General features: G+C 34.5%; 1 protein-coding gene, 1 long non-coding RNA gene and 2 other non-coding genes across 4 annotated transcripts; 2 read left to right on the top strand and 2 right to left on the bottom strand.

Moving 5' to 3' along the window:
- Positions 1-17248: 17248 nt before the first annotated feature.
- On the bottom strand, positions 17249-18043 carry LOC107938773 (germin-like protein subfamily 1 member 13). Its single transcript, XM_016872015.2, has 2 exons — positions 17914-18043; positions 17249-17834 (listed from the first exon to the last, which is right to left on the bottom strand). Exons 1-2 carry the CDS (start codon positions 18035-18037, stop codon positions 17281-17283), a joined length of 678 nt encoding a protein of 225 aa, XP_016727504.1. The 5' UTR covers positions 18038-18043; the 3' UTR covers positions 17249-17280.
- Positions 18044-35192: 17149 nt separating this feature from the next.
- Positions 35193-35893, top strand: LOC107938784 (uncharacterized). The gene is made up of 2 exons (XR_001694973.2): positions 35193-35308; positions 35689-35893. It is a non-coding gene; the product is annotated as an uncharacterized lncRNA (long non-coding RNA).
- Positions 35894-46993: 11100 nt separating this feature from the next.
- On the bottom strand, positions 46994-47100 carry LOC121216719 (small nucleolar RNA R71). The gene has a single exon (XR_005912896.1). It is a non-coding gene; the product is annotated as a small nucleolar RNA R71 (small nucleolar RNA).
- Positions 47101-68029: 20929 nt separating this feature from the next.
- Positions 68030-68136, top strand: LOC121216336 (small nucleolar RNA R71). Its single transcript, XR_005912503.1, has one exon. It is a non-coding gene; the product is annotated as a small nucleolar RNA R71 (small nucleolar RNA).
- Positions 68137-72089: the final 3953 nt, after the last annotated feature.

The raw sequence follows: 72089 nt of genomic DNA, 5'->3' as shown, positions 1-72089 counted from the left end.
CTCGTCCAGTCCATCGAGGAGGAGGACCCAGATGATATTATTGATGATGTCCCTCCACGTCATGAGGACTCACCGTCTTAGCCACCACCCTCCATCATCCAGTTCATGCGGTGGCTTCATATGTTGACATCTCTGAGCACCTTACTCGATTTGAGCAGCAGTGTTTTTAGCGTTTTGATCAAATTGATGCTACACTTCAACAGATTTGTTAGCACCTTCACATCTCATCGCCACCACCACCTCACGAACCATCCGACAATGATGATATTTAAAAACTTTTTATTTATTATTTTTATTTTCACTTTTATCTTTATTTATCTTATTTAAGTACTTTTTATTTCCATTTTCTTTAATATTATTTTAATTTTAGTTTTTATAATTTTTATTGAATAATTTATAGTTTTGGCTATTTCATTACGAGTAATTATGCTTCCTTATATTCCCTAAAAAGTTCTTGATTCTATCACAGTTATAAAGAGCTTCAAAGCTCATCATCGCATAAGAACTAAAAACTCCACTCAGAAAGGTTCTCGACGACTGCATGTCCTGCTCGACCACGACCATAGTTACCACCAGATATAATATTCTTTTAGCACAGGACTTATGGACTAATGAACCTCTACCACCACCGGAGTATCCTCCTCCACCCTCATCATTGCTTTGGCCGATTATTCTCCATAACTCCAATTCAAAGAGTTCATTTATCATTCAGGAAATTTCACTTCTCTCCCTATCTTATGATTATATATCTATCTTTTTCAATATATCTATCTTTGTACATTGAGGGTAATGTACATCTTAAGTGTGGGGGGTCTTTTATATCATCATTAGAAATCCTTGAATTTTGTCTTATTCTCACATGAATCACTCATATCACTATTAGAATAAATTTTAATTAACTTATGATTTTTATTGATATGTCCTGAATTAAAACATAGGCATTTATGTATTGATTGTTTAAACTTTAAGACATTAGGGAATCAAGCATGATAAGTTGATTTTTGAAGAATTAAAAAACTTTTGGGTTGCTTCCCTAAGTTTAGGTATTATCTTGAGTTGAAATTCATAAGTTTAAACATCAAAAAACCATAATTTTTGTGAGATCTTGAGCCTTTACAGCATATTTTATTCCTTTCATGCTCACTTTTATTATGCGTCAGTATTGATTTGTTATTCTAGAACTTGCTTGATTATGTATGTCAAGACCACACCATTTGATTTGATATGTCAAGATGATAAAGGCATTTAGGCTTAACCCACTCACTCCACAAAAGCCTACCTTCATAATTAACCCTTAGTGAACCCCTTTGAGCCTAACAAGCCATTAATTGATTAACCCTCAATATTAACCCATAACCCATTATTGTTGAAATCCTTTAATTTGATCCCTATTTTTGTCAAGATTTGATTTGAACTAATTGCTTAGCTATGTTTTGTTTCTCTATGTATTTGACTTGTTCTTAAAAAAAACTTATATACATATTAGTAGTAATTTGTTATTTTTGAGCTTGAGTGTTAATTCCATATTCTGAGAAGAAGCTCACTTGTATTCAACTGATGACTAGTTATTTTTCTATCTAGGTAATTTTTCAATTCAATCTCGATTCTAACCTTTTCCTTCAGCTTGTGCCACACCCCCTAACCAAAGCCACGTTACAACCCTCTAAAAGACCTTTTTGATTGATGTATCAACTTAATATATAGTGGTGGAGATTTTATTTTCAAGCAAGCCTATGGTAATAACTTTTCATATTGACTAATGAGTGCTTTAGTTGATGTCCTTAAACACCTTGAGTGATTTGAGTCAATCTTTAGTGAGGATGTTAAACTCTGCGATATTTTGATCAAAGGTAATCACTTAAATGAGGGGAGACACCTATGTTTTCGTGATAAAATGTTCATTTTGGAATGTTTGAAACTTTGATGTACTTTTAGTTGAATTTTCAATATATGAATACTTATGGATTATTTTGAGATATTACTAATAAGGATTATAAGTTAAGAAGAATTTATTTTGATTGTGAGTTGAGGATTTTGCTTGAGGACAAGCAAATGCTTAAGTGTGGGGGTATTTGATAAACCGTAATTTATACATATTTTTATCCCATACTTAGCATATTTATGGGTCGAAAACGGAGAAAATAGACCCACGTGAGAAATCAACACGGCCTGGACTTCCTCACATGGGCGTGTCACACGGCTGTGTCCATTTGGAAGGATCGAAGCACGACTTACACAGGTAAACTACACGCCCGTGCCTATTCAACAGCCTTGACCACAGGCTGGAGTAATCACACACGGGTGTGTCACACAGGCATGTCCCTGCCGAGCCCAAGTATAAACCTATTCGAAAAAGCCAATTTTGAGGGCTTTTAGGCATTTTAAAGCCTAATTAAACACCGGAGAAGGCACTTAGAAGGGGGACGCAGAATAGGAAGCAAGGAATTACTCAAGGAAAGCTGATTGATCCATCTCAGAAGCTCGATTCATCATCAAGACTGAAGATCTCCCTTCAAGTTCCTTCAGGAGTTTTGAGTTTTTTTATGTTTTGTTATCTTTATGCTTTTGAGATGTTTTCTTTTATAATTATGAACTAAACTCTCTAAATACCTAAGGGGAATGAAACCTAAGACAGATCTTGTTATTATTATATGAATTGTATGACTTAATTATGTGTTCTTAATTCTTTTTTTAATATTTTAGATATTGATTCAAGTTAATGCTCTTATTCAGAGAAAGAATAGACCTTGTCTAAGAGTAAAATTGTCATAAATAAACGGAGTTGATTGCGCGCCTAGAGATAGGGTGACAAGATTTTGCAGGATTAGGGTGAAACCTAATAAGGGAATTCATAGGTCGAGTTAATGCAATTCTAGGGTGTTAATTAGAAAGAGATTTTAATTATTCAACCTAGGGTTAGACGTTATTAGTCTCGAAAGAGATAATAATATAACTTAGGGATTTCTATGGATCAAGTCAAATGAATAAATCGTCTAATTCAAAGTCAAATAACAAGTGAGGTCTAGGTGGATTTTTCCTTAGGTATTGTCTTAAGCAATCGAATTTTCCCAAAAGTATTTTCTCAAATTTTCTTTCTGCGCATTCTTAGTTTAGTAATTAGTTTAAATAACCGAACCTCTTCATTTTTAGGCTAGATAATAAAAAGAAAGTAAATACTAGTACTCGTGGTTCCTTTGGGTTCGAAATTCGGTCTTGCTGAACTATACTACTGTTCGATAGGTACACTTGCCTTAATCGTGATAATAAGTTAGTCTCAAGAACGATTCATTCATAAATCTTTAAAACCTGCCGCGAATATCACGTATCATCAATCCGTTCAAAATCATTGAAGATGTACCTAATCTAATGCAACTTTCATTTTATAAAGGGTTTCATGAAGAGTAAATGCATTTTAAGAAAGCCTGCTCTTAGAAGTTGAAAAGACTAACATTGGATAGCTTGAATGAAATGAAGAGATTGATGATTGATAGAGAAATTTTTCCTGAATTGGAGCCCTTGTCAATTGGCCCCATCTTGAAACTTAAAGATCACGTGCCTTGTGGCATCAATAATTTGAAAAGCCTTAAAATATTGTAATTCAATGAAATGTGATGCAACAACCCATTTTTCACCAATGTTGGAGAATTTAATTTTTTTGATCAGATTTCTTAAACTAAGCAATTTTAGAAAATTAAATTGGGAGGTTCTCGGGGAAAAGAATGAAATTAGAGAGGACAAAACTATTATAAAAGGACTAAATTGTTAAAGTGACAAACATTATAAGGATTAGATGAATATTAATCCAAGGCCTTAAGTGCAATTTAACCACTAGCTAATTAAGTTAGTGAAAAGCTTTAATCCACTACATCAATCTCCACTAACCATTGCATCATTAAATTACAACCATTAGATGCCTTAATTTATGAGTTAGTGAACTTATAAAATTAAGATTATGGGTTAATGGGAAAGAAAGGGTAAAGCATTAAACTTAGTTTCATTCTTACCATCTCCATTGATTGAGAAAGAAGAAATGGAGAACAAAATCCTTTGATTTTCTCCATTGTTGTATATTTAAGGTGGAAATTAAAGCCTTAACATTCTAGTTTTATTTTTAGTATATTTCTCATCAATCATCATTAGGCTATTATACCCATTTCTAAGTAATTTATTAGAGAAGTTAGTGATTAATGAATAATGAGTACAATTTTAAGTATCAAATATTTATAGAAATTAGATGAGAGAATAAATAAAGTCCTTAGTATGTTATTTGACCAAGCCTTTAAGTGTAATTAAACCATGACTTATTGGCTTAGTGGAGAATGTTGATCCAAGCCAATAACTTCCACTAAGTATCCTAAGTTGCAATCATAGTCATTGATATATTATAATTAACAAATATTAAGTTTAATTATATAAAGATAAATAGAAAATATGATGGAAACATTTTTAGTCTTTCATCTTTTTCAAACGATGCTTGAGAGAAAGGAAAGAACGAAAAAATTTTCATATTTTCTCCTCAATTTCCATAAGTCATTTTCAAGGGTTAGTGAACTTTTAACTTTTTCTTTTATTTAGATTGATGGCCTTATATGATAGTTAACTGTAAGCTCATTCAACTAAATGTAGAAATTAAAAGGAAAATTGCTTAAATGGCAATAGTTGAATGCTTAGGAAATTAGAGAGAGAATGGAAAGAACTTGAACTATAGGTATGTTTTGGGATAACTTGAGACTTCTAGAATATAGTTCAAAGTTTTGAAAATAGACTTGAACAAGAGAATTTAAAGTTATGTGAAATTCAAACGTTAACACCTAGTTGGTTGAGTTTATGAAAAATACATGTCATGTTTAATTTCAATGATTTCTTTTTATGAAGGTGTGTATCTAACCTTTCCTTAATGTTTGTTTGTTGTATCATAGCAAAAGATGTTTCCAAATATTCAAAAGAAAAAAAAGGAAGGTAAAGGCGTCTAACGCTTAACAGTTTTAGTTTGTGCTAGCCTAATTCACATTCCTTACAAAAGCTTTTTAAGTAACTAGCCTTAAGGAATTGTTAGTGAAGATTGGTGATATGAAATGTGTGACTTGTTTGACGATTTTGAAAATCATTGGTGTGATGCTAAGTATATATGTGTTCTTGGTTATGATATAATGATCAAAGCTATGACAATTCATGTTTTAATTATTTTAAATCGTGAATATACCCTATTAAACGATGTCAGACCGAGTTCAGGTCTGGTTGACACACCAATTAGGGTTTATAGTATGTTTGGAGTCATGTTAAACTTCTCTACCTTTGGGCCTTACCCTTATGTTCTTTTGGTGTGATAGAGGGATATGATACGATGCTTTTAGGTTTTGTACTTATATGTATATTGGTGTGATAAAGGGGTATGATAATCTGCCTTTGGGCCCAATACTTATATATACTTTGGTGCGTTAGATGGCTATGCTTTTATGAGCTTATTGATGTAATAGAGGAATCTCGTGTATTTGATCATTGAGTCTGCATTTCTTAATAGGGGTGAATATGATGATGGTGACTAAAATACCTTGAGGATGATTTGAAATATTGATAACTTATTGTGTGTTCATTGTTTGATAGTATGGAATTTGGTTCAATGATGTTATGTTAGTATGCTCTATTACTTAATGCCTTTATGTTTTGAAATCAAACTATGTTAGCTCCATTAAGCTATCAATGTCTAGCATAAGGATACGTTTATTTTCATGCATAGATATTTGGTAGACTCTAGACTAGCTTGTAAGGTTCAATAGTGTCCAAAGACGTAAGCCTCAACTTATCCTAGAATTTGTAATGTTTCTTTTGGAGTTGAATAGTTAATGACATGTATCTAAGTCCTAGAGAACTTATGAGTCTTATATGTTGGTTTTGGATATTTGAATATTATGTGCATAATGATTTGGTTTCCTACTCCATTTGGTTAGGTGTATATATATAGATGACCAATTGCATGCCATCGAATATTAATTATGAATTATGTGTCACACTTCTTGATTTGGTGTCAATGCCATTTTTTTTGTTTGAGTTACTTCAACAATGAATATGACATCTTGCATTTAAGTACGTCATCTGGATTGAGTATGGAGTGTCACATGCAAAGAGAATTTGTTAGGTGAATGTTACCAAAGGAGTGTCCCCAATTCTGTAAAGTGCAACATATATCACATATTGGTTTCATGATCACAATTGAAGGGACAAGATACCATTCGTACAATCTTAATTATCCACGCCTGTTGAAATATTAACACTAATAGGAGCTTTTTTTTCATCGGAAAAAAAATTTCAAACAATTTCATCAAATTATAGCTATTACATTTCTCATTGATTCAAGTATCCTATGGCATAGCATGTTTTGTCATCAACATATAATAGTACATGATAGAAAAAAAAAAGGTCTTTCAATTTTTAATTTCCTCTCCGTCACCCTAATTGTTTAGTTTTCTTGAAGTTACATCCAAATATACCTTTGATTTCTTTCACTCAAACATATAAATACAATTTTCTTACAAATCATTGCATGTCACTTTTTTGGCTATATATATAACCTAAACCCTATATATATTCATACATTTCTATATACTAAAATCCAACTCCAACAAGTTATGTTTTATGATCACGATGTCATTGATCTCCTTAATTTTGATTTTTCAATTGTTTATCCGTAAAATGATTTTTCTTTCTTTCTTTATTTTTATTAATGATTATTTCTCTTTGAAAAACTTATCTCATGTCAAAATCAAAATATTTTTCACTTGATAATATTTGCTATCAAGGAAAATGATTCATTTGATTTTTAGCAATCTTGATTACGAAAAATTTGGGTTTTAAGAAAAAATTGCCCTACAAAATTACATTCCATAATCAAAAGAAACATATGTGTAAAAAATTGACATTGAATCTCTCAAAAATTGGTGATTACCATTTGGTGTACCAATATTAAAATGATCAAAAGTTAGTATTTCCTACAAGTGATATGCCTAAAAATGGGTCAAGGGCTTTTTTTGGATTTAAATTTGGTGGATGGGTAAATATTCCTTTTATCTAAACTCAAAATGAATATTTTTTTAGAAAAATGTAGTCCATGAAGATCAAGCATTCACAAAAGTTCATTTTTATTCATTTAAAAAATCTTTTAGTTTCTAGATGTGGTCATTTGATCTGTATTAAACATACCCCTATGGTATAAAAAATTTGTTTGAATCAAAAAATAAAAAAATATAAATGATAAAGATAAGGCGTTTCAAAAAAAATTATTACAATAGATTATTTTTCCTTTGTTGTGTAGAACAATCAAGAAATGTTATTATCATGATATGCATTTATTTCAGGTTGGATCCATGTAGGTTGCACTCAAATTGTTCTAACAAATTAGAATGAATCTAGAAAAAACACTTGAAACAGAAATAAAACTTTCTTTTAGAATTGGTTGGAATGAATTAATTCAGCATTATATAAAGCATCAATAGGTGCCTAAGTTCCTTTTACAAATTATCAAAACTTCTCATGGATTTATGAATAGTTGTAATTATTGAAAGCAACTAAATTTAATATTGCATCCAATCGGTTCTATACTATTTCAATAGGCGCCTTCTCTTTTATTTATTTTTCTTTCTTTCCATATTATATACACATATAATATGAATATATAATATATTCATACATATATAAATAACCTAAAAATTTAATATATATTTTTATTTGAAATTATTTATATAATATATTATATATTATATACAAAACCTCCCGTATTCTCAAGGTTTTTAAGGATTATCTCATAAAAAATGAAGATTAAAGGTTTATATTCAATTTGTAAAGTAATCTTAGATTTTAGTAAGTTTGATATTTGATTGAAACACTATTTTTTAGACATGTATAGGCACGAGGTCAAGGTTAAGAAAAAATGAATATGTAGGCCCAAAATGTTTTTAAGGGTACTACAACCCAATATCACATTAATTAGATTTTCAAATTTCTCATTCACTTTCAAAACATGTTAGGAGTTTTTTTTTGGTAATTTTATTGCCTTTAGCTTTTCTTTTCCTTTTTTTTTTGTGATTTTTCACTTTTTAGTTATTTTGGACATTTCAAATATATTTCACGTTATGTATGCCCCTCAATATATGCATTCTTTTCATTCTCAAAAATTATAATTTGATATTTCTTAGCATTTCCCTTGATGTGAAAGGTAATTAATTCTTGGTTAAGGTTTATTTAAAGAATTTATTAGGTTCAAAATGTGTAAAAAAATTGAATATTTTTTCATAAGAAAGGAGATTGAAAGATGATCATTCATCATTTCAAACATGACTACTTCAATTGAAAAGTGGTCCTATAGAAAGCTTAAATTTGTTATATGGGTTTGCATGGAAACTTTGAATATCAAGTGTCATAACTTTGTTGAACTAGAATTTGACCTATTAGATACAAATATCATATTTAAGAGTTATTACTAATCTTTTTTAGCTCGGTGTACTTAGTCACCTATTTAATTTATTCAATTTAGAATTATCCTAAATATAAACTAAAAGAGGCCTAAAAAAAATAAATTCAAGTCTTCTTTTCCAAATCTATGGTCAGGAATACAATTATGTGTAGGAAGGATTAAAACCCCTCACAACACCTATCCTAGGTTAGTAACACATTAGTCGTGTAACACTTTAATATGATTTTAATTATTAATCTTTCCTAAGTTATTATGCTTTCAAATTTATGGCTCCATATTTCACACTAAAGTATCCTAACTTAAAAGCTTAAATTATCTAAAGAATTTAATTTTATAAAAAATTTAATATTTTCGAAAATCCTCATCTATTTATGAGAAATTATACAATCCAATCATTTGCAAAAATTTTATTAAAACAATTAATTCCCCTATTGGAGAATTTCTTAGAGGCTATGTTGAATTTTTTGTGAGTAACACTAGCTTAGCTTTTCTTTAAGTTTTTCAATAGATATTATTGTTTGATCAGATGTTACAATAGCCTTTTGAAAATTAAAGGCAATGTTCTTCTCAACCTCTACCTTCTCCCTTTTGGATTCTTCTAGATTCATTTAAAGGGTTCTAAGTAAATCTATGAGCTTATCAAGCTTGAGAGTGGTGATGTATTCATCCCCCTTCAAAACAGTGACTTTTATGGTGAATCTTTGGACGAAAAGCTTTACACACCAATTTCACCTTAGAAAAACGTTTACCAAGACAAAAGGCTTCATTAAAAGTTCTTTTAAACAAACATAAAATTTAGGAATAGTTTCTTCTTAATTCATTTTTAAAATTTCAAATGTGGTTTTAAGAATTTAACGTTAAAGACATTTGGATATGTGCAGTTTCTTTATGTTGGTTTTAGAGAATCCAACAATCTTTGGCATATTCACCCATGGAGTTTATTTTAATTTCTCCATACCCACGCCATTTAAAAGGGCATTCAAAGCTTTTGAACTATAATTGAAAACTTTTTCCTCTTAGGTGGAGTATTTGAATTTTGCCTTAGGATTTGTAATCCCATTAGTAACAATTATGACTAGTCAAGTCCAACCAATTTCAACATATCTTCAAACCCTTTCATCGATGGATTATATGAAAGCCTTCATTTGAGTTCTCCAATAGGCATAATTTGATGATCCAATCAACAAATGTGGTCAAGAAACAGACTTACCTTCCTTTATCACCTCTATTAATGTAAACTAGGCTAAAAATCTCACCAAATATGTTTAGTGTTAGACTTTAATGTCAAGTGAAACATATTGATTTGTAGTTATTCTTTTGAGTTGTTGTAACAATTGTTTCAACAATTCAACAATGTGATATAGAACAATAAAGAAAAAGCATAAAGAACAAGACCAAGATTGGTTATATACTTCAAATATAATCCTATGTTTGAGGGCCCTTGCCTAGCAAATGGATCCACTTTACTATCTCATGGTAAACAAGTAATTTAAGCCCAAACTACTTAATTTATACAAATGAGGTAATTGTAGCTTCGTTGTTATATGATTGTATGGACTCATTCTCCACTTTAGCACTTTTCCTCGAGAACGAAATAATCACTCAACCAACTAAGTGGACCTACAAAGCAAATACACCAGAGAAGTGTTCCAATCGAATAAGGTATGCTCTCAATTTCATGCTTCATCAAGGAAGATGTTAACCCTTATATATCAACTTGAATATTTCATAATCATATAATGATTATCCTCTTATATCTAAAATTAAAATATTAGACTTGATTTAAAAATCAAATCCCTTTAAACACCTTCTTTCCCATTATTTCTTCATTGTCGTGAGCCTAATTGGGAAGTTAAGTGACTTTCTTGTAAATTCTTGGTAAATAATTAGTATATGTTAGTAGATAATGACAACCCAAGCCATAGAATTAGAAATTGAGTAGATAATGACAACCCAAGCCATGGAATTAGAAATTGATTAGATTATTTAAGTGAAACAACAATACAAAGTTTGAGAAAGTTTGGGTCTAAAGGTTAAGTTCATACAAGCTAGTATGGATTAAGATAATGGTGAAATAGGTTGAAATTATAGTAAAAAGTGTTAAATTAAGCTTGAGTTTAGCTTAAATTTATATAGTTAATTTTATGATATTAGAGACCAAATTAAATAAATTAAAAAAGTTAGAAAATTTTCTCATGAATTAAAAAGTAGGGATTCCTATTAAAAAAAATGGGAAATTGATTTTCAATTCGATAACGAAAACTTAAAGTTATGACTCTTTCATAAATTAATGCTTATAGGGACTAAAGTGAATAAAATGCATTCATATCTATATCATATCAAATTATGTTTGAATTGGGTGATTAATGTGTTTTCGTACTCGAGTTAATTTTTATAGATAAAGATGACGTAGGACCATGTTAGGACAAAGGAAAAGCTGAAGCCGTTAATGAACAATTACTTCTAGTTTGTGCTTCTATAATTCAATTTCAATTTGCTTTTGTAGATTAATTAGTCATTACAATCAAATATGAATACGAATCGAGGTAATGGTATCTTTTCCCTTTAAACTTTGATTGATGGATTCGATATGGTAATATTTGAAATATATGATGAATATTTGAAATTTTGTTTAATATGTATATAAATGATGAGACATTGATATTATGATGACATGTGTTACAATGGTGATTATTATGTTAATGCCCCTTTAAACAATGTTAGACGTGGTCCAAGTATAGTTCGCATGCCATAGACTCATTAATATAATGATTTACTAGCCCCAATTCTCATAGGGTCATGGGTGAATACTAAAAGCCATCATTTTCGGGCAACCTAGGATGGTAGAATAAATAGTTTGAAAAAAATACTAAAAGTCATCGTTGTCAGGAAACCTGGGATGGTAAAATAAAATAGTCTTAATTCCCAGAGGGTCATAGACTTACTCATTATATAGATTTGAGTATCCATCCTACTGTCTATCGTCGGATAATAGGGGCCAAAATGAGTAAGTATTGATATTGATATTGAAATGTGAAATGAATAAGAAAGTTGGAAATTAATGTGATGATTTAAAGTAGAATACATTAATATATTGATATTTTTATATATAATTATTTTTTATTTATTCTTAATGCACTGAATTTGAATTATATTATCACCACTAAGTATTCAATAATCAGCATATGGTTATGTTCATTCCATGAGTAGATCTCAGATGAGGATTTTCGTTTATTGAAACTGTTCAAGCATCCATTCTCAACAACTCAGCTCAAGAATAAATTTGCTACCTCTTTTGTATGTATATATCTGTTTGTGTTGAAATGGGATGTACCTAGTTGTTTTGGGTATGATATTAAGTTAACATTTTGGTATATCTGAAACTTGGCATATAAGTTTTATCAAGGTGAATTTTGTTTATTGATTACTAGATAATTATGCTAGATTATATTTGTTTGAATATGTGAAATAGTTGGTTAGATGATGATGCATTGATGGTTACAATTTGATGATGTTTGGTTGTGTTTGTATATGTTAAATTGATGATTTTACATTGAGGGAAGGATTAAGTATGTTTAAGGTATACTTTGGTAAGGTTTGAACATTGAAAATGTGCATTTAAGAATATTTTTCAATCTCTCGAGATAGCATGAACATGTCTTGAGACCATAAGAGCAAAATTTACCTTATTGTCTCTCGAGAAAATTCCATTTAAGTCTCAAGATAAAGTGACATTTTTTTCTCGAGACAAGGAAACTTTGAAGCCAATTAAGTTTTACCCTGGTCTAGGTCTCAAGATAAGGATCCCTTATCTCGAGACATTCAAACATCTACTCTAAATTGAGAAAATAAGGGAGGTTGGTCTCCAGACATAATGGACCAAGTCTCGAGCCATAATTTCCACTGTCTCGAGGTAGATTAACTTCAAAAAAAAACTTAAAATAAAATGAGGCTTGTCTTGAGGACACAACATTGAAATTTGATAATTTACTTTGGATTCAAGTCCTAACTCTAAATTTGACCTTTCACAACTCTATACAATGATGAATTTGAAACTTAGACATTAAAAAATATATAATTGTGAAAATGATTTATGATTAAATCGGTTTGAATAATAATTGTGAATTAAATTTATGAGTACATTAATGAGATAACTTGAGTTTCTTCGACAACCTAATGTGACATCACACATTTGGATACGATGATTGGGTCGGTGTAGAGTGTTACAAGAACTTTTTTTACTTAAGTGACTGACACTATTAAATGGGGTCACCTCCACGTCATTCTATATATTCACAAGTTCAAAAATTCAGAAGTTCTCTAAATGGAAGATTTGGGAGACTCGAAGCTCTCTCCAAAATCTCAAGAATTAACTATACCAATTCTGATGAAAGCCACATTTGAATCTTGTTTAACCACTAGAAAGGAGGCTCAACCTATTTTTCTCAAGATCAAGCCTAGAATGCCCTTGAAGCGAAATCATCCTTTCATCTAATATCAAATCTAGATGACCCTTGGATCAAAGCTCTCCCCAATCTGGTTGCATCAACACAAAGGAGATAAAACTTGTTTTCAAGATCAAGTCTCAACAACCCTTGAAGCACACACAATCATCCAAGATCAAGTCTCGAAGACTCTTAGATCCAAACTCTCTCCAAACCCATTTTCAAGATCAAGTCTTGATGACCCTTTGAATCCAATCCAATCTAATTCTTAAGCAAGCATCTCGACAAACTTAGTTTCAAGACCAAGTCTCAATGACCCTTGAAGCAAATCACATCCTTTTAAGATCAAATCCAAATGACTCTTAAATCGAAACTCTACTGAAGAGAACTTGAAGAATCAAATGAGTTTTCTTTGTAATAAAAAATCCAAATATTGTAGCTTTTTTATAGAGTTGATAAATAAAATGAATAAATCTTTAAGTTAACATTTGACTTCTTTAAGTTAATATTTGACTCGAAATTTGTACGTAAACTATAAAAATGTAAATGGTAGTTATAAATCATTTAGTCTTAGTTTTAAAACATGTCCCGATGGAGACAAGTTCATAAATTAGTCAACATTTGTCTACAACTGTTAAAGACTAAGGGCTTGCAATAATTGAATTGTAATTTAAGGATATATTTTGGTTTATTGTTATAGAAAACTAATTATTATGTTTTTCAACTACACTTCGTGTTGGGTTAATTATTTGTTAACATTGTTAGAATTCTTTTGTGTTGATGTGGCATTTTGAAAAAATAAAATAAAATTGGTATTCATGTAACAACAAAATAACGTTGTAATAGACGTAAATATATTAAAGAATTTTAATGATACTAACAATTCTTAAAAATTCATATCATCATTTTAATTAGAGTAAAATATTTAGACTAACTAATGATATTATAAATTTTGAGGTATAAAATTATTTCAAAATTAAAGTATATAAATTAAATAAAAAATTTTAGCGAAATATAGGGGTCAAATTGAAATGTAACCATTCTTATAACATAAAAAATAGAGGGATAGGGATTGACATTTACCCATAATATTCTTATGTCAAAAAGAATTTAAACAAAATCCTATTCGGATTTGGGAAATACTAAAACACTAGTTTTATTTCCCACATGGTTATAGAATTTAATAATTAAAATATATTAAATAATTATTCACTTCATAATAGTAATAAAAATATTGAAAAAAACATTATTTTTAATTTAAATATTATTTGTTACATATATATACGTGTGTAAACGTAATCTATTGTATTTTTTAAGAGTATATTATTGTTTTTAATAATTAAAATATATTAAATAATTGTTAACTTCATAATAGTAGGAAAAATGAATAAGCGTTATCTTTTTTAACTTAAATTTTTTTTTGTATATAATAGATATAAACAATGTTGTGTCCAAATATATTAAATATAGAACTCCACCAAAACTAATTGTTTCAAATTATGGCAAAATTTTGGTTTAATACATATGAGATTACATAAGGACATAACTAGTGGAGGTGATGAGTGTGTGGTCCACTATATAAAGAGAGAAGGTGTTCAAGCGGCACATGGCTACATGTGTTAGCCAATCTACTCTTCTTACTCATCATAATTAGATTATGTATTATGACTTGAGTGATTAATGATTTATTTCTTGGATTATTTTTTTATAACAAAAAACTAATTAATAGAATAAAACAAATATAAGACAATAATTGCAATTGTAAAGTTGTATTTTTTTAGGAGAAGTATTTGAAATATCGTTCATTAGGTAATTGATTAATTCATTAACAATTGAAGATAATGTTCTCGTGTTGAGGTTTTGTCTCCTATGTGTTACTAAGAGTTAGCATGCCATGAGCGGTTGCTCGATATAAGCCTAGTTCACAGAGTTAGAGTGTTTCGGCTGGTGGACCTGCAAGACTCACGAGATAGGTGTGTGTATAAAGCTTGAGCGTAATTATGTAAATAACTTGATCTACGCATGAGGAGGGGATTCGAACCACTAACTCGAGGCTTAGAAGGCCCTTACCTACAACCATGGTATCACTTAGGCTTAAATGCCTCAGGTTGGTTGTTTGGTTGCCTCGCACTCAATACTGAAACATCTCTCAAGTCTTGAAAGTGCCACCAACTGAGGTACTCCTGACTCTGTGAACCTGGCCCACTAGATAAATGCTCTCGACTGAGTGAACCAATACAATAAACACATTCACAACACACTGACTCCCAACAGAACATAAAATATTTCTCCCGAAAAAATTTACCCTTTAATACACTTTAACTCCAAAATTACACTCTCGTATTCTTTAGAAGTATTAAAATTAGAGATCAAATTGAATTTTTATCCTTCTTGCGCTTTGATTTTATTTATTACATATCCATTTTTCTCATTCCTAACAACCCTTTAATCTACTTAGTAAGGTAAATCCTAAGCACAAGTGTGTATATATATATATATGGGTATCACACTATCACTTAATTATACCTGTGTTTTTATTTTTACCACTTAACTTTAAAAATTTTCAATTTAAGCATTAATTTTTTAATTTATTCTTATTTTAGTCGTCGATAAATTAATCACAAAAGTTTTTTTCTAACTGGTATAATAATAAATTTAGTTCTCAATATTTATATATTCTATTAATTTGATTCTAATTCTAAATAATTTAATAAATTTAACCCTTTACATTTACAAATTTTATCAATTTGATCCTCTCATTTCTTAACAAAAACTTACTGCTTTTAAAACAAAGTTACTCCATATCTAAAAATTTGCAACCCCCCCCCCCAAAAAAAAAACCTTCAATAAACCAAATGGTAAAAGGCTCTATATCATTTATACATGTATTTCAAGCAGCCAAACTTGAAATGCAATTTAGTTTTTAGAATTTACAGTTGCAAACAGAGTCCCAACAAAAATCGCTTTTTGGTTTGATAGATCGCTTCACTTGCTTATTTGGATATTAATCTTTGTATCGATGCGTGATGTAAATTGGTTGAAGCATGAACTAATTAGGGGGTTGGGGGTGTTAATCTTTGAACACAGTTGTAGGAAGGATGATCTGAATCTGGTTTTAGTGAGTATTTAGTCCAATGCTATGTTAATTTAATTATATTGTCTTCCTTTCGTTTAGGGGTGTGGACTTTGAAAGGTTGAGAGAATAGTTGAATCGAAATTCATATTCGCATCTAATACGAATTTGTTTAATTGGAGAACTTTTTTTTAGGTACAAATTTATAGATACGGAATGTTCCTATTTTAAAAGTTGAAAATTTTTAGTAAGAATTTTGAGGATCAAATTGATAGAATTTGTAAATGTGAAGGGTTAAATTTATTGAGTTATTTAGAATTAAGATTAGATGAATAGAATATGTAAGTATTGGGAACTAAATATGTTATTATACTAGTTAGAAAAAGGCTTTTCATTATCAATTTAATGACATGTGGCCAAAATAGAAATAAATTCAAACGTTAGTACCTAAATTGAAATTTTTTAAAATTAAATTACCAAAATAAAAATATGAGCATAATTGTATGACCATTTGTATAATTTACCTATATATATATATTAAAAGAATACTTTTATTACTCATTATATTGTTAAGTTAGTCAAGTATTAATTTCAAGTCAGTGCAATATTCTTTCAATTTAATTAATTAGGGGTTGGGGAGTTTATGAATAATTTAAAAGTTTTGAAAATATTTTTTTGACATATATTAGTTCTAGTTGTAATGCAATATATATATTGAGAATAATACTTAGACTTTTAAAATTTTTAATTTAATATTTGAAGTTTTATATCAATTGAGTTTTAGTTCAATTAGTATTGGTATTATTGTTAAAACAAGAGGATGTAGGTTCAAGTCTGCTGAAACATATTATCCACTCATATTTAAGAGTTTAGGGAAGGACTATGAGTAGTTTTAGACATTGTATCAAAAAGACTTAGATATGATCAGAACTTATAATAGAACTTTATTATTAAGGTAAATAGATTTAAAATTAGTTTATATACCCACACTGTGTATAATAAAGTGTTAAGTTTAAAATTTAATGTTAATTTTTTATATTATATGCTATTTGGTTGTATTTATTACGTTATGAATTAATATTAAAATATTTTTGTTTAATATAGTATATGGCACAGGTTTTGGAGCATGAATGGCATCATATCTAATGAAAATAAAATAATAAAAGAATTAAACAAAATATATGATGAAGCGAAATTAAACAGAGTAATTAAATTTGAATTAAATTGAAAATAAAATTAGCAATAGCAGAGAATTGGGTACACAGTTAAGTTTGATGGGGCTGTAGAAGTTAACATTAATTCCTACTGTCGTTATCCGACCAAAACCGGGATTGAAGTTGGTTAACAATTTTCTTGTCCAGTTGAAAGGCCTTGGCAAGAACATCAGGATTGATATCCGGGTCTGAGCCAAACACTGCACTTGCAATGGTGACGACCCCTGGGTTTTGGCTACTGAGAGCAGCAAAGGCAACCGCATTGGTATGCCCTATGTTGAACTGGAAGTGAATCAGACCTAGTGGGAAAACAAAGACATCTCCAGGGTATAGCACTTTGGTGAAGAGACGACTATCTGGGTTTGACGTAACAAAACCGACGTAAAGTGTGCCTTGGACAACAACTAAGATTTCGGTGGCACGAGGGTGTGTGTGAAGAGGATTTAGACCAACGTACGGTGCATAATCAATTCGAACAAGAGATATACCAAGAGTGTTAAGTCCTGAAACAATGACTGGAGTGATCATTGATCCTACTTGATTTGATGTGTTTCCTGGAATATTAAGCCCTGAAAAGAAGAAGTCTTCTGGAGTTGCAAGCTTTGGGTCCTTGCACAACTTGCCATTAATGAAAACTGCATAAATGGTAAGAGAATATTATGCCAAGAGGAAGATCCAAAGAATATAAAAGAACATGTATATATATATATATACCACCATTTTTGGCATCATTAACTGCTATACAGAAATCCTGAAGAGGGCTGGGATCAGAGGCTGAGGCAAGTTTGGAAGCCAAACCCAAAAGGACAAATGCTGCAAGGAAATAAACAGCTTTCATGGTTTTAAGTACTAAGAAACAGTCTTCAACTTGATAAGGGATGAAGGATGAAAGCATGTCTATTTATAGATAGCACAGTAGCAGTTTGTACTGAACCGCTCCATTATCGTGTTCATTCTTTAATTAAAAAAAAGAAAAGCAAGAAAATAAAACAAATGAAAGATTTAGCAAGTCTATGTATATAATGATTATTGCTTTTTAGAGAAATCTTAATTCAATCATTCTTCAGCTACTTTGTGCCTTTATCCTCATGGAATTTTAATCTTCCCATATGAATATATGAAAAAAATTAAAAATGAAATACTAGATACTCGTACTCGGTATTGTTACAAGAAATGTTGTTCTCGGAGTCTGAATACACCAACAATAACAAAACTTAGCTCAATTGATTCGTGCTTCCTATGTACCTAAAAAAATATCCCTGATTTGATGAGAATCAAAGACAAAGCACCTAGATGTCATTACTTGGACAGTGAGAATCAGAAAGCTTGTATATAACTGCATATGTTTATACGTAGATGCATGAAAAAACTTTACATGATCAGATCATATATATATGCCAGCATCATATTGTAATGAATGACTAAAAAATGCAGAATTTTACATTTGAATGAGAAGCAGCATGTGGAACGTGCCCAGCTGGTAAGTTTTACAATAACTATTAATTGTATCTTATATGGCCTGGATTGCCTTAGCAGCCTTGCATATCTGCTGAATTCAAGGTACCAAAAGGATCAAGTTTTATTAATCAAGTACTACAAGGATGACAGAAATGACTTTCCATAGCAGAGATGTGATATTCTCATTTCCTCTTAGCATTTTCTCTCTTGACTCTGGTTTTCCCATTTGCCGATGCATCTGATCTTTTATCTGTTGCTCCTAAACTATTTGAAATAATCTATGAGATTTACATGGCATAATATGGAAATAACATGTTTTTCATGCAGTGCTTGATAATGGGAAGTGCTGCAAGGACCCAAAGCTTGCCAAAGCAGAAGATTTCTTCTTCTCAGAGGTTAACAACTTTAGAAACACATCAAATCCAAAGGGATCAACTGTGACTCCGGTCAATATTGCCTAAATGCCAAGACTTCACACTCTTGACATCTCATTAGCTATGCACCAAATGGTGGCTTCAACCCCTCGTGCCATCGAAATCCTAGTCGTTGTGGAGGGCGCACTCTTTGTTGGCTTGGTTACTTTGAACCCCGATAATCATCTCAATACCAAAGCCGAATACTTTGGAGATGTATCAGTATTGATCTTTTCGTAACCATTTTTTTGAAAACGGGAATCGACTTAGATTTTGAAAATGAAAACGAAAAAACCGGAGTCGCCACCAATCCTTTTTTGATGAGGTGTGATCGGATCACCTTAAATTAATCATTTTAATAAAAGTTAAGATTTACTAAAACGATAATTTTTGGTCTACGAAAATCAAAAAATGAGTTCGGGAGTCGGTTACGCACGAGGAAGGATTAGCATCCTCGATACGCCCAAAATTGGTACCTACTTGATTAATTAGTGTCTTAGTGTCGAAAATTTGAAAACTTAAAAGAATTTAAAATACGATCCTTTTTTGCAAAAAATGCTCAAATGTTAAAGACTTTCTTGTCTTGAAGTAATAAAACACCATGTCCAGTAAGTTAGGACACGACATCTCGAACTTTGGGAACAAGCTTGCCTTTATTTAAAATTAACGTATTTTAACTTCTTTTAAAAGGATATTCGGTTAGTTAAGGTGAACGAGGAAAATCAAAACCCAATAAGTTAAGGTACGTTTCCTCGAATTTTCGAACACCGAATATTGCCTTTGTTTAGGAAAAAACCTTATTTCGAGGTACCAAAATGTCATACCCGGTAAGTTAGGGCACTACACCTCGTATATCTGAGAATAAGCATTTTTAAAATTCGTATTGATTAGAAAGAATATTCCGTTGTTTAGGTAAAATGAGAAGAAATCGAAACCTAGTAAGTTAGGGCACGATTGTCTCGAATTACCAAATACGAAAATTTATTTTTACAAAAGAATTATTTCGGGTCGGGTAAAGGATGATATGACGCGAATTAGTAAAACGAAAAGAAATAAATCATGATGTTAACAAGCATAATAATGAATGAGTAATATAAATGACAAAAATGAAAGAAATAAGCAAGCTATGTAACTTAAGAAGAGAGTAATAGATAAAAATAATAAAGATGATGAAAATGAAAATAAAAATAAATAAGGATAATAAGAATAAGTAAAAAAAGGAAACTTAATAGTAAAATAAATAAATATAATATAAAATAGTAAAAGAAAAATAATTATGTTGACAAAAAGGTAAAAATGTGTTAATAAAAAATAATATGCTAATAATGTGATAGTAATGATAATAATAATAGTAGTAAAAATAAGAATAATATAGTAATAGTAATAAAAAGGAACATATAATGATAATAGTAATAAACAATAGTGATAATAAAAGGTATAATAATAATAGTAAAAATACAAAGATAATGATAATAATAATAAAAAAACATTACATAAATATATATATTGAAAATAATTATATGATAATATTAAATGTATATACATAACAATAAGAATACAATATTAAAAGATGTATATATATGTATAAATGTATACATAATATAATATTAAAATATTTACACGGCATATACATATAAGGAATAAAAAAATAAATACTAAAAAAAATAAAATAACAAAAAACTATTAATAATATTATATAAAAATATACATATATTCGTTTAAGGTATATACACATAATAAAACACATGTTAATATTAATAACAAATATAATGAGGGTAGAAATAGATATAAATATAATAATACGTATGTATAACGCAGTATTTAAAATATACGTATAATAGTATTTAAATATGTATATATATGTTTGTTAGGGATAATAATAATATTGAAAAATAGCTATAAATATATACATAAAATATAAATATATAAGTATTAAATGAAACTACAAAATAATTCTAATGATAGTAAAATATACTAATAATAATAATAACATTAATAGTAAATAGAATAATAAATAATATTTAAAATAAAACATTAAAATCATATAAAAACCAAATTAACTCTAAAAAAGGGACTAAATTCGGAACAAAAATGAAGTTTTGGGGCCGATTTAAAAAGAAATATGAAATAGGGGACCTATTTGAACACGAGTGCGACTGCAGAGGGCCAAAAGGGAAATTTTCCCGAGCCCTTAAAATGACGTCGCTGAAGGGAGGACCAAATCACAAAACGCAATAAACTTCAGGGCTAATTAAAAGAAATGGAAACTTGATTGCAAAACATGTAAAAAGCGGAAGGACCGCGCGCGCAATTAGACCATGCTACAAAAATACGTGGATCCTGAGGCGGGTTGGGTCGGACGGATCGGGTCATGCTCGAAACAACATCGTTTTAGGGTTAAATGGCAGCCCCAAAACGACGTCGTTTTGGGACGCTATAAAAGGGTTATTTTCAGCAAAAAAATTCATTTGAGCTGCTGGAGGGAAAAAAAAAGGGGAGAGGGGCGATTCTCGGCCAGGGGGGCCGGTCACCGTCCGGTTGCCAGACCGCCGTGCGCCGCCGTGGAAAAAGGCAAAATTTTCCTTTTTTTTATATTTTCTATTATTATTTTTTGTTTACATTATATGTATATATGCGAATAAAAAGGCGTGAAAATAGGAAAGAAAAAAAGAAATAAATTGAAAGAAGATGAAATCACCTTTGTTTTTTTTTATTTTGATTCTATGTGTTTCGTTCTTCCGATTTGATTTTTTTATATTTGCTATTGTGTGTTTTTACTCTCTGATATCTGTTCATACTTTCAAAGTCGAATATTGTTTCTATTTCTCACAAAAAAATGCCCAAATCCTTCTTACAATTTCGTTTGGTTTATATATTTGTTTACACTGCTCCTTTTTTGCTTTCTGTCTTCTCTCGTTTAATGCTTGCAGGTGCAACTTGGGCGGTGGCACAGTGGTGGTGGACGTGACAGGCGGTGGCAGACTTGGCACGGGGCGGCAACAGCTGATTAGGCTAGGGTTTTTTAGTTCTTTTTTCTTTAATGTATTAGGCTATGTGGGTTTGGGTCAAAAGTTGTAATGGGTCTTAGTTTTAATGGGCTGGGTGAAGTTGGGCTTGTACAGATCTCATTCACTTTCAATTTAATGTTGGGAAAGCCAAAACTGTTAGGAGTTTGTTAAAACAATTGAGTAGTTGTAGCTATTAGTAATCTGTTAGAAATTGTTAGTAGTCAGTTAATAGCAGTTATCTACTGAGAGTTGTATAAATACATATATTGAGCTTCTAATGAAAACAAGAATAGATTCACATGAAATTCAATATTAAGTTTGATTTCTTTTGATTAGTTCTTTATTAGTATTCTATCATGGTATCAATTGCTCAGTTCCTGAAGTGATTATTCTCGGTCTCTAACGGCGACCGCTCTCATTATGTTCACCAATGAAGTCAACTCTGTACCATCTACCACTAGTCTTCATCCACCATCACAAGGTGTTGCTGATAATGTTTTTTACCGTGAAGCTGAAAGAAGAAACGTTCATTCAATGGCAACATCAAATGAAATTGATCATTGAAGTTTATGACTTAACTAGTTTCGTTCTTGGCATGGTCGTTCTTCCACCTTGATTTGTTCTTGATTCAGAAGTGAAGTTAGTTCCTAATCTTGATTTTATATACTTTAACCATCAAGATAAGTTACTTGCTTCTTAGATTTTATCCACAATTAGTGGAGATCTACTCTCGTCTTTTACAGGTACATCGATAGCACATGAGGTTTGGAGTACAGCCTCTCAATTGTTTGTTGCTGCCTCTAGTGCTAAGATCTCCAAAATCAAACATGAATTGCATGCTTTAAAAAAGGGAACTCTTACTGTCACTGATTATCTGGCCAAGATTAAGTGTCTTCGTGATCTCCTTGCTGCTTCTGACCACCTATTGACCGATAGTGAGTAGCTTGATGTGGTTTTTGTCAGACTGTCTATTGAATCTAACGTGGTTGTCACGATGGTCGCATTTGCACCTTGATTGGTTGGTGGAAGTTCTTTTGTATTGTGAAAATCATTAAAAACAACTTGTTTTTGATAGCTCAATTCAGGTCAACATGGTAAGCTCTACCAATGTAGCTCGTGCTTTTCCGATGGTGACGTCGTCTCCAATGAGTGGTCACGCTGTCTATGGTGGCCGTGGTCAGAGTTGGAGAGGGCGTGTTCAGTGTCAGATCTATGGTCGCCTTAGTCACTTGGCCCAACGGTGTTACTACCATTTTGATCGGCAGTATGATGGTCCTCCAGCCCTAGTGTTGTCGAGGGACGCAGCAACTGGGCTAGAAATGGTTGGCTTTCAACTTGATGCTGTGATGAAGGGGTTTTTTAACCCTAATTTTGGTCCTCCTTTGGGTTATAGCGCTGGGCCATCGGTCAACCATGTGGCCTTTAATGGGCAGGTCCATTTGCAGGCTGGGCCTTCGTGTGTTTTGCAGCCTTCACATGTAGATAGGCCTGCTACTAGAATAGGGGCTTCGTAAACATTGCAGCCCGATATGCGAAGACCGATTGGGCCTGCTTCTGTGGCTGTTCCTGCTCCATTTGGGGAGTTCGACCAAGGTACTCCCATTGGCCCTCGGTCATGTGTTGGGTTTCCTCGGATCCCAAATTTCTTAGGGTCCAAATTTTCTAGTGGAAATACATCAAATACTACTATATTCGGGTTTGCTTGTGATCCAAATTTTGGGAATCCAACTATAAATCATGTGGAGTGATATGTCTTTCTACCTGTAGGAAATAATGCTCTAACATCATGGTACCCTGACTTGGGAGCTACCAATCACGTGTGTCAAGCGGCTTCGGCATTAGATACATCCACACAATATTTAGGTAATATTTCACTTTTAATGGGTGATGTGACACATGCTACTATTGGGTAATGCTACGTTTCATATGAAAAATAAGGTGTTGCATTTATCTAATGTTTTACACGTGGCAAGTATTCGTAAAAAATTATTGCCTGTTTCACAATTTGCTTGAAAGAACAATGATTTTTTTTAGTTTCACCTTTTTTACTGTGTGGTTAAGGATATTCACTTAGGAAATATTGTTACAGGGCTACACTTATGATGGATTTTATCGGTTTTCCCCTACTACAGCTGAAAACTATGGAGATGCTAATATGTCTGCACATAGTACTAAATTGGGGTCAAACCACTGTAAGTTTGATATGTTCAAATTGTGGCATCGTCGTCTAGATCATCCTTTGGCACGTGTTGTTCAGTCCATGTTAAAAACTTGTAATATTGTTGCAAATAAAGATCAGCTTGCTTTTTTCTGTACTGTTTGTCAAAAAGGAAAATCTCACAAGTTGCCTTTTACGAATTCTACTACTATATATACATCTCCTTTTGAATTGGTTGTATCTATCTTATGGGGACCTACCACTGTTGCATGTGGTAGTAATTGGTATTATGTCTCTTTTATTGATGTTTTTAGTCGTTTTACGTGGTTGTATCTTATTCAACACAAATATCAAGCTGTTGAGTGTTTCATTCAGTTTCAACGAATGGTTAATACTTAATTTGGGAAAGACATTAAACAATTTTAAAGCGATTGGGGTGGCGAGTTTCGATTATTCACATTTGTGTTAACTCAGAATGGTATCATTCATCGAATCACATGTCCCTATATGTTTGAACAAAATGGTGTGGTAGAAAGAAAACATATGTTTGAACAAAATGGTGTGGTAGAAAGAAAACATCATCATATTGTTGAGGTAGGACTCGCGTTGCTTGCTCAAATGAACTTACCAATGAATTTTGGGGTTATGCCATTTCATGTGTAGTTTATTTAATAAATCATTTACCTATTGCAGCCTTACGTGACCAGTCCCCATACTTGGTTCTTTATGGTAAGTCCTGTGACAGCCCTAATTTGGCCCTAGTCGGAAAGTGGTTTCGGGACCACAAAATCGAGTCATAAAAATAATTAACCGTTATAATCTATGCTTACTGTATGTGTACATGCACGTGTGAAAGTTTCATGTTTTAATTTTATCATTTGTATGTGAAATAGATTAAATAGGACTCATGTGAAATAAATGTGAAAGATGATAGGTTAATCTCAAAGTGGTGTAATAATGCATGTTAGAAAAAGGATGGGTTTGCATGTCAAATATCCATTTTTGACAAGTAGTGGCCGGCCATGATGAAGTGATAGATAAAAATATGTATTAATTATTAGTCAATGGCATAATATTTTATAGTATAGATGAATAAAATGAAAGTAATAATAGAAAGAATGGGAAGAAAACAAAGTCTTAACTTTGTTTTCTTAGCCGAACCAAGAGGGAGAAAAAGGGGAGCAAACATTCAGCCATTTGAAACCTAAGGAAGGTTAGTAAATCAAGTTAGATTTTTGAAATTCTAGTTTGTTTTAGGTTACTCATCATGCTACTTACTTAGCCCATGCCAAAACTTTGAATTGGGATGGTTGAATTGAACATTCGGTTATGGTAGATAAGGAAGGAATTTGATTTTTATCTTTAAGTTTTGATGAAGAAATTGTTGATGAAAGAAGTTGATCTTGTTAAAAACTATAATTTCTAATACTCATATGTGTAATAGCCGAAGCTAGACTTTTTTTAATGTCTTGAACAAATGCCGATTAGGTGTTCTGAAATGGATAAATTAGGTGCTTGATTTCCTAAAGGTTCGACATAGTACATGATATTTTTGTTAGTATGATTTCGAAGAATTTGAGTAATGTTATGTATAAGTAAAATTATTAGGTACGGTCTTGGCGGTATATATGTACAATTGATCTATTTAGCTAATAATATCTAGGGTGATAAATAATTAAATAATATGTATACAAAGAATGTGTGAAAGAGTGAATTGGCAATAATCTCTTTAGGACAGCAACAGTAAAGTGATTTTGGAAAAATCACTATAAATTGTGGGAGTTGAGTTAGAAGCTGAATAAATTATGTAATTAAAGCTTGATGAGTAGTTTCTTATAAAAGAAACTATAAAAGCAAAAGAATTTCCGATAATGAGATAATTGAAGTAATGTGGGACAGAGTCAAAATGACTTCTAGATCCCATGTTCAGTTTTTATAAAATCACTATAAAACGTATAAAAATATTCAAATGATGAAATTTATATGCTTAGACTCCTTAATGAGTCTAATTTCAAATGAAATAAACAAGGACATGTTTTGAATTCTGTACAATGAGAAATTTATTTTGTAGTGAAGAGTGGTCAGATTAGTCAAATAGTGAAACAAGGGAAACTTTAAGAAAAATCTGGTATTGATTGGCCAAACTAAAAATTCTGACCATTTTATGGATAAAAGATATATGAGTCTATTTTCAGTGAAATTTTACGGAAATTGATTTGGAGTTTCGTAGCTCCAGTTATAAATAATTTAGTGACTGTTGCTCAAGAAGACAGCTTATTGTGAATTTGTGCTTATGAGGTAATCATTGATAAAAATTTGTTAAGGAGTTGCTTAATGTTTTCTTATAAGCTTACTATAATCTGTATGTGTGAAAATCGAATATATATGTATTATATTCTGAAAATAATATTGGAATAGTCGATTAATGTTTAGTTTAAAATTTGTTGAATTAAAGCTCAAGAGCATAGGGGGCAATTTCGAATAACGGAAAAGAGAAAGCAATCGAGTAGCCTATCCGCAGTTGTTCAAATAAATCTGAGGTAAGTCTTTGAGTAATGGAACTTAGCTTATGATTTGATTAAACAATGTTATATATTTATATATATAGCACAATAAATAAATTGTGACCTGATGGTTTCTCTTGATTTACATATTGAAATAAATGGGTAGTGCATCGGCTTGTAATCGAATGGTTATAGAAACTCATGTAGAGTAGCGAAACGGAATCGTGTCATTTGTATGAGCTGTTGAGCCGAAAATGAATGATGGATAATCATGTTGTGTTTGTGATCTAATAATGTAAATGAATTGTTAATGATTTATAATATAAATATATTTTGTGCATGACAATTGAGGATTATATCCGGGTTAAGCCCCGAAGGCATTCGTGCTGGTTGCTATTTCCGGGTTAAGTCCCGAAGGCATTCGTGCTGGTTGTTATTTCCGGGTTAAGACCCGAAGGCATTCGTGCTGGTTGTTATTTCCGGGTTAAGCCCCAAAGGAATTCGTGCTGGTCGCTATTTCCGGGTTAAGTCCCGAAGGCATTTGTGCTGGTTGTTACATCCGGGCTAAATCCCGAAGGCAATTGGGTTGGAAATGTGCGATCTTGTCGTAATAATTTCTATTGATGGGCTTAAAACCCTAAGATGATCAGGTATGCACCGTATATACATTGAAATTAAGTTAAGATTGACTATGAGCATGTAAGTATATGGGTTGAAGTGTGAAGTAACATAAGTATGTGATTTTTGCATATTTGCATTTATTTAGCCTTGTAATCGAATTAGATGTATTCGGCATAATTATGAGGTTAGTTGGGTAAAAAGAGATTATCTACATGATACGAATTCGTGTTTAAGGAAAAATTTAAGATGACATGTATGAACGATAGGGGTATATTTAATCATGACTACATTTAGTCAGAAAGATGATGAGCCTTATGAATGCTATGCTTTAGTTATAAATGATTTCATTACTTAAGACTTACTAAGCATCGAAATGCTTACTCTTTTTGCCTTCATTCCCTGTTTTATAGATTTTGTTCGTGAACTATCGGACTCGGGAGATCCAAAGTCGAAGTCGTCCACACTATCTAAACCTTTCGGTACTCTTGTAAATGAACCTTGATAATGGCATGTATAGGATTGACTTTTGATGTTAATTACGTATCTTTTTGGTGATGTATATATGTATAGCCATGCGAAAATGGCTTGTTAAGTTATTATATGCGCTCCACATAATTAATGTGTATGTGTGGATGATAATCGATTAATGTTTTAAATGTTTTGATGTGAATTAAACTTAGGAATGAATTAAGGTACTATTTAAATTGAGAAGATTGCTTTGCATAGTGTATAAACGAAATTCGAATTCGAAGGTATGCTACCGGAAATTACCTGAGTATTGTCAAATGAATTTCCGTACTTATTTGGTAATATTCCTTACCCCCTCCGGTGACGGATATGGGTTAGGGGTGTTACATTTTATTGGTATCAGAGCTAGGGTTTAGTCGATTCTAGGACTACCGTAAAACATTTGGGGTTTAGCTATACATGCCATTATGTGTTAATACGATAGTGTGGCGATTTCTGACAATTAAAAATGTTTTATTTTGTATAGTAATGGATCCCGATCGAGTGATAGCTGATGATGTTGAGAGTGTAGCGCCTACTCCTGCACGCTGGACCGCGTCGATAGACTCTCAACCTATAGCAAGCAATCAAAATGATGAGGCCAGACAAGCCTTTTATAACGTGATGAATGATTGGTTTAGCCAATACATTCGAACTAATACGGCTGCTCCACAACCCCCATTTCCAACAAATACACCCCCTGCACCCACAATACCTCCTGTAATTGATCAGTTGAAGTTGAACAAGCCCCCGGTTGACAGAATTCGAAAGCACGGGGCTACTGAATTTAAAGCTACAGACTGTGATGCTGCCGAGCAAGCTGAATTTTGGTTGGACAATACTATTCGAGTACTTGATGAACTATCTTGCACACCCGATGAATGCCTAAAGTGTGTTATATCTTTGCTACGTAATTCTGCCTATTATTGGTGGAATACATTGGTTTCTGTTGTACCCAGAGAGCGGGTGACGTGGGAGTTCTTCCAAACTGAATTTCGAAAAAAATATATTAGTCAGAGGTTCATCGATCAGAAGCGGAAAGAATTTCTTGAACTTAAACAAGGTTCCATGTCAGTTACTGAATATGAACGGAAGTTCGTCCGACTTTGCAGATATGCTCGGGAATGTGTATCATCTGAGGCTATTATGTGTAAACGCTTTGATGACGGGTTAAATGAAGATATTAAAATGTTTGTTGGTATTCTTGAAATCAGAGAGTTCGTGGTACTAGTTGAGCAAGCTTGCAAAGCCGAGGAGCTTAGTAATGAAAAAAGGAAAGCTGATGTTGGAACTAGAGAGTTTCATAAAAGATCTTCGGGAAAGCCTTTTCAACAATCATCGAAGAAAGTTCGAGATGATTTTGGTCGATCTAAGAACATTACAGGTTTTTCCAGACGAGACCGTGATCGACCTCCTATGAGTACGCGAGTCACCTCAGTTGCCAGTGTTGGAAATGACCGAAGAGATAGGACCGAGTGCAATTTTGTGGAAAATGGCATTCGAGGAGTTGTAGATTTCATGATCATTCTTGTTATAGATGCGGATCACCCGATCATTTCATCAAAGACTGCCTAAAGCTGTTAGAACAAAATGTGAATCAGAGTAGGAAACCGGGTACTGCTATAGCTCGAGGTAGACCATTGAGGAATGCGGGGAATGCTAGTAGCGGTCAGAGAGGGTCTAGAGATGCTACGACCAGATCTGAGGCTCGTGCTCCTGCTAGAGCTTATGCTATACGTGCACGCGAGGATGCTTCTTCACCTGATGTTATTACCGGTACTTTCACTCTCTTTGATACTGATGTGATTGCTTTGATTGACCCTGGTTCTACTCATTCTTATATATGTGAGACTTTTGCATCCAGTAAGACTTTACCTATTGAGTCTACTAAATTTGTTATTAGGGTGTCAAATCTCTTAGGTCAATATGTGCTTGTCGATAAGGTGTGTAAGAAATGCCCCTTAATAATCTGAGATTCCTGTTTTCCGGCTGATTTGATGCTTTTACCATTTGATGAATTTGATGTTATCCTCGGTATGGATTGGTTGACCGTACATGATGTAGTGGTGAATTGCAAAAGTAAGACCATTGATTTGAGATGTACAAATAAGGAGGTAATCCGAGTTGAGTCTACTGATTTGAACGGATTGTTAGCAATAATAATATCCTCGATTTCGGCTCAAAAATATGTAAGAAAGGGGTGTGAAGCGTATCTTGCGTACGTACTTGATAGTAAAGAATTAAAAAAGAAGCTTGAATTAGTGCTAGTGGTTTGTGAATATCCAGATGTTTTTCCCGAAGAATTACCGGGGTTGCCACCTGTTCGGGAAGTAGAGTTTGGCATTGAACTTGTATCTGGGACTACACCGATTTCAATAGCTCCGTATCGTATGGCACCAACCGAATTAAAGGAATTGAAAGCTCAGTTGCAAGAGTTGACGGATAAAGGTTTCGCTCGATCGAGTTTTTCACCATGGGGTGCACCAGTATTGTTTGTGAAAAAGAAAGATGGAACCATGAGAATGTGCATCGACTATCGTCAATTGAATAAAGTGACCATAAAGAATAAATATTCGTTACCACGTATTGATGATTTGTTTGATCAGCTGAAGGGAGCCTCAGTGTTTTCAAAGATAGATTTGAGATCGGGTTACTATCAGTTGCGAGTTCGAGATTCAGATATACCCAAAACTGCTTTCAGAACGAGATACGGTCACTACGAGTTCTTAGTGATGCCGTTTGGGCTCACTAATGCCCCTGCGGTATTTATGGACTTGATGAATCGAATTCTTAGACAATATTTGGACCGGTTTGTAGTTGTGTTTATTGATGACATCTTGATTTATTCACGAGATGAAAATGAACATGCTGAGCAACTGAGATTAGTGTTGTAGATTTTACGAGACAAGCAGTTATATGCTAAGTTCAGTAAGTGCGAATTCTGGTTGAAAGAAGTTAGCTTTTTGGGGCATGTAGTATCCGCATCGGGTATTAGGGTTGATCCAAGTAAAATATCAGTCATACTTGATTGGAAGCCTCCTAGAAATGTTACTGAAGTTCGGAGCTTTTTGGGACTTGCCAGTTACTACAGACGGTTTGTAAAAGGTTTTTCGATGATGGCTACACCAATGACGAAGCTACTTCAGAAAGATATTAAGTTCGAATGGTCAGAAAAGTGCCAGAAAAGTTTCGACCAACTAAGAACCTATCTGACTGAAGCTCCAGTGCTAGTGCAGCCCAAATCCGGTAAAGAGTTTGTCATTTACAGTGATGCATCCTTACTTGGGCTGGGTTGTGTGTTGATGCAGGAAGGTCAAGTTGTAGCTTACACGTCGAGGCAATTAAAGCCACATGAGAAAAACTATCCGACCCATGATCTCAAATTAGCTATCATCGTATTCGCTTTAAAAATCTGGCGACATTACTTGTTTGGAGAGAAGTGTCATGTGTATTCGGATCACAAAAGCCTCAAATATTTGATGACTCAAAGAGATTTGAATCTACGACAAAGACGTTGGCTTGAGTTGTTGAAAGACTACGAGCTTGTCATTAATTATCACCCGGGAAAGGCTAACGTAGTTGCCGATGCTTTAAGTCGTAAATCACTGTTTACTTTGCGAGCGATGAATGTACATCTGTCCGTGACATCCGATAATGTGTTAGTAGTAGAATTAAAGGCTAAACCATTATTGATTTATCAAATTCGTGAAGCTCAAAAAGTCGATGAAGAATTGGTTATTAAACGAACCGAATGTGTCTCAAATGTTGAATCAGAGTTTCAAATCGACGACAATGATTGCCTGAGGTTCAGAAGTCGATTGTGTATTCTAAGAAAGTCGGAACTTATTTCAATAATTTTGAGCGAGGCTCATAGTAGCCGAATGTCAGTTCACCCGGGGAGTACGAAAATGTACAATGATCTGAGACGTCAGTTTTGGTGGCTTAGTATGAAACGAGACATTTCTGATTTTGTTTCGAAGTGTTTGATATGTCAACAAGTGAAAGTAGAACACCAAGTGCCTTCGGGGTTACTTCAGACAATCTTGATACCTGAATGGAAATGGGATCGAATTACGATGGATTTTGTATCTGGGTTGCCATTATCGCCAAGTAAGAAAGATGCGATTTGGATCGTTGTTGATAGATTGAAAAAGTCGGCTCATTTTATTCCTGTACGTACAGATTATTCACTAGACAAACTAGCTGAATTGTACATCTCTCAGATTGTAAGGTTACATGGGGTACCTATTTCTATTGTGTCGGATAGAGATCCGAGATTCACATCACGATTTTGGAAGAAATTGTAAGAAGCTTTGGGTACCAAGTTGCATTTTAGCACTGCTTTTTATCCCCAGACTGATGGTCAATCTGAGCGGATAATTCTAATACTCGAGGATATGTTGAGATGTTGCATCCTTGAGTTTAGTGGTTCATGGGAACAATATTTACCTTTGGTTGTATTCGCATACAACAATAGTTTTCAATCAAGCATTAAGATTGCACCTTACGAGGCTTTGTACGGTCGTAAATGCTGTACACCGTTGTTTTGGACTGAGCTTAGTGAAAGTAAAATCTTCGGGGTTGATTTGATTAAAGATGCTGAGCAAAAAGTAAAAGTAATCCGTGAAAGTCTGAAGGCAGCTTCGGATCGTCAGAAGTCGTATGCGGATTTAAAATGAAAACACATTGAATATCAGATTGGAGACAAAGTATTTCTTAAAGTTTCACCTTGGAAAAAGGTGCTCAGATTTGGCCGTAAAGGAAAATTGAGCCCGAGGTTCATCGGGTCGTATGAGATATCCGAACGAATTGGGCCAGTTGCATACAGATTGATTTTACCCCCTGAACTTGAAAAGATTCACAACGTTTTTCATGTCTCGATGCTTCGACGTTATAGATTCGATCCATCGCACATAATTAACCCATCAGAGGTTGAAATTCAATATAATTTGAGTTATGAAGAAGAACCGATCCGTATCCTAGCTCGCGAGGTGAAAGAGTTGCAAAACAAAAAGGTTCCGTTAGTAAAGGTGTTATGGGTCAAACACGGGATCGAAGAAGCTACATGGGAAACCGAGAAATCTATAAAAGAACGATACCCAAATCTATTCACTGGTAAGATTTTCGGGGACGAAAATTCCTTAAGAGGGGGAGAGTTGTGACAGCCCTAATTTGACCCTAGTCGGAAAGTGGTTTCGGGACCACAAAACCGAGTCATAAAAATAATTAACCGTTATAATCATGCTTACTGTATGTGTACATGCACGTGTGAAAGTTTCATGTTTTAATTTTATCATTTGTATGTGAAATAGATTAAATAGGACTCATGTGAAATAAATGTGAAAGATGATAGGTTAATCTCAAAGTGGTGTAATAATGCATGTTAGAAAAAGGATGGGTTTGCATGTCAAATATCCATTTTTGACAAGTAGTGGCCGGCCATGATGAAGTGATAGATAAAAATATGTATTAATTATTAGTCAATGGCTTAATATTTTATAGTATAGATGAATAAAATGAAAATAATAATAGAAAGAATGGGAAGAAAACAAAGTCTTAACTTAGCCCATGCCAAAACTTTGAATTTGGATGGTTGACTTGAACATTCGGTTATGGTAGATAAGGAAGGAATTTGATTTTTATCTTTAAGTTTTGATGAAGAAATTGTTGATGAAAGAAGTTGATCTTGTTAAAAACTATAATTTCTAATACTCATATGTGTAATAGCCGAACCTAGACTTTGCTTAATGTCTTGAACAAATGCCGATTAGGTGTTTTGAAATGGATAAATTAGGTGCTTGATTTCCTAAAGGTTCGGCATAGTACATGATATTTTTGTTAGTATGATTTCGAAGAATTTGAGTAATGTTATGTATAAGTAAAATTATTAGGTACGGTCTTGGCGGTATATATGTACAATTGATCTATTTAGCTAATAATATCTAGGGTGATAAATAATTAAATAATATGTATATAAAGAATGTGTGAAAGAGTGAATTGGCAATAATCTCTTTAGGACAGCAGCAGTAAAGTGATTTTGGAAAAATCACTATAAATTGTAGGAGTTGAGTTAGAAGCTGAATAAATTATGTAATTAAATCTTGATGAGTCTAGTTTCTTATAAAAGAAACTATAAAAGCAAAAGAATTACCGATAATGAGATAATTGAAGTAATGTGGGACAGAGTCAAAATGACTTCTAGATCCCATGTTCTGTATTTATAAAATCACTATAAAACGTATAAAAATATTCAAATGATGAAATTTATATGATTAGACTCCTTAATGAGTCTAGTTTCAAATAAAATAAACAAGGACATGTTTTGAATTCTGTACAATGAGAAATTTATTTCGTAGTAAAGAATGGTCAGATTAGTCAAATAGTGAAACAAGGGAAATTTTAAGAAAAATCTGGTATTGATTGGCCAAACTAAAAATTATGAAAATTTTATGGATAAAATATATATGAGTCTATTTTCAGTGAAATTTTACAGAAATGGATTTGGAGTTTCGTAGCTCCAGTTATAAATAATTTAGTGACTATTGCTCAAGAAGACAGCTTATTGTGAATTTGTGATTATGAGGTAATCATTGATAAAAATTTGTTAAGGAGTTGCTCAATGTTTTCTTATAAGCTTACTATAATCTGTATGTGTGAAAGTCGAATATATATGTATTATATTCTGAAAATAATATTTGAATAGTCGATTAATGTTTAGTTTAAAATTTGTTGAATTAAAGCTTAAGAGCATAGGGGGGCAATTTCGAATAACGGAAAAGAGAAAGCAATCGAGTAGCCTATCCGCAGTTGTTCAAATAAATCCGAGGTAAGTCTTTGAGTAATGGAACTTAGCTTATGATTTGATTAAACAATGTTATATATTTATATATATAGCACAATAAATAAATTGTTACCTGATGGTTTCTCTTGATTTACATATTGAAATAAACAGGTAGTGGATCGGCTTGTAATCGAATGGTTATAGAAACTCATGTAGAGTAGCGAAACGGAATCGTGTCATTTATATGAGCTGTTGAGCCGAAAATGAATGATGGATAATCATGTTGTGTTTGTGATCTAATAATGTAAATGAATTGTTAATGATTTATAATATAAATATATTTTGTGCATGACAATTGAGGATTATATCCGGGTTAAGCCCCGAAGGCATTCGTGTTGGTTGCTATTTCCAGGTTAAGTCCCGAAGGCATTCGTGCTGGTTGTTATTTCCGGGTTAAGTCCCGAAGGCATTCGTGTTGGTTGTTATTTCCGGGTTAAGCCCCGAAGGCATTCGTGCTGGTCGCTATTTCTGGGTTAAGTCCTGAAGGCATTTGTGCTGGTTGTTACATCCGGGCTAAATCCCGAAGGCAATTGGGTTGGAAATGTGCGATCTTGTCGTAATAATTTCTATTGATGGGCTTACAACCCTAAGATGATCAGGTATGCACCGTATATACATTGAAATTAAGTTAAGATTGACTATGAGCATGTAAGTATATGGTTGAAGTGTGAAGTAACATAAGTATGTGATTTTTGCGTATTTGCATTTATTTAGCCTTGTAATCGAATTAGATGTATTCGGCATAATTATGAGGTTAGTTGGGTAAAAAGAGATTATCTACATGATACGAATTCGTGTTTAAGGAAAAATTTAAGATGACATGTATGAACGATAGGGGTATATTTAATCATGACTACATTTAGTCAGAAAGATGATGAGCCTTATGAATGCTATGCTTTAGTTATAAATGATTTCATTACTTAAGACTTACTAAGCATCGAAATGCTTACTCTTTTTGCCTTCATTCCCTGTTTTATAGATTTTGTTCGTGAACTATCAGACTCGGGAGATCCAAAGTTGAAGTCGTCCACACTATCTAAACCTTTCGGTACTCTTGTAAATGAACCTTGATAATGGCATGTATAGGATTGACTTTTGATGTTAATTACGTATCTTTTTGGTGATGTATATATGTATAGCCATGCGAAAATGGCTTGTTAAGTTATTATATGCGCTCCACATAATTAATGTGTATGTGTGGATGATAATCGATTAATGTTTTAAATGTTTTGATGTGAATTAAACTTAGGAATTAATTAAGGTACTATTTAAATTGAGAAGATTGCTTTGTATAGTGTATAAACGAAATTCGAATTCGAAGGTATGCTATCGAAAATTACCTGAGTATTGTCAAATGAATTTTCGTACTTATTTGGTAATATTCCTTACCCCCTCCGGCGACGGATACGGGTTAGGGGTGTTACAAGTCCCCTACTTATCGTCATCTTTGAATATTTGGGTGTTGTTGTTTCCCATATCTATACCCTTTTAATAATCACAAGTTGGAATTTCAGTCTTAGCCTTGTACCTTTTTGGGTTACAGTTCCCAGCATAAAGGGTATCAATATCTTACTTCTGAAGGCAAAATTATTGTACCTCGACATGTTATTTTTTTATGAAAATCGATTTTGTTTGCTACAAACTCTTCACCTTCTACCTCAACAACTGACTATGTTACCACGTTTGTTCCTCTTGTACAGTCTCAATCACATTAGTATCTTAATAGAGATGCTGACATATGAAGTCCTACGGTTTCGTCTCATAGTGCCATAGAGTCATCATTTTTGGAAAATGATGTCGGTGCCTTGGGTCCCAGTAGTGGCACTTTTCTCCTCACACTTGAGTTGTCACATTTGGAAAATGACGTGGTGCCTTGGGTCACGGTAGAAGTACTTCTTCCCTCACACCGGTGTTTTCTATCACCTACGGTTGATACTCCACTGCCTCTAGGCAATACACATTGTATGATCACCCGGTCCAAATGATGTATCTTCAAACCTAAAGCTCTAGTAGTTGCATTACTTGATCGTGAGCCACGTACGGTTGATGAAGCGTTTGTACATAAAGAGTGGTGAGTGGCGGCTCAAGATGAGTATGATGCTCTTATTCGAAATTGTACTTGGGAGTTAGTTCCTTTGCCACTAGGATGGAAGGCAATTGGTTGCAAATGACTATTTAAAGTAAAAAAGAAATCCCAATGGTACCGTGGCTTACCAAAAAGGTCAATTAATGGCTAAAGGGTGTTCTCAGGTGCTAGAGTGTGATTTTCGGGAAACATTTAGTCTAGTTGTTAAACCCGCTACCATTCGAACCATTCTATCTATTATCGTATCCAAAACGTGGCCGATCTTCCAAGTTGATGTGAATAATGCATTTCTCAATAGTGAGGTCACTGAAGAAGTTTACATGCACCAACCCCTTGGGTATGTTCAACATGATGCGAATAGGCAACCTCTTGTTTGTCGATTGACAAAGGCCTTGTATGGATTGCGACAAGCTCCGAGAGTATGGTTTGATAAGTTGAAAAATTTTCTGCAATCCTTGGGTTTTTTTCTTTCGAAATCTAATGCATCTTTGTTCATTCGTGACACTAATGATTTTTGTATGTATGTGTTAGTTTATGTAGATGATATCATCATTATAGGAGATTCGTATAGAGACATTGATATGTATGTGCAACAACTACACATCGAGTTTTTCTTAAAAGACATAGGATCTCTTCATTATTTCTTGGGGGGTTGAAGTCACTTGTTCGACCATTGGGAGTCTTCATTTATGTCAATGTAAGTCTATTATTGACTTACTTGATTGGTGTCACATGACTTGTGCTAGGGGTGTTCATACACCCATGGTTAGCTCTTCTTTGTCATCTATGAGGGCATTTTGGTTAAAGATCCTAGGGAGTATAGAAGTATTGCTGGAGCATTGCAATATGTTGTTCTCATTCGACCGACATTGCATACGCTATCAATCGTCTATGTCAGTTTATACATACTCTGATGGATGTTTATTTTATGGCCCTTAAACGTATTTTGCGATACTTGAGTGGTACTATCGACTATGGTTTGATCATTCAGCCCTCTGAGAGGCTCTCCTTGGTTGGTTACATTGAAGCTAATTGGGGCTTGGACTTTGATGATCGATGATCCACCACAGGATATTGTGTTTACTTTAGGGGAAATCCTGTTTCTTGGTGTTCCAAAAAGTAGCAGGTTGTGTCTCGCTCCACAGCCAAGGCTGAATATAGAGGGTTGGCAACTACGGTTATTGATGTTACTTGATTGGTTTCATTGTTGTGAGAGTTAAAGTTTGATTCTGCTAATGTCCCTACCATATGGTATGATAACTCAAGTGCTGTAGTGGTAGCAGCTAATTTGGTTCTACATTCAAAGTTCAAACATGTCGAGCTTGATTTGTTTTTTGTTTGTGAAAAAGTTGCTGCTGGTTCTCTTATTGTAGGAGAGGTTCCTTCCTATGATCAAGTTAGATATTCTTAAGAAATGCTTGTTGGCATCCCAATTTTGTTGTCTTTAGCATCTTCTTGGGTCTCGAAGGTTGAGAAGTTAGGTGAATTTTAGAGTTTGTTAAAACAATTAAGCAGTTGTAGCTATTAGTAATCTGTTAGAAATTATTAGTAGTTAGTTAGTAGCAGTTATCTACTGAGAGTTGTATAAATACATATATTGAGCTTCTAATGAAAATAAGAATAGATTCATACAAAATTCAATATTAAATTTGATTTCTTTTGATTAGCTGATTGTTAGTATTCTATCAAAAGCTATGCTATTGGTTTTGCTGCTTTGAGCAGCCAGAATCTTGGTGTCATTACAATAGCCAATGTAGTCTTTGGATGAAATCCACCCATCAATCCTGATTTTTCTTGTTGAGGCTTTCTAGTTGAACAAGAACATCTTGCTGATTGTTGTAAAAAGATATTGAAAGTGAAGTTTGCTTAGAAATATTAGCAGGTGAAAGTCATCTAAAAAACTTGGATATCAGCTCAAACATTTTCGTCTCCCTCTAACACAATCAAAATTGTTTTTGAAGGATGTGATGGTTGATTTTTTCCTTGTTTTCCTTTCTCTACACCTTCCAAGAGCAACAATTGGTCTTGGTGGATACGAAACACACACTACTACAATAGTAATAAATATTTTAATTTAAACAACTTGGTGGATACAAAAGTATATTTTTCTTGTGTTTTCTCTTTTTTAACTACATTTTTTTCGTGAATAGACTCTTTTATAAATTAAAAAATAATATAATATAATCTATATAACAAGTAATATTTAAATTAAATAATTTTTTAAAAACAATATAAAAATTTAGATCTAATATTAAAAAATAACTTATAATAATAAATTAAAATAGAAAAACAAAACAACATGTATCAATTATAATAATTATAATAATTATAAAAGATATTTACATTAAATTAATAAACACATCTAATAATGATGACTAAAAAAATAATTATTAAAATTTTATATGATAAAGCCTTTTTTACTCTTTTTTTTTTAAAATCTCTCTCATTCATTTACAATTTCATGTATAATAACAACAACAAGAAGAAAAAGTAAAAAAAAAAAGTATAAAAAGGTACTTGCTTTGCATGTAATAAGCAACTTATGTATATATTAAATAACATAATATTATATAATGTCATCATCAATTAAAATTATCTTACATATCTCTCCGGTGCTTTCCATTGCTTTGTCGTTCAAATATTTCTTTTTGAAACATAAATGCTATTTATAGATTTTAAACTTAAATTTTAATTGGTATATAATTTTAACACTAATTAAGTGATAATCAAAAGATAAAATCAATCTTGCTATAAAATAAAGAGAGATGGAAAGAATAAATAACAAAGAAAATATGAAAGCAATAGAGAATGTACTTTACTAATTAAAAGAGGTGACTACAATACTTCATCAGAGTCTCTATTTATAGGCATAAGAAGTATAAAAGAAGTAGAGATCTAATAATTTAAAGTATATCAAAACTTTATATTGATCATGATGGACATCCACTTAATAAAATATTCATAACACTCCCCATTGGATATCCATTAGTAGATAATGTGTCTCATTAAAACCTTATTAGGAAAAACCCTATGGGATAAAAACCTAACAAGGGAAAAAGAGTACACAATCTATAATACGCATAATATGTTGCCTCATTAAAAATCTTACTAGGAAAACCTAATAGGACATAACCTCGATTAAGGGAAAAAGAGTACAACGCGTATTTACTCCCTCTTATAAAAACATCATATATTGTCTCATATTTTACGTATTCAATCTTGAATACTAGTTTTTCAAATGACTATTTGAATGTATTTGATAAGCATTTATATTACCATTCTTTTAAAAATCATGGGTGAGGGAAAATTTTAGGAAATATATTTTGATCTCTTCAGGAGATTCAACAATAATCATAACAAACTTTAATCATGATTCTCATATAAAAAAACAAATAGGTATTTTAGATCATTTTATAATCCTTCTTCAACTACTCAAATTTACCACATATGTTCAAATTATTTCAATTCATATAAATGAATAATTTCCCAAGAATTTCAATATGCTTCTAGCATTCTAAATCCTTCAAGGATTTTAATATAAACTTTACTATATAGTGATTTATAAAGGTTGTAACAACAACCATTAGACGCAAGTTAAATCTTTTATGAATTGTCAATTTAACAATATATCTAAAGGTTATTGCATCCACCACAAAAGAATATTATATCTTTTCATAATCAATACCAGTACTTAGCGAAAAACTTTATATTTTTATTCTGCTTTTGCAAAACTACTTCATTTATACCCTCATTGGCATTATGCCTTTAGATATTTGGACTACTAGTCCAAAAAACTCCTTGAATTTAATTGTACTTAAGTTGCGTCTTTCTATTTTGATCAATTTATTCCATATCTATATTTCTCAATAGATTTATTCAAGATAATCCTTTTATTTCATTATTTCAATAATAATATTTCATGCAAATCAGAATCTATCCATTCATGTTGTCATGATTATTCTCCAATTATAATAAACATGATATAATAAATAAAATATAGTAAAATATACCTGAAGATCTTTAATATTATTGTCATCACCTTGACTATCATCACGAGCATCCATTCTGAGATTTAATCTTTTAACATCCTGAAGATGAAGTTGTAAGGATGGAAGTTTAATGTGAAAAGTGAATTTGATTTGTGGGACGACTTCGAAAGATTTTGAAAAAATAGAGAATCGTCGTGCTAATAACGTGTTATAAAATAAAGAGAGATGGGGAGAATAAAGAACAAAGAAAATATGAAAGCAGCAGAGAATGTACTTTATTGATCGAAAGGGGTAATTACAATGCTTCATCAAAGTCTCTATTTATAGACATAAGAAGTATAATAGAAGTAGAGATCTAATTCTAATAACTATTAGAATTTAAAATATACCAAAACTTTATATTGATCATGATGGATATCCACTTAATAAATATTCATAACAAATCTCTATTTATATACTCAATTTTTTATTCAAGTTATAACTTTATTTTACTATTTTAATAAATATAAAAATAAAAAATACTTATAAAAAATTCAGATTTTTTAAAATAATATTTCAACCTTAATTATTAGTTATTTTGACTTATTAATAATGAGTATGCTTAAACTTTTTTTTTCAAACTATAATTCTATTTTAGAGTCAATAAAATTGATATTATTTTTAAATAGAGTCATAACTAATAATTCTAAATTAAATTATAAATATTTTTAAATGTGTATTTGGTAATATGATAAAAAATAAAAAAAAAGTTTAAAATTTTCTGTACCATGGATTGCAATGGGATGATTTGTAAATATTAGGGTCTATTCATATCGGTGGATGTAACATTTTAGGTATGGATAATGTGTTCCGTATACCATATTATATTTATGGGTAAATTACACTCAAGGTCATTAAACTATTAGTAAATTTAAGTTTTGGTTATTAACTTTGAAAAAGTTACAAAATGATCGTTGAATTATTTAAAACTTTTCATTTAAGTCACTAAGTTGTTAAAATCATCATTGTATAGCCTTCTCTATTCACACCACCTTCATCAATCGAAGCTCTCATTCTCCTTCTCTTTTACAATTCAATTTCTTCATGAAATAGTTTTTAATATCACATATTTACAAACCAAAATCCAAACAACTTTCTTATTCAATCTCTAACATTGACCGTCAAATCAATTTGGATCTAAAGTTCTTCTACTTATCGATGGGTATTGATCTACCATCCCGATCATCGAATTGTAGCTTGAAGCTCTCTAACCAAGCTTTTATATATATATATATAATAACTCAGTGACTTAAATAAAAACTTTCAAATAATTTAATAACTTAAATGAAAGCTTTCGTTTCAATTACCATTTTGTAATTTTTTGAAGTTGAGCAACTAAACATAAACTTATTAATAGTTTAGTGACAAAGGATATAATTATCCCTATATTTATTAATACTTTTATCTATATGTTTATTTCTAATTTCTTAATAAAATATTCATTAATATACATGCTAATATATATTGCAATTACATATTTTAAAATTATTAAATAAATACATAATAAACTACACGAATAATCACCCAACTATGAGAATGTTTTGGTATTTATACTATTAATAAACTCCTTAATTAAGTTGGTGTCACAAGTTAACTAAGCACCACCTGTGGCACCAAGTTGGTTAGGAAAATTATAAAAATAAAATTCCGTATTTAAAATAAGTTACATTATTTAAGGGTACTTTAGTTTTATTAATAAAAATTATGCTTATTGTGAGATTTGAATCCAAACCAATTGCATTGGTACAATGTTAAATTTACCACTCAACCAATTTTTTATTATTTCTTTATATGTTTTAATCTTATTATGGATAATTTATTACCTCCATCAATTGTATATATTATTTTTTAAATACGTGGTTTCCACATGCATACACGCGTGATATAATTTCTTATTAATAATGTTGTTGTTTGAGTTATTGTCACAAATTAACTCGATACCAACTCAGGATTGATGACGTAACAATGATAAACAATTGTATTCATTTAGTATTATTAATTTGATGTGTTTTTATGTTTAAATTTCATTTTACTCTCAACTTAATCTATTTTTTTAATTTTAATATCACTCATATTTCATATGTTACTATTAATTAGTTCCAAGCCATACTTTTTATCATTTATTGTATATTATTTTTAAAAACGTCTTTATATTCTAAATATGTGATTTTCTCACATATACACGTGTGATAAAATTTTTAATTTTCATTAATTAATTTGATATGATAGATTTGTTACACCAAAATCAATAATTTTTTTTTTGTAAGTTACAACTAACTAATTATACCAAGAGTTCCCATCCAAAGCAAGCATTAAATCAAATAACTCAATATAATTTTCACAAGATGGGGTCATTGACAATAAAATATTTTAAATAATAAGTTATCTTATGTCATAGTATATTAAAAGCGATACTCAAATTTGTTGAAAATAGCATACGGGTTTGGATAGTAATATTCATATTTAATGTAAATATTGAATAAATTAAAATTTTAAAATAGTCTAAAACAGGAATATTGCAAAAGTAAGTAGATATCCAACCCCCGCATACCTCATTATAGCAAGTGAAATTGAAATTCATGTCAATCTTTTATCCTTTGCATTCTATTAGATGTCAAAACAGTGTTGCAGAAACCATTATTTTGCTTTTACAACAAAACTATGTAGGCACTTTGGTGACATCAACCAAGCCGGTAAAAGAATGGAGCTTAAGACCAGAGATTGAAACTCCTAGTGGCCTCAAGGCAGCATCAGTTTCAACGAGCATATACAGCGGAAGATTAGAATCATTTTGCCTAAACTTTACACAAGCCCCATTGAGACCATCTTTTGCCCAGACCCTAACTAGGGCTTATGTTGCGAAATGACCATACATGTGAACTGCGAGCTCACCAAAAAAATCTGAGCTCACCTACGAGCTCTTCACTCAGCAAGTTGCCAACTTGCCAACTTGCACTGAAACAATAATAACTTTTTTATTAGACATTATGGCAACTGATAGCCAATAGAAAAGAAAGTTATATAAATCTAGTCACTAGATTAAGCCAAGTTGTACTTATTTTATTATTATTTTTAGCTTATTTAAGCTTTCTTATTATTGTAAATATTGCAATCAGTTTTAATGAAATAATAGCTAACAACTGATTCTTCTTCAAAAATTTTTATTCTTTTTGCTTCTATTTCAATCTTTCCTTCATCAAATATTTGACAATTGGTATCAAGAGCCACTTATCTTTGAGGGCCTATTTTCATGAAAATGTCTTCAGCAAACTTTACACCACCCCCTGTTCTTTATAGAAGAAAACTACCACATTTGGGTAGTAAAAATGAAAACTTATCTTTAAGCCTTTGATCTTTGGGAGGTTCTAAATGCTGAGATAGAACCACCAGTGTTGAGGCCAAATCCCACACTCGCTCAAATGAAACAACCAGTGAAGAATGTGCCAAAAAAACACAAGGCAATGTCTTGCCTACAAAATGGTGTTTCAGATGTGATCTTTATAAGAATCATAGCCTGTGAAACGTGAAAATCCAAAACAAGTTGGGATAAGCTCAAGGAGGAGTTCTGGGGATCACAGAAGACAAGGCAATAGCAGATGATCAATCTCAGACGAAATTTCAAAAACCTCAAAATGAAGGAAGCTGAGAATGTGAAGCAATATTCAGATTGGATCATTGAAGTGGTGAACCAGATAAGACTGCTAAGTGACCAGTTTGCGTATAGTCGAGTAGTTAAGAAGGTGATTACCATACTTCTTGAGAGATACAAATCAAAGATATCCTCACTGGGAGATTTAATGGATCTATCAACCATCTCACTTATATAGCTAATCAATATTTTGTATGCTCTAGAACAAAGAGGGGCAAGTAGAGAAGAATGACATGTTGAAGGAGCTTTTCAAGCTATAAATAGAGATGTTGCTAGCTTTTCAAGTTAAAAAGAAAAAAAAACTAGTCAGATAAGAAGAACTCAAAGAAAGGTGGAAAGAAAAAATATCCACCGTGCTCATACTACAAAAGGTTGGGGCATCCTAAGAAGTTCTACTGTTTCAGGCCTAATGCTCAATGCAAAAATTGCAAACAGGTTAGCCATGTAAAGAAAGTATGCAAAAAATAAAGGGCATACTCAACAACAAAATTGATAAACCATAATATATACATATTTTTTACCTCATGTTTAACATATTTATGGATGATTTTTCCTTAGTTTCATTGAATTCGATGCTCCTAATCCTTTAAATTTATGTTTTATACTTAGGTGAGCATAGAAAGGCGAAAAGAGCAAGAAACGGGCCAAAAACGAACAAAATAGGCCTAATTCAGTGTTTCACACGGCCTAGGCACTTCCACATGGGTAAACCACACCCAAACAGACCACACACCCGTGGGTCATGGCCGTGTCAACTAAAAACTAACTCAGAATTACACACGGCCTGAGGACCTTCACACGGGCGTGCCATACGGCCGTGTCCCTGTCGAGTCCAAGTCTAATTCTACTCGGAAAAGGAAAATTTTGAGGGTTTTGAAGCATTCAAAGGTCTATATAAACACCCTAGAAGAGGATCAAAGGGACACGCAGAGTAGAAGGCAGAAAATACTCAAGGATAGCCATTAGAATAAGCTCGGAAGCAGGATCTACTTCAAGACTGAAGATCTTCATTCAATTTCCTGAGAAGTTCTTTGGTTTCTTTATGTTTTGTTGTTTTCCCAATTTGAGATGTTTTCCATTATTATGAACTAAACTCCCTAAATACCTAAGGGAGATGAAACCTAAGACGAATCTTATTACTATTTGAATTATATGATAAATACTTGTTCTTATTCTTAATTGTGAGTTTTAATTATTGCTTTAATATTCCAGGATATTAATTCAGGTTTTTGATATGCTTATTCAGTGGAGCAAAAGTCCCTGTTTAAGAGTAGATCATACATAATTAAGTGAAGTTGCATGCAATCCTAGAGATAGGACGACATAAATCTGCCGGATTAGAGTCAAATCTAATAAGGGAATCCATAAATCGAGTTAATGCGACAATAGGGGCTTTAATTAGAAAGAGATTTCGATTAATCAACCTAGAGTCAGTTGTTTTTAGTCTCGAAAGAGATATTAACATAAATCAGGGATTTTTATGGATTAAGTCAAGTGTATTTCAAAAGTAATAAGTGAAGTCTAGGTGGATTCTTCATTGGGTATTGTCTTCTCCATCGGTTTTCCAAAAGAATATTTTCAAACTTTTATCTCTGTCGTAATCTTAGCCAATTAGATAATTAGTTTTAGTTTAAAAACATCCTTTAATTCTTAGGTTAGATAATAAAAAGATAGTAATTACTAATACTTTTAGTCCTTGAGGATATGATATTTCCGGTCTCACCATAACTATACTACTGTTCAATAGGTGCGCTTGCCTTAGTCGAATTTTTAGTTAGTTTTACGACCATCAAATTTTTTGCGCCATTGCCGGGGACTAAGATATTAGGAACGCTTAATTTTTATTACTTTAGCCATTTTTTTATTGCAATTTAATTTTGTTTTTTGTTTTAAATTACAAAATTTTCTTTTATTTACTCCTGGCAGGTTTTTATAGTTTATTACTAGAAGAAATCCGTCAGGACCTTTGTTTTTTGATTGTGAGATCGAGAGCACAGCTCGCAGAAATCGAAGAGAAATAAGGCCAAACCTACAATACATAGAGGAAGAGCGAGAGGGCGATATTCATACTACAACCGAGGAGATGGCTGATAATCAGAATAATCCACTACCTCCTGTGGTTGCTGCAAATCCAGTAAATCAAAATCTTGCTCCTCGTACTATGTATGATTATTCTAAACCTACTCTCATAGGAACTGAATCGAGTATAGTTAGACCTGCTGTTTTTGCAAATAATTTTGAACTGAAACCTAACACGATTCAAATGATACAATAGTTTGCTCAGTTTGATGGTTTGCAGGACGAGGATCCAAACACTCATTTAGCAAATTTTCTGGAATTCTACGACGCCTTTAAGATTAATGGTGTTTCTGACAATGCCATTTGCCTTCGGTTGTTTCCCTTTTCATTAAGGAATAAGGCTAAACAGTGGTTGAACTTGTTACCATGAGGGTCAATCACCATTTGGGAACAAATGACTGAAAAATTTTTACTTAAATATTTTTCGCCGGCTAAAATGGCTAAATTGAGGAATGATATCTCTTCTTTTGTGCAGATGGATCTAGAAACTCTTTATGATGCATCGGAGAGATACAAGGACTTATTGAGAAGGTGCCCTCACCATGGGTTACCTCTATGGCTACAGGTTCAGACTTTTTACAACGGTGTGAATCCCTCAACAAGGCAACTAATCGATGCAGCCGCCAGTGGAACTTTAAACAATAAAACACCTGAAGAGGCTGACGAATTTATTGAAGAGATGTTGCTGAATAACTATCAGTGGCAAGTCATGAGAACGAAGCCAACAAAAGCAGTTGGTGTTTTCAACCTCGACGCTGTCACTATGCTATCTAACCAGGTAGAACTTTAAAATAAAAATCTTGATGGTTTTTCTGGTTCTACTCAAGTACATCCAGTGATGAGGTGTGACTCAAATCGAGGAGGAGTGCACAACACAGACTATCCATTCTTCGACCTTAGCACCAAGGATGAACAAGTCCACTATATGGGTAATAATTCTAGATCTCAAAATAATATGTATAGTAACACGTATAATGCAGGTTGGAGGAATCATCCCAATTTCTCGTGGGGTGGTCAAGGAAATCAAAGACCACAACATCCTCTAGGTTTTCAACAACCACTTTACCAACAAAAGAAGAAACCGAACCTTGAAGAGATGTTCACAAAATTCAAGTCGATGTCAGAAACTCATTTTCAGAATACTGAAACAGCGCTTAAGAATCAGCAAGTGTCAATTCAAGGGCTCGAAACTCAAATAGGACAACTTGCTAAGTTACTTTCTGAACGACTACAAGGTAACATGCCCAGTAACACAGAAACTAACCCAAGGGAGCAACTCCATGCCATCACTGTGTGCGATGAAGAAGGGTTACTTGAATCTAAATTTGAAACGAGGCACGAGACTGTGGTAAGTAATGGTAAGGATGAGATGAATCATGGTACACAGGATCCGGTAAGTAAAGAGTATAAACCTCGTGTGCCATACCCTAAGGCGACAAGGAAAGGCATACGGACGAACAATTCGGTAAATTCCTTATATTATTTAAAAAATTACATATTAACTTACCATTTATTGAAGCTCTTTTGCAGATGCCAAACGTAGTGAAATTTTTAAAGGAGCTATTGGCTAATAAACGAAAGTTAGATGATACGTCGCATGTGGAATTAAACGCAGTTTGCTCAGCCATTCTACAAAATAAGCTACCCAACAAGTTGAAAGATCCAGGGAGTTTTACGATTCCTTGCTTAATTGGTAGTTTAAATATTAACAATGCGTTGGTTGATCTAGGGGCGAGCATTAATGTTATGCCCTATAAAATGTTTAAACAACTAGGTCTTGGGAAATCAAAACAAACTAGGATGAGCATTCAACTAGCGGTTAAAACAATTAGGTTTTTGATTGGAGGTTTCGTGATAGGTTTTAAATATTTATAATTACTCGTTCTTGAACTAACTATTATCGCGATGTAGGCAAGTGTACCTATCGAACAGTAGTATAGTTTTAGCAAGACCGGATTGTCAAACCCAAAGGAACTAAAAGTACTAGTAATGACTGTCTTTTTATTATCTAGCCTAAGAATAATGGGGTTTTGTTTTAATTAACTAATTATCTAAACTAAGAACGTACAGAGAAAAGAATTGGGGAATTGCTTTTGGGAAAATCGATTGAATGAAGACAACACCTAAGGAAAAATCCACCTAGACTTTACTTGTTATTCTGGCTCCGAATTAAACGATTTATTCATTCAACTTGTTCCGTAGAGATCCCTAAGTTATGTTATTATCCCTATTCAAGACTAATAACGTCTAATTCCTAGATTGAATAACTGAGACTTTTCTCTAATTAACACTCTAGGGTTGCATTAACTCGATCTATTGATCCCCTTATTAGGTTTCACCCTAATCCGGCAAAATCTTGTCACCCTATTTCTAAGCGCGCAATCAACTCTGTTTAATTATGAGAAATGTACTCTTAGACATGGTCTATTCCTCCTCTAAATAAGAGCTTATCTTGAATCAGTATCCTGGGATATCAAAACAAGAATTAAGAACACATAATTAAGAACAAGTTAAATATTTATCATACGATTCAGAAAATAATAACAATATTCATCTTAGGTTTCATTCCCCTTAAGTATTTAGGGGATTTAGTTCATAACTAAATAAGAAAACATCTCAGAAGAATAAAGAATACAAAACATAAAGAAAACCCAAAACTCCTGAAGGGAAATTGAGGAGAGATTTTCAGTCTTGATGATGAATCTGGCTTCTGAGATGGATCAATCGGCTTCCTTAGAGTAATTCCTTACCCATATTCTCCGTCTCCCTTTTTCTCCTCTTCTAGGGCATATTTATAGGCTTTGGAATGCCTAGAAGCCCTCAAAAGTGGCCTTTTCCGAATTGGATTTAACTTGGGCTTGGCAGGGACACGCCCGTGTGACACGCCCGTGTGCTATTACTTCAGGTCGTGTTCGAGCCTGTTAGAATGGCACGGACGTGTGCTATACCTGTGTGAGTTGTGCTCCAATTCTGCTAGATTGACACGGCCGTGTGGTCTACCCATGTGAGGAGATCCAGGCCGTGTTGATTTTGTTGTTCTAGACATGGAAGAGGATAGTGATGTGCTTTTGATTTTAGGACGACCCTTTTTAGCAACTGCTAGGAATATCATTGATGTTGGCACAGGAGAACTAATACTTCGTGTAGGAGATGACACGATTACTCTCCAAGCTCGTGATTCGACTAAATTATCTAGTACGCAAGATAGCTATACAAGTTCTGTTGATATGAATAACATTATGGCTCAAACTTCTTTTCAGGAAATCCCTAGGAAGAACATGATGGAGCCACATTCTAATCCATATGACAAACACAGAGCGACTCACGAAGAATGAAAGCTTCAGATCGATGAACTAGACGAATTGCGAACAAATGTCAAGGAGAAACCAAAAGTACACGATGAATCAAAGCGACGCCATGATGAGCGTAAGGATGAAACAAAGCAATTTAAGGTTAGGGATAAAGTAATGTTAGATGAAAAGGACCCCCGAATTGCTACTTCAAAGCTTAATACAAACGAAACGATTCCTTTCACAGTATTGAATGTTTTCTCATACGGTACAATCGAGGTAAATCATTCTCAATTCGGCACGTTTAAGGTAAATATTACTCGAATTAGACTTTATGTGGATAATATAATGGATAGTGAGAAAGAGGAGTCTCGACTCCGTGATCTGCCGTGATCATGCAAATGAGAGGTAAGTCGAGCTTAGACTCTAAATAAGCACTTCTTGGGAGGCAACCCGAGCACTAACGCCACTAACTAGTTTATTTTAGCTATTTTTCGCATTTTAATGCAGGAACAGTGTCCCACACGGCCTGGACACACGGGCGTGTCCTTGGCTGTATGGAAACAGGGCTAAAAATCCCCAAGTATCGAGCCACACGGCCTGCGATAGAGCCACACGAGCGTGTGACACAGCTGTGTGGACCACACAGCCTGGACACACGGGCATGTCCTAGGCCGTGTGAAACTTGAAGCTTACTTTTTCAAATTGTAAACAAGTCTGAGAGTTACATAGGTAAGGCACACGGCCGTGTGTTCTGACACACGGGCGAGTGAGATACCGCACGGGCATGGGAGAAGCGAACAATGTAGCACACGGCCATGCAATATGGTCGTATGGACCACACGGCCTGGACACATGGGCGTGTCCTGGGTCGTGTGATGAATGGTAATTAAACTCTCGCGACGTACACGGGCAATATCCTAGCTACACGGGCGTGCGACACGGCCGTGTGGCCCAATACGGGCCTCACACGACAGTCTCCCTTTTAAACCCCCAACCCTAACATTTTTTTTAAACTTCTTCTTCTCAAATTTCCCCCCCAAACCAGCCGCCGCTGCTTCTCCCTATTCTGGCCACCTGTCCCCATCGTTCCACCATCGCCCTACTCCTCCTTCCCCCACCCTTTCTTTCCCTTTTATTTCCTATTCTTCCTCTACCCTAACCCCCCACTCCCTCCCCTTCCACCTTCGCGCCGCACCGGACACCAAACAGCCCACGCCCGTGCCTCTGCCCTGCTCACCACCGTTGGCTCGAACCAGTTCCGATCGCGCCCCTCCGACAACCACAAACCACCATTGAACCCTTTTTTTATTCTACCACTTACATTTATTTATGTTATTGTTATTATTTTTATTATTATTATGATTATTATTAGTATTTTCCTCCATTTTCTTTTAGGTTTAGTTATAATTATTAATAAGTTTATCGACCACTGAGATTGTGAATTTTTCTGGGTATTGAACATTAATTCTATTTACATTGATGATATCTTGATTATTCTTGGTTATTATATTTGATTTTTCTTTCTTTTAATTTTTTCTTATTATCCTTCTAACTATTCTAGTCTAGTTACTTCACTATTAGGTGCATTTGGCTGGTCCATAGTAGTTTAGTAGGCTACTCCTTTTTGATATTTTTACTAATCCATTTCGTATATTGTCAGTTTCTGCATATTGGGTACTAATGCATATAGGAATAAATTATTACATCTTAGCCATTTTCTTCACACTAGAGTCGTTCAAAGGCATATCTTCATCTTCTTCACATGTTCTTCATAAGAATCCTCAATGTGTGTTGATTGGTGATATTATTATTCCTGCTTTTACTGATGTTTGAATATTTTACTTTTGTAGGTACATCATGACAAACACACAAGGCAAGAAGACTGCCGTCTCTGCTTTGAAAAAGAGAGAGGGTCCTGGTGCAACCTCCTTGAGCGCCTCGACCGAAGCTCGTCACCCTCTACTTCGATTCTTGTTAGGCCCACAGGACGATTTGTTTCAGCTTTTTCACGTGCGACCGCTAGGAGTGGGCCGCTGCATAGATTGGACCGCATTGGAACAGGTCAGACTAGCTGATAAGGTTCGTGCTTTCATTACCACTGCCCCATGGGATCGGTTCTTTTCGATTATAGAACCCACATATTTAGAGCTTACCTTAGAGTTTTGCACTACTTTCCATCTACAGCATGTCATGAATACCCATGACGAGGTCGGTACTATCACTCTCTGACTTGGTGGCTTAGTGCGGCTATGAGCGTCCCTGAGTTTGGCACAGCTTTGGGCATATACACTGATGAGTTTATAGGTGTCGATAACTTTCTTCGCCTCCACCGTCACATCCATCACTCACCTTCGTGCTATTGGACCGATCTCACAGCTAGTCAGATCCGTTAAGACGTGAGTCGCTCGAAGGTGAAATCTCTTTCTCCGGCTCTACGATACATCCACGCCTTATTACCCCACACGTTGATTGGCAGGAGAGAGAGCACAGGAGTTGTCAGCACTACTGACACATACTATCTTTGGAGCATGGCAACCGACCACATATTCGACTTAGCTTATTTCATTGCTCTTGCCTATTGCGATCAGGTAGATCGCCGCAGGAAGGGCCCTATTTGTCTAGGCCCTTACATGACTCGCCTCGCTCGACACTTCGGCCTCCTCGACACTCTAGAGATGTCATCGACACTCACACTAGTAGTCCAAATGTCTCCTCAGGGAATTTCTAGTATGATCCATATGAGGATGATAGAGCGACACCGTGGACTCGACCCTCCTCAGTACAGACTCGATCAGTCTGATGACCAGGATGAGCCAGAGGATATTACTGATGATGTCCCCCCTCTCACGAGGTCCCACACCCACCTCCACCACCATCACAAAGCCACCGCCCTATTACTACCAATTTGACATATATATCCGAGCGACTCACTCGCTTTAAGCAGTAGTGTTTTGAGCGGTTCGACAGCTCGATGCCACTCTTCGACAGATTTGCCACCACCTCCAGATCTCTCCTTCGGCACCGTCGACCCACGAGGCATCCAATGATGAGGACTTTTGAGTCTATTTATTATTATTATTATTATTATTATTATTAATTTCAATCTTATTTTCCTTTTATTTATTTTTGAAGACTTATGTTTTGAACTATGTTTATCTAATAAGGGAATCCATAGATCAAGTTAATCCGACAATAGGGTTTTTAATTAGAAAAAAGATTTCAATTAATCAACCTAGAGTCAGTTGTTTTTAGTCTCGAAAGAGATATTAATATAAATCAGGGATTTCTACGGATTAAGTCAAGTGAATAAATCGTCTAATTCAGAAGTAATAAGTGAAGTCTAGGTGGATTCTTCCTTGGGTATTGTCTTCTCCATCAGTTTTCCAAAAGAATGTTTTCAAAATTTTATCTCTGTCGTAATCTTAGTCAATTAGATAATTAGTTTTAGTTTAAAAACATCCTTTAATTCTTAGGTTAGATAATAAAAAGATAGTAATTACTAGTACTTTTAGTCCTCGAGGATACAATATTTCCAATCTCACCATAACTATACTACTATTCGATAGGTGTGCTTGCCTTAGTCAAATTTTTAGTTAGTTTTACGACCATTAAAAATGTTGAGGCATAGATAGCAAAAGCAGAAGAATTGATGTTCACAGTTTCTTACAAAGCCCAACTCGCCACACCTTGTGAACTCTCCAACAGAGTAAGAAAGAATTGGCTAGTAGATAGTGGTTGTATGAGTCATATGACAGTAGATGCGAGCATCTTCAAGAATGTTGACAAAAGGTTTCATTCCAAGGTGCAAGTTGGGAATGGCCAATATATTGAAGAAGATAGAAAGGAACATGTTTGGATCAAAATTGTAACACCCCGAATTTGGGCCTAGAAGTATTGGGCCTTGAGTGCGGGTCCGTAAGGAGGTTGTATATAGGTATCTAATTATGCAATGAAATGACACAATTAAATGTCTACTTTGGTGGTTAATGGCCCTGAGAAGTGTTAGAGAAATCTTGGGTTCAAACTTGGGCTTTAGCAAAATTTTGGTATTAAGTGAAAAAAAAACTTGGATGCTTGGATGAGGGTTTTTAAATTATTGTGTTAAATAAATGACACAAGGAAGCTTGTAGTCTAGTGGTTGTGGCGTCATTAAGGTTGTATGGGAGCCTGGGTTCAAGCCTTGGCTCTTGCAATTTATTTTGGTTTTTTTTAAGGGAACCTGGACTTTGGCCTTTAGACCTTATAATTAATTGGGGATAAAATATGACACAAAAAGCCTTGCGGCTTAGTGGCAAGTAGCGTGTGGAGCATCTGAGGGGAGGCTTGGGTTTGAATCCCATGGCAAGCAAGGAGCATTTATTTTGCTAACAGGGGGCAGCAAGAGTTGGTGTTGAATTTAAACTCTGATGTTGGAGGGATCCCACATCAGGAAGTTAACATAAGAGTGGTTGCGAAGCTGGCTTTACATAGAAGGAACCATGAAGAGAGTAAAGGTACCTTTCTTGGTTGATCTCTTTCGCTGTATGGCGTGCTCGTTTAGGTTGGGCGTCGGCTAAGAGTGCCCGGAGCGTGGATTAACTCCGGTCTCCTATCAGGTGTGTATTTCTCACTACTCTAGCTGTATGATGGCTACTTCGGGCCGAGATGGGCCGAAAGGGGCTATGTGGGCCCAATAGGCCTACGGGCCCAATTGGATAAGTTGTTTGATGGTGTAGTAAATATTGGACTAGGCTAGGTGAATCTTATATTCGTGGCTAGATTTGGGCTAAAAGGGCCACACGAGCATGTGGGCCCATTTGGGCCAAGAATTGGCTTTAGAGCCATTTGTATCGTTATCCATGTTTAGAATACTTAAGTTTACCAATTATTGAAATGCCCTCGACTTGTAAAATTACCAAAGTACCCTCGATTTATAGAATTATCATTTTACCCTCGATTTACAAAATTACCATTTGCCCTCAGTTACAAAATTATCGTTTTACCCTCGATTGTGAAATTACTGAAATACCCCTGTAGGATAGAATTACCAAAATACCCCTAGTTTGTAAAATTACCGAAATACCCCTAGTTTGTAAAATTACCGAAATACCACTGGTTTATGAAATTACCGAAATACCCTCAATTTGTAAAATTACCAAAATACCCCTAATTTACAAAATTACAAAAATACCCATGACTTTCTAAAAATTATAGAAATACCATTGGTTTACAAAATTACTGAAATACCCTTGGTTTGTAGGATGAAATGACTAAAATACCCCTAATAGGTAAAAAGACCGTAAAGCCTCTGTAGGGTAAAGTGACCGTAATACCCTTGTATGGTAAAATGACGAATATGCCCTTATGTTCCGTATGACTGATGTGCTTAGGATTTACAAATATTGATATTGGATTAGTTAAGTTTGAGTGATAGGTGGTGGTTATCGTAGGTGATTGATTATGGAAACGTTTCAACTTCAACCCATAACAGGTGTGTACTAACCCTTGTAGTAGCTTAGATTAATATCTGCTGAGAAGCCGAAATGCTAAAATACTGGTATTTCGGGAACTTGTAATGTTGCGTGTGGGAATAGATGCGATAAATACGATAAGATCGGTGTTTGGATCGATGGAACGGGTAAGAACGCAATTTTGTGCACGATGGTAAGTTGGGCCTCAATGGGCTGGAATTGGGCCAAATGGGCTTTTGGGCCCATTTGGGTAAAATTGATAGAAAATGGAATTTGGAAAATTTGCATGTTAACACGGTTAGTATTATTGTAAAATTTGGGTTAAGCAGGCTTAGTGGGCTAAATCAGCATTCGTAGGGCCCATTAGGGGTTTTGGCCCCAAAAGCCCGAATTTGATAAGTGGGTTAAAGATCATTGTTTAAACACTCGGAAATATTGACAATTGTAATGAACATGGAAAACCCTGATTTTTGGTAAAATTATGAAAATACCCTTATAATATGAAAAATGACTGTTTTGCCTTGTAGGCAAGTGACTGACTTGGACTGTGTGGTTGATGGATTTGATTGTGAATATATGTTGGTGATATGAATGACTTGATTGTGATTGTTTGATTCAAATATGGGCATGACATTCTGCATACATGACATATTGCATGGGATATGGGTTATATTGATGGAGGAAGTGCTAAAAGGGCTTTGCCCCAGTTTACCGAAAAGGGCTTTGCCCCAGTTTATCAAAAAGGGCTTTGCCCCAGTTATTAAAAGAGGCTAGGCCTCCAGTTATATGATAAAGCAGCTATGCTGCCAGTGGAGAGTTTGGTTGGGTGGGTTGAGTTATTCCCCACATGAAGAGCTTGGTTGGTACGGGTGGAGAGTAGCGGATGGTGGGTCGAGTAGTCTCTCCAAATGGGCTTGCATACATTCATTGACATTACATGTGATATTGAAATGGGCTTGCATACATCCATTGACATTACATGTGATATTGAAATGGGCTTAAGGGCCATACCATTTACAGTAAAGGCTTCGACCCAGTGATATGATTTATGGAAAGGCTTCGGCCCAGTATATGTCAAGACTAAATAGGGTTTTGGCCCAGATTGTACTGATACTGTGTTATTTATTGTTTGTTTGTTATTGGTATTACACACTAATTTTTCATAAACTCACCCCGTTTCTAACTGTGCAGGTAATCCCTAAGCTTAGATGGTTTGGAGCTGTGAGGGACCGGAGATGGCCACACTACTGTTTCTGTTTCTTTTAATTGCAATAAGTAGCCGATTTATTTCTTTATAAGTTTTATCTTATTAATATTATTATTTGGTTTTGGGTTGTAATAAGGCCATTTTAATTATTTTTCTAGGATTATTTTATCTTATACCCTATATTTTTCTGATAACAATATGAGTTAGACCTAGGACGCGTTTCCAAAATGATAATTGTTTTCAAAATAATGCAACAATACAATTAATCGATTTATCAAAAAATATCTACTTAAATGAATTCCAACCCGTTTTTCTCAAAACCTAACCTAGCACCAAAGTGTGGCAATGGTTGTGGGCATGTCTAGGATTGGATCCAATCAAGAGCTTGGTACTTAAGCAGCCTTCTAGGCTCACCTTCTCTGTTTCGGATACCTACATGGTGCACAGCTTCCATTCATTTTATTAACTTAGCAAAGACTATCTTTTAAAACACTAAGAAGGACGTTGAAAGAGGCATGGGTTTTCTTAAAAACTTCAATGTGACACGTCGGATCCGGCCATAACGTCTGGGCCGGGTTTGGGATGTTACAAAAACTCCATCAGGTACTAAACTTGTTACATATGTTCTTTTAGTTCTTAATGATGGTCGCTAAACTAACTAAAAATTCGACTAAGGCAAGCGCACCTATCAAACAGTAGTATAGTTAAAGTGAGACAGGAAATATCATATCCACAAGGACTAAAAGTACTAGTAATTACTATATTTTTATTATCTAGCCTAAGAATTAAAGGGATGTTTTTAAACTAAGATTAGCTATTAAATTAAATATGAACATGATTGAGATTAAAGTTGGAAAATACTTTTGGAAAACCGATGGAGAAGACGATACCAAAAGAAGAATCCACCTAGACTTCACTTATTACTTCTGAATTAGAAGATTTCTTCTCTTGACTTAATTCGTAGAAATCCCTAGCATATGTTAATATCTCTCTCGAGACTAAAAACAACTGACTTTGGGTTGATTAATTGAAATTTCTTTCTAATTAAGACCCCTATTGTCCCATTAACTCGATCTATGGATTCCCTTATTAGATTTCACTCTAATCCGACAGATTTATGTCGTCCTATCTCTAGGATTGCATGCAACTTCGCTTAATTATGGAAGATCTACTCTTAAACAGGGACATTTTCTCCACTAAATAAGCATATCAAAACCTGAATTAATATCCTGGAATATTAAAGCAAGGATTAACACTCATAATTAAGAATAAGAACAAGTATTTATCATATAATTCAAAAGATAATAAGATTTGTCTTAGGTTTCATCTTCCCTAGGTATCTAGGAAAATTAGTTCATAAAAATGGGTGAAAACATCTCAAAATTATGTAAACAACAAAACATAAAGAAACCCAAAAACTTTAGTAGAAATTGGATGGAGATCTTCAGTCTTGAAGTAAAGCCTGCTTCCGAGCTGCTTCCGATGGTTGTCTTCGAGTGTTTTCTGTCTTCGAGTCTTTAAGTGATTTCTGCCTTCTACTCTCTATGTCCTCCTTGATCCTCTTCTAGGATGATCCTCTTCTAGGATGTTTATATAGACTTTGGAATGCCCAAAATAGCTCAAAATTAGCCTTTTCTGAATAGAATTAGACTTGGGCTCGATAGGGACACGTCCGTGTGCCACGCCCGTGTGAAGGTGCTCAGGCCGTGTGCAATTCTGACGTGATTTAATGTCGACACAGCCATGACACACGAGCATGTATCCAGCCTGTTTGTCACACACGGGCTTGTGGATGACCCGTGTGGAAGTGTCTTGGCCGTGTGCAGCACTGAAATAAACCTATTTTGTTTGTTTTTGGCCTTTTTCTTGTACTTTTCGCTTTCCTATGCTCATCTAGATATAAAACATTAAATTAAAAGATTAGGAGCACCAAATTCACTAAATCTTATGATAAATCATCCAAAAATATGCCAAGCGTGGGATTAAAATATGATAATTCCAAATCAACGAGAGTTGACATCCTCACTAAAGATTCACTCAAATCACTCAAAGTGTGTAAGGTTCAACAATTAAGCACTCAATAGTCAAACATGAAAAGTTATTACCATAGGCTTGCATGAAAATCAAATCTCTACCACTATAAATGAGATGATACACAAATCAAAAGGTCTTTAACAGGGTTGTAATGGGGCTTGGGTTAAAGGTGTGGATAAAGGCTGAAAAAGAGGGTTAGAATCGAGATTAATTTAATAAATTACCAAACTTAGAAAAATAAATCTAATTACTGAATTACAAACAAGTGCCAGAATTAAAACTATCCAAAATTAATGAAGTAAGCTTTTTCTCAATATAATAACTTTAACTTATCCAAGCTCTTTATAACAATATGTAATTATATGAATATAAATATACGGTTTTTTTTAAGAATAAAAACAGTCAAGTACAATAATGGAAAGTACATAATAAGGAATAATTCAGCAACTGCAATGAATGAACATAGTTAGGTAACTAATCAAATTAAATCTCGATAAAAAGTGAGTCAAATAAAAAGGAAGAAATTCTTAACGAATCAAAAAGGGTTAAGTTTTGGGTTATCATTAAAGGGAAATCAAGAAATGATGTTTAAGGCTTAAAGAGGTTCACTAAATGTCAATTATATGGGTGGGCTTTTTATGGAGTAAACAGGTTAAAACCTAAGTGCCTTTATCATCTTAATATATCAAATCAAAGGTATGGCCTCGACATGTATAATCGATGCAAGTTCTAGAATAAAAAATTAGTATTGACTCACTCATAACCATCAATAAAAGTGAGCAAGAAATATATATGCTTTAAAAGGCTCAAAATCTCGCGAAAATTATGGGTATTTGATGTTAATCCTGTAAATTCAAAACTTTAAGATAATACCTCATTTCTGGGAAACAACCTAACAATTTTAATTCTCAAAAATTCAACTTATCATGCTTGATTCTCTATTGTCCTAAAGTTTAAATAATCAATGTACAATTACCTATGTTTTAATCCAAAACATATTAATAAAAATCATAAATCAATCAAAATTCATTCTAATAGTAATATGAGAAAATTATTTGAGAACAAGATATAATTCAGGGATTTTCTGATAATCATAAAAATATCCTCCCCGTACTTAAGATGTACATTGTCCTCAATGTACGAACAAATATAAATCATAATAGAAAAAAATATCATAAGATAATAAGATAATTGAAACTGCCCTGAATGGTGGATGAATTTCCCAGAATAGTGAAAAGCGGAATTGTAAAGAAATATAGGGGTAGTGCATAATTCTGAGCAACTAATAAGAAAATAAACACACTGCTGAAGAAGATTAAAGGGTTACTCGTTAAGAAACAACCATAATAATTAATATAAAGTTCAAAATAGGAAAACAAAATAGACATAACAAGAAGAATAAAAATAAAAATAAAAATAAAAATAAGAAGAAAAGATAGAAATAAACATTAACATAAACATAAACATAGAAATAATCAGACTCAATGGTCCTCATCATCAAACTAATCAGTGTCATGAGTCGGTGGTGCTGGAGGAGTGATGTGAAGGTATTGGCAGATCTACTGTAAAGTCGCATCAATACTGTCGAACCTTTGAGTACAGTACTGACGAAAACTAGTAAACTCCTCGAAAGATACTCCTAGGGAACTAGCAGTAGAGGGAGCATGTCGATGACTCAATGGTGGAGGCTGTGGTGGGTCCTCGTGATAGGGAGGCACATCATCAGTGAAGTCCTCTGGGTCATGCTGAATGTTAGACTGGACTAGTCTGTACTGAGGGGGTCCACTCCACGTCGCCGCTCAATCATTCTCATATGGATCATGCTCGAGATGCCTTGGGGGATATCTGACCTACTAAGGTAAGGGTCGAGAATTGCTCCTGTGTGTCGAGTAAACCGAAATGTCAAGCGTGACGAGTCACGTAAGGGCTGAGAAAGATAGGGCCCTTCTTATGGCGTTCAGTCTGATTTCGGTAGGCAAGCGCAATAAAATATACAACATCAAATACAAGTCCGATAGTCATGCTCCACAGGAAATAAGCATCATAGGTACTAACCACTCCTGTGCTCTCTCTCCGACCCGTCAATGTATGAGCTAAAAGGGCGTGAATATACCGTAGGGCTGGAGAGAGGTGCATCGCCTTCAAGCGACTCGCATGATAGTTAGTCAGGCCACCTGTGAGCTCTACCCAACATCGAGAGGGCGAGTAATGAATATGTCGATGAAGGTGGAGAAAGTCCTCGATGCTCATGAACTCCTCTGTGTAAAGTCCCAAAGTAGCACCGAACTTTGGGACACTCATGTGTCGCACCAACCCACCAAGGTGAAAGGTGATGGTGCCTGGCTCGTCATGGACTGACATGACTTGCTGGACTAAAAATGGGACGTCGAACTCTAAGGTGAGCTTCGAATAGGTGGGCTCGACGATGGTGAAGAATCTATCCCATAGGACTGTGGTAATAATCGCGGGCACATCGTCAGTCAAATGTACCTGCTCTAACGCGGCCCAATCAACGCAGCAACCCACACCGAACGTCGTACTCGATGAAGCTAGTACAATTCCTCCTGGGGGCCCACAGAGAATCTGAGATAAGGATGCTGAACCTTGACAGAGGCGCTTGAGGAAGTCGCACCAGGACTGTAACACCCTAAACCCGGCCCAGACGTTATGGCCGGATTCGACGTGTCATATTGAAGTTTTTAAGAAAACCAATGCCTCTTTCAACGTCCTTCTTAGTGTTTTAAAAGATAGTCTTTGCTAAGTTAATAAAGTGAATAGAAGCTGTGCACCAGGTAGGTATCCGAAACAGAGGAGGTGAGCCATGAAGGCTGCTTAAGTACCAATGCTCTTGATTGGATCCAATCCTAGACATGCCCACAACCATTGCCACACTTTGGTGCTAGGTTAGTTTTGAAAAAACGAGTTGCAATTCATTTAAGTCAATATTTTTGATAAACCGATTAATTGTATCGTTGCATTTATTTTGAAAACAATTATCATTTTGGAAATGTGCCCTAGGTCTAACTCACATTATTATCAGAAAAATATATGGTATAAAATAAAATAATCCCAAAAAAATAATTAAAATGTCCTTATTACAACCCAAAACCAAATAATAATATTAATAAGATAAAACTTATAAAGAAATAAATCGGCTGCTTATTGCAATTTAAAGAACCAGAAACAGTAGTGTGGCCATCTCCGAGTCCCTCGCAGTTCCAAACCATCTAAGCTTAGGGATTACCTGCACAGTTAGAAACGGGGTGAGTTTATGAAAACTCAGTGTGTAATCCCAATAACAAACAAACAGTGAAAACACAGTGTCAGTACAATCTGGGCCAAAGCCCTATTTAGTCTTGGCATATACTGGGCCGAAGCCTTTTGTTTAACGGTTACTGGGCATAAGCCTTTTCATAAATCATATCACTGGGCCGAAGCCTTATCATAAATCATATCACTGGGCCGAAGCCTTTACTGTAAACGGTATGGCCCTTAGTCCCATTTCAATATCACATGTAATGTCAATGGATGTATGCAAGCCCATTTGGGGAGACTACTCGACCCACCATCCGCTACTCTCCACCCGTACCAACCAACACACCACTGGCAGCATAGCTGCTTTATCATATATCTAGAGGCCTAGCCTCTTTTAATAACTGGGGCAAAGCCTTTTTGATAAACTGGGGCAAAGCCCTTTTCGGTAAACAGGGGCAAAGCCCTTTTTGGTAAACTGGGGCATAGCCCTTTTAGCACTTCCTCCATTTATAAAACCCAACCCATGCAACATGTCATGTATGCAGAATGTCATGCCCATATTTGAATCAAACAATCACAGTCAAGTCATTCATATCACCAACATATATTCACAACCGAATCCGTCAACCACACAGTCCAAGTCAGTCACTTGCCCACAAGGGCAAAACAACCATTTTTCATATTATAAGGGTAATTTCATAATTTTACCAAATATCAGGGTTTTCCATGTTCATCAACAATTATCAATATTTTTGAGTGTTTAAAAAATGATCTTTAACCCACTTTATCAAACTCGGGCATTTGGGCCCAAAACCTCTAATGGGCCCTATAAATGCCGATTTAGCCCATTAAGCCCACATAATCCAAATTTTACAATAGTACTAACCGTGTTAACATGCAACTTTTCCAGATTCCATTTTTTATCAGTTTTACCCAAATGGGCTCGATGCCCATTAGGCCCGATTCCAGCCATTGAGGCCCAACTTACCATCGTGCACAAAATTGAGTTCTTACATGTTCCATCGATCCAAACACCAATCTTATTGTATTTATCGCATCTATACCCAAACGCAACATTACAAGTTCCCAAAATACCAGTATTTTAGCATTTCGGCTTCTCAGCAAATATTAATCTAAGCTATTACGAGGGTTAGTACACACCTGTTATGGGTTGAAGTTGAAACGTTTCCAAAATCAATCACCTACGATAACCACCACCTATCACTCAAACTTAACTAATCCAATATCAATATATGTAAATCCTAAGCACATCAGTCATGCGGAACATAAGGGCATATTCGTCATTTCAGCATACAGGGGTATTACGGTCACTTTACCCTACAAGGGCTTTACGGTCTTTTTACCTATTAGGGGTATTTTAGTCATTTCATCCTACCGGGGTGTTTTGGTAAATCTACAAACCAAAGGTATTTCAGTAATTTTGTAAACCAATAGTATTTCTATAATTTTTAGAAAGTCAAGGGTATTTCTGTAATTTTGTAAATCAGCGGTATTTTGGTAATTTTACAAATTGAGGGTATTTCTGTAATTTCACAAACCAATGGTATTTTGGTAATTTTACAAACTAGGGGTATTTTTGTAATTTTACAAACCAGAGGTATTTTAGCAATTTTACAGACCAGGGTATTTTGGTAATTTTACTGATCGAGGGTATTTTGGTAATTTTGTAAACCAAGGGTATTTTAGTAATTTTATAAATCGAGGGTAAAACAGTAATTCTGTAAATCAATGGTAAAATAGTAATTCTATAAATCGAGGGTAAAATGGTAATTGTGTAAATCGAGGGTAAAACAGTAATTATGTAAATCGGGGGTACTTTGGTAATTTTACAAGTCGAGGGTATTTCAATAATTGGTAAACTAAATCATTCTAAACATGGATAACAATACTAATGGCCCTAAAGCCCATCTCGGCCCAAATAGGCCCACACGCTCGTGTGGCCCTTTTAGCCCAAATCTAGCCACAAATATTAGATTCACCTAGCCTAGCCCAATATTTACTACACAATCAAACAACTTATCCAATTGGGCCCGTAGGCCCATTAGGCCCACATGACTCATTTCGGCCCATCGCGGCCCGAAGTAGCTATCCTACAGCTAGAGTAGTAAGAAATACACACCTGATAGGAGACTGGAGTTAATCCACGCTCCGAGCACTCTTAGCCGACGCTCAACCCAAACGAGCACGCCATACAGTGAAAGGGATCAGCCAAGAAAGGTACCTCTACTCTCCTCATGGTCATCCCCTCTTATGTTAGCTTCCCGATGTGGGATCCTTCCAACATCAGAGTTTAAATTCAACACCAACTCTTGCCGCCCCCTGTTAGCAAAATAAATGCTCCTAGCTTGCCATGGGATTCGAACCCATGCCTCCCCTCAGATGCTCCACATGCTACTTGCCACTAAGCCACAAGGCTTTTTGTGTCATATTTTATCCCTAATTAATTATAAGGTCTAAAGGCCAAAGTCCAGGTTCCCTTAAAAAAAACCAAAATAAATTGCAAGAGCCAAGGCTTGAACCCAGGCTCCCATACAACCTTAATGACGCCACAACCACTAGACTACAAGCTTCCTTGTGTCATTTATTTAACACAATAATTTAAAAGCCTTCATCCAAGCATCCAGGTTTTTTTTCCTCTTAATACCAAAATTTTTGCTAAAGCCCAAGTTTGAACCCAAGATTTCTCTAACACTTCTCAGGGCCATTAACCACCAAAGCGGACATTGAATTGTGTTATTTCATTGCACAATTAAATACCTATATACAACCTCCTTACGGACCCACACTCAAGGCCCAATACTTCTAGGCCCAAATTCGGGGTGTTACAAGGACTCTTCCGCTTTTTTGAAGCGAGGACGGCGACTTTAGACTTGCCACGTGTGTTCGTCATAATGCACCTGCACAAGTAAAAGAAAGTATCAATAAATAAAGTAGTACTCAAAATGAAAAGAATCAAGTAGGCCTAAAAGAACAAAATACTCTTAAACGATAAAAAAAAACATAAAAATCTAGAAAGTAAAATAACAAAAATACAACTGAATAAATTATTCTAAGCTAAAGATAACGAACAATAGAAGAAGAACAGTAGGAAAAGAATATGTAACCAATGAGCAAGGAGTTAAACAAAATTAATAATCAAAGTTAAATCAAAATAGTGAGATAAGCAATAGGAAAACTAAGCATGAAAATGAAGGTTAACATATTCGACAACTAATTATTAGGAATTGGAATAATTAATGGAGAACGAACTATCAAAAACTGAGAATCATATAATGAGTACGCTGAAAATGAAATGAAATAAAAAATAAGAATTAAAGAAAGAAAATAAAGAAATAAAGAATGAAAATGAAACAACAATAAAGAAAAGGTTAGGGAATAACAAGAAACCAACGGGAGGTAGTCGGAGGAGGGTGAGGTCTGCTCAGGATGGCATTGTGCGTAGGAGGAGAGGGGAGGTGCGGTCGTGGTTTGGCCATGTGGCAGTGGTATGGGGGTTCGAACGGGGCTGGTTTGTGGGGTGTGAGTGGGACAAGGTGGGGGAAGAGGATGAGAAGGAGAGAAGGGAAAAGAAAGGGGAATGGAGGAAGAAATGGTAAGGGAAGGGGTCGTAAGGGACGATATGGGGGGTAGGTGATGGTGGCCAGAGTAGGGAAAAGGGGAGCGACGGCTAGGGTTGATTTTGAGTGAAGAAGAAGATGAAAAAAAAACTAGGGGATAGGGCTTTTAAGGTGACATGATCGTGTAAAGGTTCGTTTTGGGCCACACGGCCGTGTCATACGCCCGTGTGTCTCGAATTCCAACCCGTGTTTGTCGAGGAAAATAATGGCCCACTCATCACATGGCCTCGGACATGTCCGTGTGACTAGGCCGTGTGTTTCACACGACCATATCGCACGACTGTATGCAATGTTGTTCACTTCTCCCACGCCCGTGTGGTCTTCCACACGCCCGTGTGTCCAAACACACGGCTATGGGCCTTGCCCATGTAACTTTCTAACTTGTTAAAATTCGAAAAATTAAGCTCCAAGTTTCACACTGTCGTGTCGCACGGCCGTGTGGATTTATCGCAGGTCGTGTGCATGTCAATTTTTTGGAAATTTCAACCTTGCTTCCACACGGCCAAGGATACGCTCGTGTGTCCAGGCCGTGTGGCTCACTGTACCTGCATAAAAAATACAAAAAAATAGATAAAATAAATGGGTTATTTGTGTTAGTGCTCAGGTTGCCTCCCGAGAAGTGCTTATTTAAAGTATAAGCTTGACTCACCTCATATTTGCACGGTCATGGTGGTTCGAGGAGTTGAAACTCCTCATTCTTGCTATCAATCTTATCAAAATAAGGTTTTAGACGAGTACCGTTTACCTTAAAAGTGCCAAATTTGGAATGAGTTTTCCCGACTGTACCGTATGGGAAAACGTTGAGTACTGCAAAAGGGATTGCTCCATTAGGTTCAGAAGTGGCAACAAGAGGGTCTGCTTCATCTAACAGTACTTTGTCTCCAACCCTAAGTTGATTCAATTCTCCTTTAAGTTTGTCATGGCACTGCCTTGATTCATTGTGTATTCTCAGTTTCTCCTTAACCTGTGTTCACCATTCATCTAGTTCCTCGATCTATAGCCTTCGTTCTTCATGGATAGTCTTGTCATTACATGGACTGGAACATGGCTCATTTATACTTCTCGAAAGTTTTTCCTACAAAGAAGGTTGAACAACAAGGTTACTCACATTAAAAGAACTTGTGTAATCATCTCAATCACTAGTCTTTTTGGCAAAGTCACGAGCTTGGAGTTTAATCATGTCATCACCTACCCAAAGTCTTAACTCACCTGTACCGACATCAATAATAGTCCTAGCAGTTGTTAAAAAGGGTCGTCCTAAAATTAAAGGACTGTTACTATCTTCATCCATGTCTAAAACAACAAAGTCTATTGGAAATATAAATTTGTCGATTTTAACAAGCACATTTTCAATTATACCCCTAGGAAATTTAATGGTTTTATCATCCAATTGAACGCTCATCCTAGTTTGTTTGGGTTTCCCAAGACCTAGTTGTTTAAACATTTTATAAGGCATAACATTAATACTTGCCCCTAAATCAGCTAAAGTATTATTAACATTCAAGCAACCAATTAAACAAGGAATCGTAAAACTCCTTGGATTTTTCAGTTTGTTGGGTAGCTTGTTTTGAAAAATAGCTGAGCAAACTGCATTTAACTCCACATGGGATGACTCATCTAACTTTAGTTTGTTTGCTAAAAGTTCCTTTAAAAATTTAATTGCGTTTGGCATCTGTGAAAGAGCAAATTGTTCGTCTATGTGCTCCTTCCTTGTCACATTGGGGTATGGCACACGAGGTCTATATTCTTTGCTTACTAGCTTTTGTGTATCATGACTCACCTCAACCTTACCATTGCTTACCATAGCTTCTTGCCTAGTTTCAGATTTAGATTCAGCTAACCGTTCTTTTTCGTGCACAGTGATGGCATGGAGTTGCTCCCTTCGGTTAGTTTCTGTATTATTGGGCAAGCCACCTTGCGGTCGTTCAGAGAACAACTTAGGAAGCTGACCTATTTGAGTTTTGAGCCCCTAAATCGACGCTTGTTGATTTTTAAGTGCTGTCTCTGTATTCTGAAAATGAGTTTCTGACGCTAAAATAAATTTTGTAAGCATCTACTCAAGGTTTGACACTTTCTCCTGTTGGTAAGGTGGTTGTTGAAAACCTAGAGGGTGTTGTGGCCTTTGATTCCCTTGACCACCCCACGAGAAATTGGGATGGTTCCTCCAACCTGCTTTGTAAGTGTTACTATAAGTGTTATTCTGAGGTCTAGAATTGTTACCCATATAGTGGACTTGTTCTCCCTCGGTGCTGGGGTTGAAGGATGGATAGTCTGTGTTGTGCATCCCTCCTCTATTTGAATCACACCTCATCACTGGATGTACCTGAGTAAAATCATACAAACTATCAATCTTTTTATGCAATAGTTCTACTTGGTTAGATAGCATAGTGATCACGTCGAGGTTGACAACACCCTGCTGCTTTTATCAGCTTCGTTCTCATGACTTGCCACTGATAGTTGTTTAGTGGCATCTCTTTAATATGTTCGTAAGCCTTTTCAGGTGTTTTGTTATTCAAGGTTCCACCAGAGGCTGCATCAATCAGTTGCCTTGTTGAGGGGTTCACACTGTTGTAGAAGGTCTGAACCTATAACCATAAAGGTAACCCATGGTGAGGACACCTTCTCAATAAATCCTTGTATCTCTCCCATGCATCATAAAGTGTTTCTAAATCCATCTGCACAAAAGAAGAGATATCATTCCTCAATTTAGCCATTTTAGCCAGCAGAAAAATTTAAGCAAAAATTTTTCAGTCATTTATTCCCAAGTAGTGATTGACCATCGTGCTAACGAGTTCAACCACTGTTTAGCCTTATTCTGTAATGAAAGGGAAACAAATGAAGGTGAATGGCATCGTTAGAAATGCCATTAATCTTAAAGGTGTCACAGAATTCCAGAAATTTTGCTAAATGAGTGTTTGGATCCTCATCCTACAAACCATCAAACTAAACAAACTGTTGTATCATTTGTATAGTGTTAGGTTTCAGTTCAAAATTATTTGCAGCAATTGCAGGTCTAACAATACTTGATTTAGCCCCCACTAAAATAGGCTTAGCATAGTCGTACATAGTACAAGGAGCAGGATTCTGATTCACAGGATTTGCAGCAACCATAGGAGGTAGTGGATTATTTTGATTTTCAGCCATCTCCTCAGTATTATTGGTATCCTCCTCGTGCTCTACCTCTATATACTGTAGACTTCACCTTATTTCTCTACGATTTCTACGAGCTGTGCTTTCAATTTCGCTATCAAAAAGTAGAGGTCCTGACAGGTTCTTCTAGTCATAAACTATAAAAACTTGCCGAAAGCAAATAAAAGAAAAATTAGTAATTAAAATAAAAACAAAATTAAACTGCAATAAAAATAAAAATGGCTAAAGTAATAAAAATCAAGCGTTCCTAATATCATAGTCCCTGGCAACGACGCCAGAAACTTGATGGTCGCTAAACTAACTAAAAATTCGACTAAGCCAAGCGCACCTATCAAACAGTAGTATAATTAAGGTGAGACCGGAAATATTGTATCCACAAGGACTAAAAGTACTAGTAGTTACTATCTTTTTATTATCTAGCCTAAGAACTAAAGGGATGTTTTTAAACTAAGATTAACTATTTAATTAACTAAGAACACGACAGTGATTAAAGTTGGAAAATACTTTTGGAAAACCGATGGAGAAGACGGTACCCAAGGAAGAATCCACCTAGACTTCACTTGTTACTTCTGAATTAGACGATTTATTCTCTTGACTTAATCCGTACAAATCCCTAGCTTATGTTAATATCTCTCTCGAGACTAAAAACAACTGACTCTAGGTTGATTAACTGAAATCTCTTTCTAATTAGAACCCCTATTGTCCCATTAACTCGATCTATGGATTCCCTTATTAGATTTCACTCTAATCCGACAGATTTATGTCGTCCTATCTCTAGTATTGCATGCAACTCCACTTAATTATGGAAGATCTACTCTTAAACAGGGACTTTTGCTCCACTGAATAAGCACATCAAAACCTGAATTAATATCCTGGAATATTAAAGCAAGGATTAACACTCATAATTAAGAATAAGAACAAGTATTTATCATATAATTCAAAAGATAATAAGATTTGACTTAGGTTTCATCTTCCCTAGGTATCTAGGGAAATTAGTTCATAAAAATGGGTGAAAACATCTCAAAATTATGAAAACAACAAAACATAAAGAAACCCAAAAAGTTTAGTAGAAATTGGATGGAGATCTTCAATCTTGAAGTAAAGCCTGCTTCTGAGCTGCTTCCGATGGTTGTCTTCGAGTGTTTTCTACCTTCTCCTCTCTGTGTCCCCCTTGATCCTCTTCTAGGATGTTTATATAGACTTTGGAATGCCCAAAATAGCTCAAAATTACCCTTTTCCGAATAGAATTAAACTTGGGCTCGACAGGGACACGATCGTGTGAAGGTGCTCAGGCCGTGTGCAATTCTGACGTGGTTTAATGTCAACAAGGCCATGACACACAAGCGTATGGCCAGCTCGTGTGTCACACACGGGCGTGTGGATAGCCCGTGTGGAAGTGTTTTGGCCATGTGTAGCACTAAAATAAGCCTTTCGACCTTTTTCTTGTACTTTTCACTTTTCTATGCTCATCTGGATATAAAACATGAAATTAAAAGATTAGGAGCACCAAATTCACTAAATATTATGATAAATCATCCAAAAATATGCCAAGCATGGGATTAAAATATGTTACTTTTGAGGTTTATCACCGAACATAGACCAAAATCTACTAAATGTAGGACAACTGCTTGAGAAAAACTATTATGTTGTATTTAAGGACAACAAATGTTTAATTATTGATCCAAGTGGATGTGAGCTCATATCAACAAATATGGCAGACAGAAGTTTTGTTGTCAACTGGAGCTTAGCAACTTCAATAGCATATACTAGCTCCCTGGATGAAACAAAATTGCGGCACAAAAGAATGGGACATATTGACTACAAATCCTTAAGTCATATGTCCAAAAATGACTTGGTTGAAAATTTATAAAATATGGCTGAACATGAAGATGTATGAAAGGGTGCTAGCTTGAAAAATAGGCGAGGTCTCTATTTCCTGCGAACACAACATGGCAAGCCATTAAAAAATTACACTTAGTACATACTAACATTTGCGGACCCATGAAAACAAGGTCGCTAAATGCTACTACTTTGTGTTGTTCATAGATGACAGTACAAGGTTCTGTTGGGTGTACTTCACGAAAAACAAGTCTGAAGTGGTTGAAATCTTCTTCAAGTTTAAAGCCATGGTTGAGAACCAAAGTGGCTGCAAGCTCAAAATGATAAGATCAGACAATGGGAAAAATACACCTTAGAAAAGTTTGAAAAATTCTGTGAAGAATCTAGTATTCATCATCAATTGAGCAATGTGTACACTTCACAGCAAAATGGAGTAAGTGAAAGAAAAAATAGAACTATAATGAACATGGCTTGCTGCTTGCTATTTGAAACTAAACTGCCAAATGATTTCTGGGCAGAAACAGTAAACACTGCTATTGACCTACTAAATAGTCTACCTACTAAAGCAGTTGAAGGGAAGACACCATTCGAGGCATAGTATGATTTAAAACCTTCTATTTTCCATTTAAAAGTATTTCGTTGCACCTGTTTTGTTCATGTTCCAGAAGAAAAAAGAAGCAAGCTGGATAGTAGATCTTAGCCAAATATATTTTTTGGATATTCTAGTGTTAAGAAAGGATACAAAATCTATAATCCTTTCACCAAGAAAGTGATCACAAGCAGATATGTGAAGTTTGATGAAATAAATCTAGAATTAAACTACAATAGATGAAGATATTTGTGAACAAGAGAGTCCAAAACCTGATTTACAAGCCATTGGGAATGTAACACCCCTCACCCATACTCAACACTGGAATAAGGTTATAGAGCATTATCGGACTTATAAAACAATTAAACATTCATTTCACAAACATTTTCAAATTTCATGAAATCATCATTCAAACTCAATCACATTGTCCCTAATACAAGCCTACGAGGCCATAAATATACATACGAGGTTGTTTGGGACTAAATTGAGAACTCAAGAAATTTTTACAAAACTTAGAAAATTTTTCAAACTACAAGGGACACACGCCCGTGTGGCCCGGTCGTGTGTCTCACACGGCCAAAGACACGCCGGTGTCACAGGCCGGTGGACATTCGAAATGCGATCACATGGCCGTGTCCCAACCCTTGTCTGACCCCTTGTAACTCTCTGACTTGGGTCACACGACTAACACACACATGTCCATGTGACTAGCTCGTGTGCCCTAAAAATGGCCACAAACACCCGTATGCTAGGCCGTGTGCTAGGCCATGCCAAACCTGTAGGTTATACTGACTTATGCCACACGACCAAGTCACACGCCAGTGTGCTAAGCCGTGTGGAACATGCTGACTTGATTTCTATTCAACACCAGGGGACACATAGCCATGTAACATAACCGTGTGTCACACACGGCTGAGACACATGCCCGTGTCTCTACCCGTGTGGACAAAAATAAGCTATTTACCAAGCCAATTTGCCACCCAACTTTGCACATACCTAAAAAAATCCATTTGGCATCAAAACATGGCATATATAGGAATTCATCTACTCTCAACCAAGCATAAATTATACCATTTCAATGCC

The sequence above is a fragment of the Gossypium hirsutum genome, chromosome A02 (genome assembly GCF_007990345.1).
Source record: "Gossypium hirsutum isolate 1008001.06 chromosome A02, Gossypium_hirsutum_v2.1, whole genome shotgun sequence".
Taxonomy (NCBI): Eukaryota; Viridiplantae; Streptophyta; class Magnoliopsida; order Malvales; family Malvaceae; genus Gossypium; species Gossypium hirsutum.
Note: the sequence above shows the minus strand (reverse complement) of the source record. Positions and strands in the feature narration are given on the sequence as shown.

What these genes read in the sequence shown, in the direction of transcription:
- LOC107938773 (XM_016872015.2), bottom strand. Translation starts at nt 18,037, where the DNA reads ATGAAAGCTGTTTATTTCCTTGCAGCATTTGTCCTTTTGGGTTTGGCT. An exon ending in TAATGATGCCAAAAATGGTG is followed by an intron (nt 17,835 to 17,913) that starts GTATATATATAT and finishes CCATTTATGCAG; the next exon opens with TTTTCATTAATGGCAAGTTG.